Source organism: Glycine soja, chromosome 16 (assembly GCF_004193775.1).
Source record: "Glycine soja cultivar W05 chromosome 16, ASM419377v2, whole genome shotgun sequence".
In the NCBI taxonomy this organism is placed as follows: domain Eukaryota; kingdom Viridiplantae; phylum Streptophyta; class Magnoliopsida; order Fabales; family Fabaceae; genus Glycine; species Glycine soja.
Genome location: NC_041017.1, coordinates 30,144,820 through 30,197,459, shown reverse-complemented (window position 1 = coordinate 30,197,459; position 52,640 = coordinate 30,144,820). Strand labels below are relative to the sequence as shown.

The 52,640-nt window shown below is 31.2% G+C and overlaps 2 protein-coding genes across 2 annotated transcripts; both read right to left on the bottom strand.

The window, feature by feature from the left end:
• Positions 1–19,521: 19,521 nt before the first annotated feature.
• LOC114391064 (probable protein phosphatase 2C 55) lies at positions 19,522–24,014 on the bottom strand. The gene is made up of 4 exons (XM_028352061.1): positions 23,529–24,014; positions 21,649–21,973; positions 20,818–20,967; positions 19,522–20,052 (listed from the first exon to the last, which is right to left on the bottom strand). The coding sequence occupies exons 1-4, from the start codon at positions 23,828–23,830 to the stop codon at positions 19,741–19,743; spliced, it is 1,089 nt and encodes a 362-aa protein (XP_028207862.1). The 5' UTR covers positions 23,831–24,014; the 3' UTR covers positions 19,522–19,740.
• A 14,321-nt stretch (positions 24,015–38,335) lies between these two features.
• On the bottom strand, positions 38,336–41,964 carry LOC114390569 (zinc finger protein GAI-ASSOCIATED FACTOR 1-like). The gene is made up of 4 exons (XM_028351343.1): positions 41,328–41,964; positions 40,676–41,072; positions 40,348–40,565; positions 38,336–39,789 (listed from the first exon to the last, which is right to left on the bottom strand). The coding sequence occupies exons 1-4, from the start codon at positions 41,446–41,448 to the stop codon at positions 38,990–38,992; spliced, it is 1,536 nt and encodes a 511-aa protein (XP_028207144.1). The 5' UTR covers positions 41,449–41,964; the 3' UTR covers positions 38,336–38,989.
• Between the last annotated feature and the right edge of the window lie 10,676 nt (positions 41,965–52,640).

Here is a 52,640-nt window from a genome sequence, read left to right as displayed (position 1 = left end):
TTTAAAATTTTTTAAAAACCTTTTTCAAACATAATCAAAAATAGGCAAACTATAAGCTTTTCAAATGAAAACTTTAGTTAAAAATTGTTTGCTCTCAAGTTCAACGTTCATTTGTAATTAGTATGGAAAATTAGAAGGATAGGGAAAAAGATAGACATAAATGAGTTATCCTAATTCATTTCATAATCCAAAATCTCTACTAAAATATAGATTTATAAGAATCACATTTCATATACTACAAATAGGCCAATGCTACGATTGAATACTTTGATAGGTGATCCACGTAGACCATATTTAAGAAGCAATAGATTAAGTGATTATTATAGGTCTGACCACACTTAATTCCCTGGTCTTCTCCCACTAATCTCTCTGACCACCATTTGTCACTGTCGGACACAATTTCTGGCGGTGGTTCTTTTTTTTTTTTTTCTTTTCTTCTTTCTTCTAGATTCCCACCTCCACCCACCATCGTTGAGGTGCAGTAACAACATATGTTTACTTCGAACTCCACGACGATGTCTCTCAGTCCCCCTGCACTATAGTCTCGTGTGCTAGTTGCCCCTTTGTCACACACCGATCCACCTTTTTCTTTTGATTCTGATCAATTTTTTGTGTGTTCCTTATTGTTTCATCTTGTTCCTTGTGTCGTTTAATTCAAGATTTGTTCTTGCTTTGCATCAATTTGTGTGTCACCAGCTGATTGTGTGCAATATTTAGTGTTGTGAGAGAGCATTAACTGCTTGCATTATTGTCGATTCGTGGTTTGTTATTGGTAGCACCCAATTCTATTTGTATTTGAGTTGAAACTTGAGTGTCAATAAGTGCAATTGGTTTGTCCAATTGTTCCAAGTTTGAATCAGCTTGTGCTTGTTTTATTTAATTCAAAATTTTGTTGTTGTGATCATGCACATACGTTCATCTTGAAATTCATAGCAAATCTTAAAAAACTTGTGTGCCTCCTGGTTATCAAACCTCAACTAACTCGTAAACTCTTCTCAGAAAAGTTTACGAGTTCACAGGCACATTTCGAATTAACTCGTTAACAAATTCTCTTTTTGTTCATCTATGGCTTTCGTTGAACCCTCACCAATTCATTGCCATTAAACTTACAATAAGAATTGGAATGTGGATTTGGTTGTTGTTATGATGATGTGTTGGAACTTTTGTTCTTTTGTGGTTGGTTGATTGAGTATTAATTGTTGCAGGTTTGTCAACAATGGATTATTCAAGATGAGATCTTGACGTCGAATTTGGTGCAATCCTTCTTCACAATCAATGGCGGGGATGAGCCGACGCAAAAGGAATTTGAGCAAGTTCTTCCTCTTAAAGATGGCAACATGGGGTCTGGCGATAGGTGGGCATGGATTGGACATTTAAGAATCCAATCCATATCTATTTAAATGGATTGGATCTTAAATCTATATTCATATTTTTTATAAAAAAAAATGGATGTAAGATCCAATCCATTTAAGTAAATATGGATTTGGTCATATCCAATTTATATCCTCTTAAATGTTATAAGTATATTTTTTATAAATTTTAGTAATTAAACGCTAAAAAAGTAAAAACTTAGCACCTATCATTTAAGAGCTATTTTCAATCAATCTTGATCAAGAATATTTTTTTATCGATCTTGGTCAGGGTATTTTTGACCTACCTCAACTAGGACAATTTCAACTAATATCGGCCTAAGCATTTTTAGACCGACGTCAACCAGGACTATTTTTCGACTGACGTCGGTCAGTGCAATGTTTTCGGTTGATCTTAGGTAGGGTTTTTTTTTTTGTTGATGTCGGTTAGGATTTTTAGTCAATGTTGGTCGTTGGTATTTTTTTGGCCGACATCAACTAGGGGTTTTTCGATCAGCGTCAATTGTGACAATTTTTTGGTCGACGTTGGTTAGGGTTTTTTGGCCAATATCGGTACGGTTTTTTTTGTCAATGCCTGTCATTGATATTTTTTTGCCAACATCAGCTGAGACTATTTTTTGGTTGACGTTGGCTAGGTTTTTTGTTGATGTTAGTTGAAATTATTTTTTTGTTGTTGTTAGCTAGGGTTTGTTGGTCAACATTGGCCATGACTATTTCTTCTTTGCTGGCATTGGCTAGGGATATTTTTTGTTGACATCAACTAGGGTTTTTTCATTCGACATCAATTGGGAGAATATTTTAGCCAACATGAACTAGATTTTTTTTGTCGATGTCAGTCAATGTTGGCCAAAAAAATCTTAGTCAACGTCAGAAAAAAAAATAGTCTCGTCTGATGTTGACCAAAAAAAACCCTAGCCAATGTTGGTGAAAAAACCTACCTAACGTCGACCAAAAAATAATCTCGATAGACATCGACAAAAAAATCTTAGTTGACATCTACAAAAAAATAGCTTTGACTAATATCAGCCAAAAAAAACTTTGGATAATATTGGCTAAAAAATAATCTTAACCAACGTTGGTCAAAAAACCCCTTATTGACATTAACCAAAAAATAGTCTCAACCGATGACGGCTTTAAAATATCATCAGTTGACGTCGGCACAAAGAACTCTAGATGATATCAACCAAAAAATAACTCTTATAGAAATTGGCCAAAAAAACTTAATTGTCATCGTCCAAAAAATTATATTAGATTTTAAAATCCAAACAAATATGTAATCCATATCCAATAAATCGGACTGGATTTAAAATCCAAAAAAATAAATTTAAATATGAAATCATACCATTTAAATGAACTTAAAGTAGATTAGATTGAAAACTTAAAATAGATTAGATTGAATTGGATATGAATTGATTTTATATATTTAGATTTTTTTGAGCAGTCCTAGTTGTGGGTGGAGGGGACAAAGGAAAAACCATAGAGAAAAAGGGTTGATACTCGATAGAAGAGAAGAGACACCGTAACCTTGGAGAAAAATGTGGGTTAATTAAATCCGCTATTGCTCAACGGTGGTGGGTGGTGGTGGGGCTGCCCGAAGGAAGAGAGGGTGGAGGTGAGGGGAAGAAAGAAGGAAAAGCTGCCAAAAATGATTTTCGATGGCAATAAATGGTGCTCGAATAAATTAGTGAGACAATTGTCAAATTCTGTGTGGACAGATCTATAATAACAACTTAATCTAGCAGTTCTAAATTAATTATGGTCTACGATGGAACACTTATGAAAGTGGACCACCGTGACCTTGTCCTACAGATAAGTATTTTTTTTCAATTTTGCCTCAATGGAAATATGTCACGTATTATTTCACTTGTTTCTCCAATTACTTAACTCAAATATTCTCTTAATTAATATGTTTCTTCAAGTTCAAACAGACTTAGAAGTTTAAAATAGGTAGCCTTAAACTGGCTTATATGTAAGCATAATTACAATAAATGATAGTATAACTACACTCCAAGTATTTGCAATGTTTACAAAAAATATTTTTCAAATGATTGTAAATAAATGTGCTCAACAAATCATAGCTTCATCAATATATGACATTAGAAAGATAGTCGTTGTGAGAACTTTATTTCACTTGTTTAAGAACATTGAGGTACATTAAATGTTTTTTCCCGTTATGTTGAAAATGTACACAATGAAGTAAACTTTTATCTTTTTTTTTTATAACGTCTCTAGGTAGAAATTTTTGTTTAATTATCACTTTGATTTTCAAATTATTTTGAAAATTTTAATTTGGTCCCCAAATATTTAGAAGATTCAATTGATCCTCAATTTTTTTTTAAATACATCAATTTAATGATTTCCATCCAATTAAACTAACATTGATAGAATTCTAAATTTCAATTATTTTTGTTTACGAATATTAGCGATTAAAAATCATCATTATATTTCTTATTATTCAAAAAAAAAAATCTGGATCTGGAAACCAAAGGTATATCCAAAAGCCACTACAATTTGTATTGGACATGCTCATATCATAGTTTCTTATGAGTGTAAAAGTGATGAAACCATTTTCAAATGGAAGATGGTATTAAATGATCTGCCCTATAAGTTAGATCCGCAACAAAGAACATTTCTTTGGTGAAAAAAGGTAACGCTCCGGCAATATCATGGGAATGGCCATGTTTAACACTTAATGAGAAACCAACCTCTAATCTGGATTTGGAAACATTTGGGCCTCACCACGTGCTCCATCTCGGCGGTGAACTAGAGGTGCTCTCCACCTGATTTTTATAAATAAAAAAATAATAAATATAGTGACATTTAAAAATTGTCACTATTTGTAAACAAAAATCATTAAAATTAGTAATCTTAACAATGTCAATTTAATTGGACAAAAATATCAAATCGGTACATTTAAAAAACCTTGAAGACCAAATTAAATTTTTTAAAAACTTGAGGATGAAATTAATTTTTTTTAAAATAATTTGGAACCAAATTGATAATTAAGCCTAAAAATTTTCATACTTATAGAAATATCTGCTACCTTGTTAGCACAATATGTTTTTGTCTATTTTTGCTTTTGTATCAATCACATTCTTTGAGACTAAAGAGTTTACAGCTTTAAATTAAATTGATTCTTCTTATTAGTATGAAAATTGTGTTTGATCAGTTATTGTGTCAGTTAATCACCAATAAGTGATTCTTTTTAGATGACGGGCTCAAGGAAGGGATTGTTCCTTGAGGGGGTCCAAAGTTCATATTCAAAAGAGTTTTCTATCATCGTTAAGCTAAAGTTTTTATACTACATTACTCCTATGAAATTGTGGTAAAGGATAACATAAAGAAACTTGTAAATAAAGTGATAAACAAAATATAAAAGCTTAAATATATTTTTTTTTCTATAATTTAGCTTTTTATTTTCATCATTGTAATTTTTTTTCATTTTAGTCATTATAAAATATGTTTGTTTTGTTTTTCGTCCTTAAAATGTTTTGAATATTAAAAAATACTTTAAATAATAATAAAAATATTATCTAAAGTGTTTTAAGGATGAAAAAGAAAAAAAAACACATTTTGAAAGGATTAAAATAAAAAACAAAAATTACATGGGCAAACATAAAATAAAATGTTAAATTGCAAAGAAAATAATATATTTAAACCAAAGATAAATATTTGAAAAAGGTAAATTTGATTAATTTTGATCAAGCACTTGTTTACCTCATGCTCTACTATTTATAATGTTTTCTAAACAGTCACAACCATTAACCATTTTCTGGATACATCCACCATTTCTGATAACTGCCCATGTTTGGCAGTTAGGGTGCATGCTTTCATCATGGCTAATTTTCCTGAAATTATCCTTGAACATTTCCCCAATGTTTTTAGGAGATCATGACTTCACATGCATTTAGTCTTGAAAAGTGTCTATATATGCCTTCCATGTTTAAAACTTCCCTCCAACCGGATCTTTCCTAAAGTAGGTCAAATTTCGGGTCACTTCTCAGTCCAATTTTACTGCGTTAACCGTCATAAATAATTGTTAGCCTTCGGTCATCAAAAATAGTTGTTACATCATTTTTAAGACTGGACCAAGCTAAAACCCATTTAGGTTGAGTTACATTAGTTATTAGCCTATAATAAATGGCCAGACTCAATAGAAAACGTACACTTCTAAATAAGATAAATACGTAACTTATCTACTTCAAATGTTTTGGAGTCTTAAAGAGAGTTTATTTATTCTACAAACTATCCAACAAAAGAAAATAAAAGACTTGCGACAAACAAAATTTTAATATATAGGATGGATCAAGCGAGATCTTCCAATAAGATACTATAAACTTAAAAAGATAAATATATTTTATACTACCACTTGTTCCCTATAAAAGGAAGTGGATGTTGTATTATTTTTCAATGTCACACATATATTCTTATGTCTTATTCAATATTATTAAAACTCAGAATCACACGTTATGTAGGTTTGTTTATTTATTTATATTATCAACTTTAATAATTTAATATTTTTTAATTAATTACAAAAACTTAATATATATATATATATATATATATATATATATTTACCATAATATTGATACAAAATTAATTTAGTTTTAAGTATATTTAAAATTATTTAACTTTAATTAAAAATACTATTACGATGATATGGCACTTGTTAATTAATATTTTTTTCCCTTACGTGCGTGTTATGATGATGTGTTTGGGGACAGGTAACTCCTCCTGGACCCTACCTGTGCTATATTTGTATGAGCATGAGCCGTTGATCGTTAAACAAACGAGCGCGTGGGGCCGTTGATTAAAATTTATAAGAGCAAACATAAATGTTTACTCAAAATTAGGGTTTTTTCGTGGAACGAGTTAAGACAGATTTACTTATTTTTATTTTATTTAAAAAATTTATATGATCAACTTTATAAACTCAAGCTGAACCTCATAATATTTGATAGGAAATTGGTTCAGCACGATTTGTTGATAGAATATATTAATCATAACCTTATATATAATTAAATTATAGAATTAAAATAGTATGCGATTATAATTAAAATATATTTTATAATATTTATTTTAAGATAAATGATCATTAATAATAATATTAATGATGACAACTTATTAAGTTAAGAAGTTCTGTTATTGTTTAAAAAATTATACTTTTTAATAAATTGGATCAGGTTGAAACGACTTAAATCCGCCTTTAAAATATATTAGGTCTAATTTCATTTCTTAAATTCAAATTCGTCAACACTTCATTCATACCAGGCCGAGTTGGTGGGACAAAATGAATTGTGAACATCCTTCCAAACTTGGTAAATTCAAGTAAAAAGAGAAGCGAAATAAAAAAGAAGAAATAAAATAGAAAAGTAATAAATGTAATAAGTGATATAATTAAAAATAAAAAAGATATAAAAACAAATGCATATTTATAACTTCTTGTGAGTATAAAGGAATAGTCATATTATTTATAATTTTATATAATATATTTCAATATACGTTTCTATTTTTCATTATATTAATTAATTTTTATATATTTCTTCTTTTTATTTTTTTATGGTGGCAAAAAAATTAGTTTTATTATAAAAAATAATTTCTCAAAAGGAATATATTCCTAAGTATGAACATATATATATTATATGTTTCGTGACAGATAGAGCATCAATATTTTCTAAGATAGAAATACGTCCCTTCATTTACATACTCAAGACACACCGCACATATCTTTATCTACCACCTCCATTATTGTAAATAATGTTGGATTTTTTTTTTCGGCTAAGATTGTTAATGGAATGACCACTTTAACAGAAAGTTTGGCCACCTAAAAAATAAAGTGTCTTTATGCCAATTTGCTATTCGAAACGTAACACGATGTATGCATACTTTTTTATTCATGTAGGCGTGTAGCACACTTGTCATTTACTTAGATAAGGCGTTTGATAATAAGCTTTTCAGAATTATGTTATTTATCAGTCTTTCCGAATATTGTAATCACATATTTTTAATGTCTAAATAAATGACATATGGTGTAAACGGTTACTAGCTAGAATCATCCCAATACACTAGTTTTTTTCCATAGGATCCAATGGTAAAATATATCTCATCAGATCTTGTATATTCTGTAGCATCCCAAGAAAATAATTCCATTAATTGTTTAGATAAAGTGTTTGATAATCAACATTTCAAAATTATATTTATTTTTACATTTCTTTTTTAGATTTTAATCACGTATTTTTCTTTGGATATAAACTGCAAGTAATTTTGTTTGAATTAAATAAGATTATTAGGAGTTATATAACTTTTTTTTTCGATGTTTAACACAATTGTATATTTTAGACATAAAATATCAAATTAAACTAGAAGAACTCCCCCAAACGCTTAATCTATGCCCTTACTGCTGAATTTTAATCACATTCTATTCTTATCTAAGATGATATGATGTAAAACGTACATTTCTCTAGCTAGCATCATATATACTACGTATATAGAGAGAGAGAGATGGAGGGGAGGGAGGAAGGGGGTTAAACATATAATGTAGTCACTTTATGCATTACGGTTTCTCAATTTGGTCTTTGTACGTAAAAATTAATTAAATCAGTCTTTTAACGTTTAAACGTTACAATTTGGCTCTTGCTACTGTTATTTCTCTACGCAATTTTACATATAAATGTTATGAGTTTGGTTTAGGGGTGGGCAAAATACAAAAATTGAACTAAACTATTATAAAACTGAATTGAACTATAAGATTAGTTCAGCGAACTAAACTGCGTAATAGTTGAGTCGAATTTAACTGCATTGCATAACAAGCAAATTAAACTAAACCAAGTAGTTCTAGACCACTTCAAACTGTTTGAATTGTCATCAATAAACATATGATTTTTTGTTCTCAATAAAAACACAGGGTGTAAGTGGCATGGGTCTGAGTTGAGTTGAATTTTATGTATTTTTTAATTTAATCTAATTAAATTATTGGATTGGATTAGATTGAGTTTATCTTTTTTTATTTTGTCAATCAATTTAACTTTAATTGGATTGGATTGTATTGGCTATCGGATTGCACCATTAAAAAATTTGTTCACCTCTTTAAGTCTTGGAAAAAAAAATTTTAAAGTTTCCAAACTCAAAAATAATAAGAATGTTTTTATTTACAAAATAGTTAGAATATTTTAAAAAATTAATATTCGTAAAACATTATAATATTCATATGATAAACAGAAAAAAAAAAATCATTAATACTCACAATGTCATTCATAAAATAATGTGTTATGTTAAAATAAATCGAAAAGGGTAAACTCCAAAACAATATATTATCTTAAGATGAACATTGTATTACTTGAGAATGAGATATACTTAGTTTAGGATTTATATATTTGTAATTTAACTCTTCGATTTGGGTTGGATTTTGGTTAGATCCAAAATTTCAAACTTGTCACCCGATTCAATTTTAATTGGGTTCATTAAACTAAAATCAATCTATTTCAATGATTCAATCCAACCCACAAAAATCTAATTAGGTTGGATTGGATTAGACGGATTTACATATTGGGTTTAATTTGCTTACATTCCTACACACTTTTAGTCTGTTGTTAATATATAAATCACATGAATCAATGAATCAATCATCTAGGAAAGATAATCATATTTAAATCATGTATAATCATTATGAACGATAAAACTTTCTCTTTAGGTATTTAACACAACTACATATTTAAGAGTTGAACTTGAGAAATTTAGTTAAGTTAAAACAATTTCATTATTTATTGATCCACGTGTATGGTGGTATCAAACTCTATTTGTAACATACATTTTCATTGTAATAAAAAAAAAAGTTACAATATAAAAAAATAATAAAGTATTTATAAATTTTTCATTAAATGGTGAGAGTTTATTTATAAAGTCGACAGTAAAATTTATTAAAATGTAATAAAATAGAGAGTATAAAAAATCTAATGTCTATAATGAACTTTATTAAAATAAAGTAAAAAAGAAAAGCAAACAACTTTCAATTTCCAAAAAATTGAATAGCTCAGTACCGATTGCATGATTCACAAGATTGAAATCAAAACTAATCATTAGAAAAATATGCATTTTTAAAGGTAGTGTAAAGCTTATGAAATTCATTGTTCAATAATTGGTTCCAAAAACGTATGCATGCATAAAATAGCAATCTAATATACAAGGAACAATTATTAATTCAAGTATCATATATCCTCGCCTAAATATACTTAACCATTAAGGTTCTAAGGAAGGAATGAAGGACACGGGAGTGACGCGTTAGGGAAACCACAGGGGAAGCTTGATGAGTACAAAAGATGAGAGATGGGAGTGTAGGAGTAAGAGATTCCGGTTTCTATCATGGGTCATATAAAGAGGCCTCCATTCACCCACTTCCCAAAGAAAGAGAAAGTAAAAGGCTAAAGTGTAATAGTGGAGGTCTTTTGTCTTTCTCTATGCTATAATGGCACATCAAAACCTCTTCTATAGGGGGGAGGATCCTTATAAGGATATGTTGTCATTTTGAGAAATATATTGTATCATATTATATATATTAAACTTCAAACATTCATTTTTTTTCTTTTTAGACCACATATATATCTTCTTCTAAATATTGTTTGAGTCATATAAGATCACTAAGCGATAAAACTTTTTATTTTTGAGTATTTAACATCAAACTTAAGATTACTAATTAAATTAAAATAATCTTATATTGATTGATTCTAGCAATTGAATCAATTCTATAAAAATAATGAGTATTATGAACGACAAATTAAATATTTAACACAACTATATATTCAAGATGAGTTAAAACAAATATTTATTTAACTTTTTAAACAAATGTTCTTTTATATATATATATATATATATATATATATATATATATATATATATATATATATATATATAAATTGAATTTTTAACAAAATATTTTAAGAGTGTGATTGTCTCAACCATATCTTAAGATATTGGTAACCTAGTGTATTATTTTTACTCCTTACCACTTACCACAGCTGTTATTTCCCGCATTTGATTCCTTCCCTATTTTTATGTACGTAATCTTCTTCTTTTAGCTTGAGGCTAGTTGACGTGAGATGTTATGACACAACTTTGTGGCCAGAAAGATTTGTGGTACTTGAACTATTTTCTGCCACTTCAATAGATCGAGGACGTTATCAACTCGAATGGTTCACTTCAAAAAGGAATTTTTGTCGTCCGTATCAAAAATAGATGTGTTGGATTTCATCATGCTCATGCATGGATAATGATTTTCTTATCTGTCTTTTTTCTAATAAAATTTGTATTTTATCTCTACTACTAATAACTAATATAAATATTTAGGTTATGTTTTAGCTAAAAATTGAAAAACTAGTTATTAGTGAAAAGTTGGTAACAGAAAGTTTATAAGATAATTTATTAAATCATAAATATTTGATAAAATTATTGAAGTAATTAAAAAATATAAAATGACATAAATTAAATAACGTATTTAAAAAGGTAATAAGTAAATTAAATAAATATTTTAGGATAAAAAAAATAAAATATAAAAAATTATACGCTAACATTTAAAAAAATACTACTTCAAATATGTTTGACAAGATATTTCAACTAGTTTTAAGTTTTTTTACTAAATGAAAAGTTTATTTGACTGATTGATAAATGAGCTTTTTTTAATAGTTTTTAATAATTTTTGAAATGCTAATTGAAGTAATATTTATAAGAAGCTACCTTCTAAATTTTAGTTTTTTTATATTTATTTCTCTTTTGTCCTTCAACAATTATTAGATTTTATTTTTAATTTTTTTATTTAAGATAAAACTTTATGTCTATTTATGTAATTTTATATATTCAGCTACTTCAATGAATAATTTTACCAAATACTTGTTATTCAATAAGATAGGTTTAGTTTTTAGCTAATTTTCAACTAGCAGCTAGCTTTTCAACTAGTTTGCCAAAAATAGCTCAAGTAGCATTTCACAAAATGCTAGAAATTACTTTAAAAAGTTTATTTACCAAACAATCAAATGAGTTTTTCAACTAGTAAAAAAAGTTAAAAGTTAAAATAGTTTGACAAACAATGTTTCATCCTAATTTTGGAAAAATACATTGTAAATGGAATTATATATAGGTTATATTCGACTAAACTAGCTGAAAGTGGAAAAGCTAGTTGATAGTTCGGTTATGTTTGACAAGGTAATTTAGATAGCTTCTAACTTTTTTTATTAATTGAAAAATTTGTTTGACCATTCGTTAAACAAGTTTTTTTAAGTAGCTTTTAGCTTTTTTGAAATGTTACTTGAAGTAGCTTTTTTAATATGCAGCTTCTAGTTTCTAACTTTCTATATTTTCTTCCTTTTTATCTTTATATATTTACAAAATTTTATGATTATCCTTTTTAAATAAATAATGTTTTTATTGCTTTTGTGTCATTTTACACTTTTCAGCTATTTCAATAATCAATATTATCGAATACTTATGATTTAATAAGGTAACTTTTCAGCTTCCAAATAGCTTTACAACTAGTTTTACCTAGCAACCCAAAAGTTGAAAGATGGTAGTTAGAAGCTGAAAAGGTATTTAAGAAAACTAGTTGTTGAAATAACTAAAAGTATGAAATTACACAAAAATAATAAAATTATTATTTATTTAAAAAAATAATCAGGAAATTGAATAAATATATAGACGATAAAAATGAAAAAAATATAAAAAGTTAAAAGTTAGAAGTTAGAATTTTGAAAAATGCTACTTCAAGTAGCATTTTTAAAAAAACGCTAGAAGCTACTAAAAAAAAGTTTGTTTACCGAACAAGAAAATAAGTTTTTTAGCTAGCAAAGAGCTACTAAAAAAATAAAAAATAAATAGCTTAAATATCCTAACAAACATAGGCTATGTTGGACAAAAGTAGCTGAAAGATTATTTGGAAGCTAAAAAGTTAGCGGATAGTTGAAAGCTTTTAAGTTAACTTATTAAATCATAAGTATTTGATAAAACTAGTTGTTTAAGTAGCTGAAAAAATATAAGATAACATAAATGACACCAAAAAAGGGTAATAAGGAAATTGAATAAATATTTTAAGGATAAAGAGAAATAAAATAAAAAAACTAGAAACTAGCATTTTGAAAAATGTTACTTTAAGACTATGTTTGACAAAATATTTCAGCTAGCTTTTAACTTTTTTATTAGCTGAAAAGTTTGTTTGATTGTTCGATAAATAAGTTTTTCTTTAGTAGCTTCTAACATTTTTTTAAATACTACTTGAAGTAGTATTTTTTAAAATGTTAGTTTCTAACTTTTTATATTTTCTTCTATTTTATACTCAATATATTTATTTAATTTTCTAGTCATCTTTTTTAAATTATTGTTTTATTATTTTTCTGTCATTTTATACTTTTCAACTACTTCAATAGCTAGTTTTATCGAACACTTATAATTTAATAAGTTATTTTTTAATTTTCAGCTATTAGTTAACTTTTTAGCTTTCGGCTAGTTTTGTCCAACATAACCTAACGTTTCAAAAAATCCTAAAAACTACTTAAAAAAATATAATTACCAAACAATCAAATAAACTTTTCAACTAATAAAAAAATTAAAAGTAACTAAAATAATTTGTCCAAGATAGTCATACTAGAATATATTGATGGTGCATAATTTTTTTTCCAAAAATCCATATGCAATCTTACTCATCTTAAATAACATTTTTAAAAAAATATATCAGTTACATTGAATTATAAATAATCCAAATCGATTTTGATAGACTTGTTTTAAAAATATATTTTAACCATATTATTTATAATATATTAAATTGGTTAAGTAATAATAATTAATGTCTTTCTGTAAAAAAAAATAATGTCAGTACTTTGATTATTATTTTTTAGATAGTGATCTAATGTCAATTTATTTGATAGGAAAACTGTGACACACAATTTAATTTTATGTCACGTGTTACGGAAACACTAATTTGACACTTTTAAATGCGAAAGATGAGTAATATTTTAAGAATCAAAATTAATATTTACTGTTTTCTTATTTTAGTTTCTTCAGTGTTCTATTGTCCGTGTGGGTTTTGCGTCAATTTTCATTGCTCAATCCCCTTTCCAAAAAAGAGGAGGGGGCAGTGATATGTCAAAATATTTTCATTAACTTTAAATTTTCGAAAATGTGAGTAAGAAAGAAAACATATTAGTGTGCTCTTTTTCTGTTCCCCGAAATTTCGGCCACATATTCGATTCCTCCATCATTTTCCTTTTTGAATTTTTGTAGATAAGCTGAACAAACAAAGCCGTTTAAGGAACCAGTACTCAATCTCTTTGATGCATCTCTGCAATTTCTTAAATGCATGCAATGTGTTAGAGCATCGTTAAAATATTTCAGTTAATTTTTATATTTTATTATTAGTTAAAAAACTTGTTTAATTATTCAGTAAATAAGGTTTTTTTATAATAATTTATAATAATTTCTAATATTTTTTAAAATATTACTTTTTGAAAGTTCTCATTTCTAATTTTTTATATTTTATTCTATTTTTATCATTAATATATTTATCTAATTTCCTAATTACACTTTTTAAATAAATTATAATTTTATTATTTATATATTATTTTATACTTTTAAATTATTTTAATAATTAATTTTACTAAACACATATAATAAATTAGTTTTTCACTTCTCAACTATTTTTATCAAACATAACCATATAATTACCTTACATTTTTTTTAATTCTCACGGTGAAGATGTAAAAAGTAATATGCATAATACATTTTCATTATAAAACATCATCATAATTCATGAGCTATAAAGAATTTGGTCTAAATTTTGTTCTTTAATTTATGCATAAAAAAGTTTTTCTCTTTAAGTATAAACTTCAATTTTTAGTCATTGTAATTTAACCCTTCAATTTGGTACGAGTCAACTTTCATCTATCATTACTAATACTCCATCCATTTCAAAATAATAATCTTTTTACCTTTTTCTTTTTTTTCAATGTAATAATTTTTTTTTACGTTTTATTTTTTTTTCAAAATAATGATATTTTTAATTAGATTTTTTGAGCTATTTTTTCAAACAGTATCCCTAAATGTAATTAAGAAGATAAATAAATATTTGTATTGGAAAGAGATATTTGTCATAGAAATAAGTTGGTGGAGGATAAAAATGTATTTGTCATTGGTTGGTGGACAGTGGACAATTAATAACAAGAGTAGTTGAAAACTAAAGGTACTTTTGTATAAATGTGTATTAATTGAATGTTTCTTAATCAATGTGTATAATCTTAAAAGATTACTCCCTTCATTCCTTTTTATATGTGGTTTAAGTTTGTTACGTAAAAACTGAGGAAAATAATAAATTTCTTAATTTTAGTAAAATAGTCATGGGATTTTCTGTTTTACCTCCTTTTATTTTTATTCCACAATAAATGCACTTGTCAAATAATTAAATATTAAAAAACAAGTAAGGATATAATTAATAAAGAAGTAATTAATATGATCTTAAACTTTGCAAATCACAGATCACATAAACAAAAAGATTTAAAAATTCTGAAACTTAAAGAAATGAAGGGAGTATTATTTGGACTAAAGAGAGTAATAATTAAACAAATGCTAATCAATGGCCTGATTAAGAAATTGAAAATATTATTAATATACTTTCACTAAGATATTTTATGTAATCTAGTAGGAATTTTAATATAAAAAAATATATTGATCCCTTAATCAGTACACTTAAACACTGATTAGCAAGACTCATGTCAATATTTAGTGTAAATTTCTTACTCCTTTCAATTTCTAAGTATAAGCAAAAATAAAATAAAATTATTTTTACATTTATTAAAAAAAGATAGTTAAACATCATTTAATTATGTCAATCTGATTTAGAAAATAACTTTTTCTCCTAAATTAACCTTCATTAAACGTGTGTTTGGTTCAAGCGGTTCAAAGAGAGATGCAGCTGCAATGGAATGAAATGAAATGAAAGGAAAAACAGAATGTGAGGTTTGTTACGAGTTAAAGTTTTAATTAAAAAAAATTGTGGAACCCATATGCTTAAACTTTCATCCAAAATTGACAAGAAAATAGGTGAAAGTAGAAAGAGAAATCAGCGTACACAAGACAAAAGAGAGAGGTGATGGAGTTTCACAATTTTAACAGTAACATAATTGATTAATCATTTTGCATAATTTATTATTCTTACTTTCATTTAAATTTTTTATTTTTTTACATTATTTTTTTATCTCAATTAAACCAGCTAACTTAATACTCTCTTTCATCTTGTTTCATTCTTTTACATCTCTCTTTATCAAATACACCCTAAAACTTGATATTAAAAATAAAAAAAGGTTATTAAAAATACACTCCCAATTAAATAAAAGGTATTTAAGAAATAGGATAATTAAATTAAGTAACATCAGTTGAGATTTATTTATATTTAAAATTAAGAAACATATGATATCTTTTTGCTTACATTAAAAAAATGATTTGTTTTTGCTTATATTCGTATTAAGAGTCCGTATATGTTTGATGATAAATTAGTCAACACTAATGCAATTACGAGATACTTGCTACAATTATTTTCTAGTGAGGATCTAAATTTTGGCCCACCCCTTAATAGCGTGATTCAATTATCACCGCACATAACCCTTTTTGATTGACTTGAAATAATTGCTAGTATTGATATTAAAAATACAAAGATGTGGTTAGCATTTATTTTCAGTAATGTTGATTGATCTTCTAAAAAAAAGTAATGTTGATTGATTATATGATTCGATACATTTATTTTTTGTAGGCCCGAAAACCTTTTTTCCTATAGGTATCTATTAAACATTTCTGTATGTCATAATAATACATATCCAAATAACGAAAAAGAAAATTCTTCATAACGTATGTCATATTTCTTCAAAAGAAAAATTAAATTACAATTTGATGATGTCATATAGTTAAAAATAGTGTAATTTAGGGACAACAAATTTAAAGTGAAAGTACGATCTTAAAGTTTGAAATTTGGGCCTTTCATATAAGATGCCCATCGGTTTGATGGTTTTAAAATGTGTTGTATGAAGGGTCCATTGGTTGTATCCCACGATATGTTTGAAGATAGGACAAAAAAAACAAAAAGACATGTTTGATAGATGGCAATGACTAAACAAAAACTTTAATTTATGCTGTCTTTTCCACCTAGCACGAAAGATGCACTTTTAAATGTCCAATTCAAATATTTAGCTTATGAGTTTGAAGAAATTAGGAAGCATAGAAATGTTAGTTGGTTTACTTTGTGTTTCCTTTCAGTTAATATTATTTTATATTTTTAAAAAATTTGTAAAATCAAAATAGTTAAGGCAATACCTAAATACCAGAGAGATGCTTGATGCAACAAGGAGTTTTTACAGAACTCTGTTATGATATTAACATATTCACTTCATGTTGCCTCTGCTCTCGTACTCATTCACACTCAACGACATCGAACATAAACTCCATGCATCTTGTTACGTTAAAAAGGAGATTCCAACAAATCCTTAAAGTGTTTTTATATTCGAAGATATGATTAATTGATTTAATTAAAGCATTATATATTATTTCTAAGCAATAAATGATTGACAATTTTGTAAAAAAAAAAAAAACTGTTAGACTATGATATTGGTACGAATTGTGTCCGCTAAAAGTAGTGACAAATCTTTGTCCAGAAACATAAGTTGTTACCACTTGTGTCAATCTTATCGGTTGATAATTTTTTCATTAAACATACATAAATAAATCATTCATTCAATTTAATAATCATCCATGTAAGGAAAGGATATTGTATCCTTCATTAAAAAGTATATAAAAAAACTTACTCCACAGTATTCTTCCCCAGTGATTTCTTTACATTCTGTTACTGTTATATTTATTTTGAAAAAAAAATGTATATTAAAAGAATATCATATATATATATATATTGATTTTTTTCAATTCACATAAAGTTTGTGAAATTATTGAAATCAAATGAGTAATATTAAAAAAAAAACGCCACAACCTTTTTTCCACCAATAATCCATCAATCCAAATGATAAGGGGATGTTGCTAGGTGCACCAGCCATATTGCTTATGCACCCAATATAAAAAATGAATTTTTCAAAAATACAAGTGATCCGTATGAGTATATTTTTTTAAATAATAAATGTTTTTTATTCATAAAAAAATATACGGATTAGCTAATCATATAAGTTATATCAAATTAATTGTCACAAAACTTATTATTTAAATTTACATACGCATTAAATATACATTAGAAATTTTACTGTTATATATAACAATATTATTTATTTAATAACATAATTGACCTATTAATTCAGTTGGTTAGAGCATCGTGCTAATAACACGAAAGTTCATATGGATTACGTAATTCATCCGTATAACTCATATGAATTACATAATCTGTATGAAGGACATTTTGAGAAATTCATTTTCTATACTGGGTGCACAAGCAATATGTCTGGTGCACATGGCAACACCCATGATAAGGTTGTATCTGTTGGCATGAATGCTATTCATGCGGACTTCAAGTTTGGAGGAAACATGATCTGCCTCAACCACGTTATCAGAGAGGAAAATAGAAATAATAAAAACACAACAGTTTTGCATTTAACCAGCAACATCAGCAAATGGTGTTGTTTCCTTTAATGCATTCCTTTTGTTTAGTTAGTTTGTTAATAAGTAAACAAAGAATAAATAATTCACACTATCCTAAACTAGAAGTTTGGCTAATTAACACATAATTCCATTCTGACCCAAAACTTGCACTCCCCCTACTGAGATGAGAGCTTCTCAACATACACTCCAATCCCCTGATTTTGAGCCCTCGCTGAAACAGAACCAGAAAATGATCACAACCCCTCTTCCATAACCCCAAAGTACACTAAAACAGAGCCAACATACTCACCAAAACTCCATCTACATATTGCACCAGCAATTGAATCTCTGAACAAACACAAACAGCATTACAAGCAAGCTCCACAGATAGAAGCTACATATCAAAACCGATGAAAAGTGCACAACCTTATCGTCCTTGTTAACACACACCATCTTGTCCCATCCAAAATCAGAAATCGGAACCAAATAAAATTATCCTTTGAAAACCTAAACCTCAAACGGCAGAAACTCAACTAAAATATAGACTGTTGCATCTCTTTGCATACTACAAAGTCTTTCCATTGTGCGCTGCCATCCACCTCACCAAACTCAAACACCTATTTCCAGGAAACAACACCATTTGCAATCAAATTAATCAGAAAAGAACACTATCAACCTCTACAAAAAGACAACCCTCAGTGAATCATTAATCAACCTCCGTTACACCATTGTTGCCATTCCAAAACCCTCATTGACTTCCACGAACACACTAGCCTGGCTCCAATCATCCTAGACATGGACCAACTTTAACAATTGCACAACACCAAAACCACATTGCACATTGTAAAAAACCATCAAGCCACTGGTGACAAACTTAAATGTAGACACAGACTCAATAATTTAAACGTGTCAAGTCCAAGTTTTGTAGACTTGTGATTTGACATTGTCACACTGATAGTTCATGAATAAATTTTGTTTATATTTACTTCCTAGATAGTTGTAATTATATTTGTGCATTATTATCTTATATATACCATGTATATAATTCCAAGTTTCAATAGTTACATTTAAAATATGTGGCCATAAATTTCCTTCAAAAATAAATATCTACCATTTTCATATCCAATTTTAAGTCACCTTTATGAATATATGATTATATTTATTATTATTCCCTTTCTACTGCCTCACATAGTGGGATAAGCATGCTCATGCCTGTGAGTGTAACTCAAACATGGCTAACTGTGGTGAGTCAACCAACAGCATAATTAATGGCATCCATTCAGTAGGGTGAAGTGCAATTTTTGTGCAAAAATGGGTTACATTTCAATTAACCATACCCAAGGTTGATTTGTGTAACTTACCCAAAAATAAATGGCTCGACCCATTTACCTTATCTTTTTTAAAGATCCTAGCTCGGCCAAAGGGTTAGCTTAGCCTGTAAATATATTGATATGTCCCTCAAGAAATAATCGAATTTGGTTTTGCAGCTTTTGTTTGTAAGGGGATAGTTGATTTTGATGATCAATGGTCAGATTCATGAAATTTCTTTTACAGATAACCAAAATAATTGGTGGTGTATAAAATGCAAAGTGAGAAGAAGATGAAGGCATCTTCGTGGCCCAGGATTTTGTATACAAATATATCACTATAGCAAGTAAGCACCTCAAGTTTGAGATAAAATTTTGAAGCAGTAGTGCATTCAGGTCAAAAATGACAGACAAGGCTGGCAACCCAGTCCCTGTAGACAAATATGAATATACAAAATGTAGCAAAGCTAAGATGGCGAAAAACTCACACATGTTGAGCCGGTTATGTATGACACAACAACTGTTATGTCATCAAGTTTGCCACCATAATAACGGAACCCAGCCTCTTGAGCAGCCGTAGAAAATGGTGTCGGCCTATTCCTGTCCAGTGCTCGTTGACGAGCCAGTACTGCTATCTTCTGAGCAGTTACTTGGGGTTCTAGTCCAGCTCTAACTGAATGTAAAACAACTTCAGTGACCTCATCATTGTACAGATTGTCAAACAATCCATCTGTTCCAGCAACGACAACATCTCCTGGGGCAACAGGTATTGTAAAGACCTGGATATGTGATTGTGACAGATGTGTTAGCCTGTTTATTTTCAAGAAATATAAATGAACTTGTTTTGAAACACACAAACTTCATCAGCTATGTGGCTTCCTAGGGAATAATTCTAGGATGATGACTGTGGCAAGACTGAAAAACAAATAATACTCTGCCGGACAATTTCATTGTATTAGATTCGTATATGCTAAGGGTGAAGAGAGGAAACTGAAGCAAATAAAAATTTGATCTGCAAATCATCTTGCATGTGTGTAATATACAAAAATTAAGGGAATATTGAAAGTGAGATGCACCTTTCATTTTTCACCCTCCCTACCATGTACCAACAAGGCAAAATTAAAGCCTCTCCATTTTCACTCCCCTCTCCCTTTTCTTTTTTCTTTTTTTTACAAAAAATAAAATCACCTGTTTTATTATCACCTTTACCAATCAAACCCCAAGTTTCATGAAATCAATCACAAAATAGGATAAAAAAGAAATTCCAAATGCCAATCTATTTTCTTCAGTTGCTTCACATATTAATCACAAGAGGTTGAAGGAAAGTGCTGCGAACTCTGTTTCATGGAACCAGAACTGTACTGTCAGAAACAGTAGGAGTAGCAGTATACTGTCTCAACCAGTACTCCCTGGCATCGGCGCCATCAAAAACACGTAAGAACGTACTGTCTCAACAAATTAGAGCCTTAATTTTGAGATTACTATATTGCTAATGAAATATCCTTGGAAGTAAATCCTGTGAGCAATTTCATGTGAGAACTTACCTCACCAGAGCTGGGTAGATCACCTCCATTGCCACTCTCCAGTTGATATGTAAAATTGAAGCCATGCTGTTGAACAGGGGACCTGAAAATGGTGCATCCATCTCTAACCACGATGAACCCACTGTCACCCAAATTAATGGCATGTAGTCCCTGGACCAAGAAACCAAACACATAGTAAGTAAACTAATCATTTGATTTACTCTGTCACTTCCTTTTACACTCGAGAAATCAAGCTGCATAAATTTTACCGGCAGGCTAAAGTCAATTGAGATGCAGCCTAAAACACCAATGAAAACTTGGGTCTTAGGAACAGCAGGTTAAGCAAGAGTCAACAATGTGTGTGCTGACGTGCTTGTGCCTCGACCGTATTTTAACATGATTATAGTAGAGAGAAAAAATCACCAATACATGAAAAAGAATAAGCTTGCAAAAACTGAACATGCTTTAATTAATTAACTCTTTTCCCTAAGTATTTATTTATTGTTTTTTAAAGGAACCTAACAGTAGAGACATGCTAAACTCGTCACTATCAGATAAATATAACTCTGATTTTGGATGTAGACAAGAGTCTAGTTTTATTGTACAAGATTTTACATCAAACATCATGTGACATGGAATACGATGCATAATCTAATGTAATATTGATAAAGTCAACAAAGAGTATATCAAGCAAAAATACAAAAACTGTGTTGAAGCAGAAGTTGAAAAAAAAAACAAATATTTCATATATAGCCTTAAAAATGCAATAAAGAAGTCCTCCTACATCATAGTACAGTCCTACAGAAAAAGAAGAAAATTCTTTTGATTGTAAAAATAATATTATATGTATACCGTGTCAGTAAGGGTAATGATACAAGCTGTTGATGAACCCTTGGCCTTTGTACATGAGTGAGCCTTCTCTAAAACCCTAGCCGGATTAATAGAATTTTTGGGTTCCTCTTCAATTGCTCTAACAGAATGAGACATGAGTTCTCGAGCAAAGAGTCCAGCATTAACACCAACATCTGCCCAGCCACCTACACCATCTGCAACACCAATTGCTTGTTCATCTGTGCAAATAAAATGTGCATCCTCTCCACCTGTGTCCTCCTTATCCGGATGTGGTAGGTAACATGACCCCGAAAACAGCTTCAACCTCTCGCCACCAAAATTAGTCCTGAAAAACAACATTATTCAACATATTCACCTTGTAATCATGGGAAAGATAAATCGAAAGAGTAAACCATGATTCAATCTTGATACCAAATGTGTAGGTCATTGTAGCACCTAACTTTAGTAAAAAATTTAGTTTAGTCCTGTCTTTGGAAAACGTCATTCACATTAACATTAACACCTTTTTACTATACTACAACAAATAATGTTTTTCAGAGTTAGACATTAATCATTCAACAAAATCATACATTAAAATAACTAGCATATACAATGCCAGTGACTAAAACAAGGGTTATCTCTAAATTAAAAACATCATAGTAAACTCTCATTCTAGTTCTTTACAATATAACCGTCAGTCACTTTAGTCCCTAACTATACAATATGTTAACCTTAACAACAAATAAATCATTCATTTTAATCATTTTTTACATCATTTTACATAAAAAAAGGGATAAAATATGTTTGAAGTCCCTCAATTTTCAGTCAAAACTTTATTTTAATCCCCATATTTCAAAAACGATGATTGCGGTTCTCATATTTTTTTTGACAATTGGTGAATTGCATCCTTCACCCTAGTATGCTAAGCTCCATAAAGAGGGACCAAATTCACCAATTATAAAAAATACGATAACCAAATTCATCCATTTTAAGTATATGGACTAATTATAATCTTATAAGTGTGTGTTTGGTTCCTCGTTCATTTTTAAGTATATGAACTAGAGTGACTGACCCTTTTGGGTCATTTTTACAACCTTTTTACCAAAATGGGTTCTTTCTAAAACAAATTATTGGCATGTGTCTGTTTTGACCAAAGTTCAGGATCAAACTGACAATTTGAGGATGTGACGATCGACTTAGCAAAAAGGATGAAACAACAATTTTAGATAGTTATTTTGTTTTGACGTGACAAAGTAGCAATTTGAAATTGTTGGTTTGTCACACCAGCATTCAGCAATTTGAAATTGCTAGTTCATCCTTCTTGTTGATTAGACTATCAAGTCCTCTTATTGTCAATTTGACCCTAAACTTTGGTCAAAACAAACCCATGTCATTAATTTGTTTTAGAAAAAACCTATTTTGATAAAATATTTGTAAAGGTGACCTAAAAGGGTCAATCACTCATATGAACTAATTCTAATCTTTTAAGGAGGTGTTTATATGAACTAATTCTAATCTTTTAAGGAGGTGTTTGGTTTAACGTTTGTTTGAAGGGCACACATTTCCGTACACATTTTGTGAGAAATAAGAATTTATAATTTTTGATTCAGCGGCTGGCCGTTTGCGATCTCCAAATGGTAAACCAAACACACACCAAGTACGTGTGTGTGGTTCCTCGTTACGCACATTAAGTTCAAAGCTACTGAGAGACTAGCTTTTACATTTTGATTTTATTTTTTCACTTTAACCTGAAAAACAGCTCACAAAGCTGTGCCAAACACACTCTAGGTACAGTGAGTAAGTGGCTAAAAACCAATCCTGTCCCAAAATTAGGGACTAAAACGTAATTTCAAATAACAAAACATAAAGAGCAAACATTAAACAAGACACAACACACGTACTGGTCAATCGAGAAGGTGGAGGTTGCGAGGTGCTGAACATGCGGCGTTGTCTCGGCGGAGCAGCAAGCGAAGGACGAGTTCCTGTGGAGCGAACTCGGATTCCAGCTCCTCCAACTTGCATCCGATGTGGAACACCCGAAATTCAGAATACCGCTCAACGTTTTCGGCTTTCGGAGATTCACGGTGGCTCGGAGCGCGCCTCGCCGCGTTTCGCCGCGGAAGTGAACGCCGCAAGGCTTTGCGGCGACGTCGTCGAAGTGAACGTCTCCGAGGAGCACAGCGTTGGAGGCGGGAGCGGCCATTGAGGTGGAATGTGTGAATGAATGAATCTGAGATCCGAGAAAGGGGACAGAAGCACCGAGGATAAAGGAAATGGAATATTCCTGGGCGGTTGTTCTTGTCTCTGTTCGGTTCCACTAGAGCCTCAGAAAACTAGGGAGATAGCTAGACCACTCCGACTTGTGTTCAAAGCTCACCCAATTTTGTTACATGCGGTGTCTCTTTATTCAATTCAAATTTGAATTTTTTTATGGCTTAAACGAAATTATCATCTCAATTTATAATTTTGGTTATTTTATTTTTAAATTAAGATATTAATTTTTTTTTTTAATTTTAGTTCTTTTATTTTAAAATGATGACGTTTTATTTTTTATTTTAGAAAAAATTTAATTTTGATCAAATTCTTATTTTTATTTTTATTTAATTAAACTTTAAACTTAACATATTTATTTAAAATAATTTAAGAAATGATTTAATTAATTATAAAATTAAAAATAAAATAAATAAAGTGAAGATAAAATTAAATATTAAATTAAAATTGTGAATTTTTAAAAATTTGAAATCAAAATTATAAATTTTCTAAAATATAAAAATTAAATGTTTATATTTTGAAATTGAGGAACTAAAAATATAATTTTTTTAAAATAAAAGATCAAAATGCCTTAATTTTAAAATAAAAAAATCAAAATTATAAATAGAATAAAATAAAAAAATCAAAATTATATTTAAGTCTTTTTTTATTATTATTATTTGTTTATGGCTATATTAATATTGTAATTTGTAAGTTTTGCCGAGGGATTTAAGGAAGTAAAGTTGAATAAAATATTAAAATGAGCTTGCATTAAAAAGTTAAATAAGTGAATGCAGTTAAACAGGTTGGGCCACGGCCTTAACAAAAACTGCTTTAAATATTTTTATTAAAAAAACAAATTTATCAAATAACTGAAATTTTTTTGCATGTTTTAAGCTAAGGCAGAAAATAAGAATATATAAAAAAATATAAATATTCAATTAAATATTAAACATTTAATTCTAAAATATCAAACATTTGTAAAACTAATACCTAATAAAAAAAATAAAAATAGAAGCAATAAATTAAATACTAAACATCTAATTATAAATGAAACGTCAAACATTCCTAAGACTAATATATATATCTAATACAAAACATCAAATATCAAGTGTAAAGTGACTAAAATAAAAAGTGGTTTTCGTTACACAAGTAGTCCATGGGTTTTGCAGATTAAGCATGTAAAGTCCATAAGTTTTGGGGAGGCAAAAATCCTTTACAAATTATATTTTTTAGGTCCATAATTTGCATGGATCACGGGTTTTTAGGCTAATCTGCAAGCCTGAATCCATATACTCATCCCTACTCATCATCATGCTCCCTCGTTGTCACTGACACCACCATCTCTAGATTCACGTTCACCAGTGTGTAGTAAAAATTTTGACAACGAAGACCATGTAGCATAGTATTCCAATGGTGACAAATCTTGTCCAAAGCCGAAATAAAGATTTAGGGATATATCTAAGGTAAAACCCAACCTATGTTTTTTCTTTGATTTTTGATGTCGCACATATTTTTACATTTTGGGTCTTGTTTGGTTTTGACTCAAAGTAAGAGATGGTGTGAAAATGTGGATGCTTATGATAACAACCCCACACCCATTTGGTGCCTTCCTGTCTCACTATTAGAGTTAATGTACTGGATGAAGAGTTAAACTTTTACCTATTTGAGAGAACAATTGTAATTCTCATTGGTTATGTAGAGTTGTGTGTTTGTGTTCATGTCCAAGACCTTCCTCCAAGCGCCTAGAAGGGGATACCTACGAAAGAGTACAATTGTAATTCTCCTTTGTTATGCTGAGTTGTGTGTTTGCGTTCGTGTCCAAGACCTTCCTCCAAGAGCCAAGAAAGGGGATACCTACGAAAGTATTCTAACATTCAAATCAAATATCACTCAATATAGTAAAATAATGATAATGAACAATTTCCCTTTACCTCAAGAATCTCACCATATATATACTATTTTAATGGGCATCAAATCCATGGGTCCTATAATATTATAATGATATTTACTATCATGGCAAGATAATATTATAATTACATTATCTTTATTATGATTATATTATTATTTTGGTAAGATAATATTAAGTCAATCTTATCTTTATTATTAGGATGAGGGGGTATTGTCTCTAATAAATTTTTCTGTTGTTTTGAATTTCTGATATATTAAAACTTTTGTTTTGAGTTTTTGTCATCAATTTATGTGATGATGTAAATGTATATATTTTCATGAAAAGTGAGCATATATCATTAATAGACCTCACAATTAATTAAGGATAAAAAAGAAGCAGTAGTTTAATTTCCCTTCATTTCTTTTTTTACCTACCAAACAATTTTAATTCAAATATTTTCTCTCTATATTTTAATATATTTCTCTTCAACCAAACAACCTCTCTTTCCACCTTATTTCTTACTTTTTTCTGTTCTTTTTTATTTTAATTTCTCATATATTACATTCCATTCACTCCCTTTCTTTTATCAAATCAAAATACAATGTAAAAATAGTCAATCAAGTTTCTCATTGAAAAATCATGATCAATAAAGTGGATAAATACTCCACAATAATGTTATGATAATCCAAAAATAATACTCCCTTCATCTTAAAATAATAGTCATCCTAGATTATTTTACACATATCAAGAAAAAGTAATAAATAGATTAAATAGAGTAGTAACTTTACAAAATTGATCTTACATCATCATTAATTCATTTCTAGATTTTGTACTTCATCATTAATATATAAGGGATATGAGTGGAAATAAATAATTAATGTTACATTAAAAAGTTAAAATGACAATTATACTACTCGGACTCAGCAAGCCTTCATAGTAGACAAAAGGTCAAGTAGACTACTTGAATTCACATAATCTGGAAGATTTAATTAAGGTAAGAGAGAAACTCTATCTCCTAGCAGAAAGGTGGAGATATCCCTTAAACAGGCTATTATCTATTATTAGAGGAAAAATAAAATAAAATAAAATCTTTTCTATTTGTATTATCTTAGAAGGAAAATTGAAATCATATCATCCAACTTCACCTCTATAAAAGGGAATCATCAAGGTTCAGGTAAACCAAATATTAATTCAACTTATATTTTGATACATGTATACTTCTATGTCGCTAACTTGATACATGTATACTTCTATGTCACAACATTGAAGATGGCACTACCCTTAAGGATAAAATACAAAATTTATCCAAAAAGGGCATCTGCAGAATTTCGTCTAAGACACATCACTTGATAAGGACCATGAAAGGGAGAGAGAATAGAAACTGAGAATGCAGTAAGACTCACGATGCAATGGAAACACAATGTCAGGGTGAGAATATCCAACCTGAAACTTCGCTTCGAGGTATAATCAACACAATAGCTAGAGGATTCATAGGTGGAGGAAGTTCAAACTTGGCACGCAAGCACTATGTTCACAACCTTAAGTTCGTTAACTCAATCACACTCAAAAAGAGGCCCACAAGAAGCCTACCCCCATCGCTTTCACGGATGAGAATTTCGACGGGAAAGACCAATGTCACAATGATCCCATGGTGGTCAAGATAGAGGTTGCTAACTTCTTAGTATCCAAAGTTCTACTTGATAATGGGAGCTTGGTTGATGTCATGTACTGGTCAACCTTTAAATAACTAGGCATACCAGAAAGCTAGAATGAGCCATTCCTAGAGCAACTCATAGGTTTTGCAAGAGAGACAACATACACATTAGGATTTGTGCACTAGCTAACTACTTTTGAAGATGAAAGAGGGTCAAAGTCCATCAATATCAAGTACCTTCTAGTCAACACCTTGACGTCTTACAATATATTGATAGGACGTCCTTCACTCAACAAGTTAGGGGCCATCATATCTACAAGGGAATGTTATGTTGTAAGTCTCAGGATTGCTAAAGGGAAAAAGATGCCAGAGTCCACAATATAACTAGTAGCATGCCCCTCTCTCAACAACAACCTGAGAGAAAGTAATCTTGATCCAAAAGAATCAAAGACGAGCTTCTCCACATTCAGTGGTGTGATAGTATCTTCTATTTCTATATTCATATGGCATTTGAGTGAAGAATCCATAGCTCAAGTACTAACAAAGAATGTCGATCTGTTTGCATGGTCAACATCAGACATGTTGGGAATCGACCCCAAGTTCAACTTTCACAGGCTAGTCATTTGTCCAGAGGCCAGACCAGTCACACAAAGAAAGAGGAAACTCGACTCTGCAAGAAGAAAAGTTGTGGATAAAGAAGCAAAGAAATTGTTAAGTGTAGGATTCATCAAAGAAGTACAATACACCACATGGTTAGCTAACATGGTAATGGTAAAGAATTCTAAGGGGCGGTGGACGATGCACACCAACTACACAGACCTAAACAAAGTTTTCCCTAAAGAATCATACCCCATTTCGAGTATTTATTACTTATGGAGCATCTAGATTCCCCATCCTCAGTTTCTTAGATGCATATTCTGGGTATAATCATATCCCGAGGTTTAAAAAGGATGAGGATAAAATTTCATTCATGACTTATACGACTAATTATTGTTATTCAATCATGTCATTCGGTCTTAGAACGTCGAAGCAACCTACTAAAGGTTGATGGACAAGATATTTGTAAATCAGCTCAGAAAGAATTTAGAAGTCTATGTAGATGACATGGTGGTCAAAATCCCAAACACCACCTCTCACGTAGAAGACTTAGTAGAAATCTTTGCAGAAATAAGAAAGTACAACATGAGACTAAACCTGGAAAAATTCATATTTGGGGTACAAGAAGTATGTGACCATTATTGAAATGAGAAGATTGAACAATTTGAAAGAAGTGCAAAGACTTAATGACCAATTAGTAGTATTGTCCAAATTCCTGCCAAGAGCAGCTAACACAGCCAAACCTTTCTTCAAACTACTGAAAAAGCAAAAGGGAATAGGCTGGAATGAGGAATGTGAATCCCATTTTCAAAAACTCAAAGAGTTCCTCACGTCATCACCCATCCTCACCAGGCCTCGACCGAGTAAGGATTTGATCTTATACTTTGCAGTATTAAAACATGCTATAATTTAGGTAATCTAGTAGAGGAAGAAAAAAAGTCAAAATATTGTTTACTATGTCAGTTGAGTCTTACAGAGACTCGATATCAAATCATTGAAAAGTTAGCCTTAGCTCTAGGCACTACTTCTAACAGACTGACATCATATTCCAAAGTCATTAGATAGTGGCTCAAATTGATCACCCTATTCGAACAATCTTGAAGAAACTAGAACTCATAGGTCGAATGATAGCTTGGTCCCTTAAGCTATCAAAATTCAAGATCAAGTACCAGTTAGGGGGGCAATGAGAGCTCAATGCCTAGCAAACTTCATTGCTAAATTAACAACCACTACAAAAACAAAATTGTTATGGTGGAAGTTGTATGTAAATGGTTCATCAAATGAAAAAAGTAGTGAGGCTGGAATCATTTTAGAGAGCTCAGATGAAGAAATCCTAGAGCAATCCCTACGGTTCAAGTTTGAAATAATGAACAATCAAGCCAAGTACGAAGCCCTCCTAGTCTACCTAATATTAGAAAAAGAAGTAGGAGCCAAGCACTTGAAGTTTTGGAGTGACTCCAAACTTGTCACTAGTAAGCTAAATGGAGACAACAAACTGCAGATCCTCAAATGAAAAGATACTATCACATGGCTACCTGACTTAAAGAGGTTTTCACCAAGTTTGAGCTTTGACACGTCGTAAGTGAAAACAATGAGAGAGTCAACTTACTATCGAAGCTCGCTGGTAAAAAGAAGAAAGGTCAATACAGAATAGTTATCCAGGAAACAATCTTAGAACCAAGCATAGACAAGGCAATAGTGAGTGTAACTCCTGTTGATCGAGAGTTGAGGATTTAGATAACTTAGGAATTAGGCATAGAGAAACTTCAGTGGAACACTCACAAAGCAATGGACAAACTGAAACAGCCAACAAGGTCATACTCGGAGAAGTGAAGAAATGAGTTGGAAAAGCCAAGGGTAACTGGGCCAAGGAGCTTTCCGTTATCCATTAGGCTTATCGTTGCTCTCCATATTCATCAATAGGTAAGACCCCTTTTCGACTCTCATATGGGTTAGATGCCATGATATTAGAAGAATTTAGAGAACCATCTCTACAAAACATAAAGTTTGTAGAGGAAGAAAATAATGAGATGCATAATGAAGCACTCGATTTGGCTAAAGAGACCATCAAAAAAGTCCACATGGGAGTTGAGTTATACTATAGAAAGGCTGAGAAAAGATATTATAGCAGGGTCAAGCTGAGAAACTTCAGGCAGGTGACTTGGTACTAAGAAAATATGGAGAAGCCCTAAAAGATGCCAAAGAAGGAAAGCTTGTTGCAAACTTGGAAGGTCCTGTTAGAGTTGTTGAATCACTCAAAACTGGAGCCTACCGACTAGAGTATTTATCCAACAAAGCAATTTTGAGAACATGGAATGCCACTCATCTCAAATTCTATTATAGTTGAACTTATAAGTGGTTATGTACTCTTTTTCCTACTCTAACATTTTTTCCTATGAGGTTTTTTGTTAGAGAGGTTTTAATGAGGCACACCTGAATTTTGCATTGAATAAAAGCATTATTTTCATCAATATTATTGACTTTATAGATCTGAGAAGAATAACAAATTTTTCTTACTAAAGACCTAAACCAAGGCATAGATAAGATCGATTCAATATTTGGTTTACTAATAGACCGACAACCACAAATGACTAAAGATAGACCACAAATAACTTAAGCTATTTGGCTAAAAGAAGACCAAAAAAGCTAGGTTACTCAGGTAAAGATAGACCACAGATAACTTAAGTCAATTGACTAAAAATAGACCAAAAAGGAAAAAGTTACTCAGCTAGAATATTCTAAATTATTTCGGCTAAAGAATAACTGAAGATAACTAAGTTAATTGGCTATAAATAGACTAAAAAAGGTAAAAGATACTTTACTACAATAGAATAAATTATTTTGACTAAAAATATACCAAAGAAACTAGTTTATTCGATTGGAAATTAGACTACAATGCTTGACTAAAATTAGACTAAGTCATTTAGCTAAAAAACTTGAGACTGAAACTAATTGAGAGATTCGGCTAAGAGTCAATAGACTAAGAACATCTAAAAACTTCAAGTGATTGTATTATCAAGTAGTTCCTAATTGGGAATTAGAAAAGGAATAAAACTAAATGCAATACTTAAAAAAAGGCGCTAATATATATATTAATCAAAAGATGCACCCTATTAGATAGGTTGAGTCCAAGCCTTTACATAATAAAACAAAATTATCTTTTTTTAAGTATACAATTTTTTATGGTGAATATTTGAAAATAGTCTACTTTATATCTATTTATATTTCATATAAGCATTAATTCGTAAGTAGCAGGCTCTTCAATGGCACCTTTAGTGAGCGCCTCAGCTTCAGGAATCAACTACCCCTGGAGGGTCACATCCTAGTCAATATCGAAGATAGAGATTGGCTTCCTTGAAGAAGAACTTGTCTTCATGAGTGGCCCTGAAGAAGCTGACTTCATGAGTTTTAATAATCTTGGGCTAAACCTCTTAAGATCACTCTTAAGCTTCGCCTTAGTCTCCTCACATTCACCATGAAGAGGGAAAATTCATCATTAAGGCATTTGATCTCGTCTTAGAGAGCCTTAGCCAGGTTTTCAACAATAGTAAGCTTGGTCTTTCAACTTAGTTTTTGTATCCTCCAGAAACTTTTGAGAATCCTCGACCGATTGCAGCAGTGTCTCATTCATCTTGGTGGCCTAGGCTAGTAGGGGTGTTCAAAACCAAACCAAACCGAGCGTAAAACCTAAAACCGGTCGAAAAACCAAAAACCATAGAAAAACCGAAGTTCATTGGTTTGGTTTGTTTTTTTTTTCAAATCATGGAATTCAATTTGTTGGTTGGCACATGGAAATTGAACCAAACCACACTTGTTAACGTATTTATATTTTATAGGGCTCATAGTCATATATAACATCCAACTTGTAAGTGAAACGACAACGCTTACACTTAGTAAATCTAAAAGGCTTAACCTTAGAGTCTTTCAATTTGTCTACTCCCGTGCTTAGAGTCTCCCATCCTTACGGCAGTGCGACTCCAGTTTCTCTGTCTTCGTCTATGTCTTCAGTTTCCTGCAAGTCTATGCGTCAATGTCATTTCCACTTTGAAGTCTCTTCGAGTCTCCCTCGACATTATCTTTGGTCTCTGTGACTGCAAGTCACTCCAACGTGTCCCTCTTCGTCTCCGTCTACAACCTCCACTCTTTCCTCTCTTGTGGAAGTTGAACTCTGCCTATGTATCGTGAATCTGCACTCCCTGTGATGATGCGACCTGTCATTTCTATATCTCATAAAATTCTCTCAATTCCCTACACTAGTTTATTTCTATTTTCCCTACAAAACATTCTACACAAATATTCATTTATCATTTAAATTAATTGAGATGTGTATCTTACCATTGGAATTGTCCTTGTAATTATTATGAAAATTAAATCATTACTTAGGAAGCTTGTTGCACTGAGGAAGTTATTCCAAATGTTTGATATTGCTTGAAACTTAGTGCTTTCGTTTTGAAATCTCCTTTGGAGCCCACCTTAGCATGGATGGCTTTTACCTGAAAACAAAGTGTTTTCCTTTTAGGTCATTCTTTTAACACTCACTAGCAAAGTTTTCAAATTACATAAATTGAATCGAACCAAACCTAAAAAAATTGGTTTAGTTTGTTTCAGATTTCATAAATAATCTAAACCTAATCGCACATAATATTCTTATTTGGTTCAAACTAATTTTACTCCATAAACCACACCAAACTGCACCATGAACACCCATATCGACTAGGGCTCATTCAGCCCTAGCATATTCAGCAACGACCATTTGGGACTTGGCATTAGCCTTCTCAAACTCATCATTCCAAAACATAGCAATCCCCTAAGCCCTTGCTTGGAAATACACAATGCAATCCATTGATGCTTTGGGGGCCACTTCGCTTAGCATATCTCGGTCCAACTGGCTGAGCATAGAGGATTGGATGAAAGCACAAGGATTGAAATCCTTACTCCATAAATAAGAAATCCCTTCCTTCATAGATAGGAAAACAAGGTGGCTCTCGACAGTGGAAGGAGTAGCAATTGGCACTGGCTTCACACTTTGCCTTTTGGAAGGCCCATTATCTTAAGGAACTGGATTCACCCTCTTAGCAGCACCCAAGCTGATAGGAGGAGGAAAAGGAACCCATTCATCTTCGACATGGTCATGTTGCTCTTCCTTGGCCTTCCCAGCTTGAGCATTGGTAGCCTTAGCCCTTTTAGCCGTCTTGGCTTGAGTCTTTTTTATGAATAGATAGTCAAACTTGGCCATAATCATTGAAAAAAGAAAGGCAATGTTAGAAGTAAGCAAAAAAGAAAGAAAATAAAAGTAGAGTAAAGAAAACTCATAATCCAAGTCCTCCTTTGAAGTCTTGGAGAATAGGAGATCAACCAAGGTCTTACAGTGAAGCCCTCTTGGAAACCTATAGAGTACAATCATACCCTCTTGATCAAAATGAGACATATATGGAACAAGTTCCCGAGTATCTTTGTTAGGGGAAGGGGTCCAGTAGAAAGGAAACCAAGGGTCCCCCTGCAAGTAAAACAAATTGGCTTTGACTCAGTTCCAAGACACACTCTAAAAAATGACCTTAAAATCTTTGTAAAAAGAGGTGGAAGGACCAATAACAACCCTACCAGGAATACCGGTAAGGGTGAACCAACCACCCTTCCTATTTTGTTTAACGTTGTAATGGTAAAGAAACTTGGAAGTAGTAGGAATAATGAAAAAAAATCATCACATAGAGCCCTAAAGGCACAGGTGGTCGCCCAAGCATTAGGATGCAACTAGGTAAGGGCGACATTCAACACCCTCAACACATGAACCTCAAACTTGTTGAAAAAGACAATGAGGTGAAAATGAGAGAGGAGAGTATAATACACACACATATGCACACATAAAGGGAGTTTCATTCAGAGAGGCATGCATAAAGATGATTTCGTCCTTTGAGTAGAACTCGATGACCATCATGTCAAAATGATCAAGATGACAAAACCCAACAAATTCAAGGAATTTTATGATAGACTCATAAGTTCAAAAACTAGTCGAGTAAGAATTAACCTCCCCATGAACCAAGGTGTAACCTAGAAGGACACTAAAAGAAAAAAAAAACATTTTTGGCCTTACTAGGTTTTCTGAGTGGAGGAGAAAGAAGAATGAAAGGACGAGGCACTATGATGTGCACAATAGTGGCCTCTAAGTCCAAATAAATTACATTGGGAAGGGGATTCTCACACACACTAGAATTAGGACGAAGCCCCCATTTGGCAGTAGTGGCACCACCCACAGGGGCAACAACGTCGACGTCAAGAGAAGCCACGCCACCAATAAGGGTAGTGTTACAAGCATAGATGTTGGAAACATTATCACTGGTAGCATCATTGCCACCATGATGGTGAAAGGGATCATCGTTAGAACTTTCCCTTATTGGATGAACTTGCGGTGAAAACATTTAGCCCTCATCGAAGCACTCAGAACCCCCACCAAAAATACCTAATGAATAACTTAAAGGGGGTTGAGAAGTGTACTTGGACCAAAAATGGGAGGGGAACCAAGGAGTAACTGGAAAAAGGAAGAAGGAAAGCGAGAAAGAAGGAAACTCAAAGAAAAAATTCAAACAAAAGTGAAGATGGAGAACGAAGAGATTTTCCCTCTCTTATAAGTTCTAGAAACTTCTAGAGGCCGAAAGGACACATTCTCTCAGACCTTTAGATCATTCCCTCAAGTCACAAATCAACGGTTGAGGGAAAGACGTGACCTTTGGCTATCCCAACAACGTTTCAAAATTCAAAGGACGCAATCATTACACCTTTTTCAAAAAAGCGCAAAAACATTAAATGTGTCTAAAACAGATGTAACAAGTTGACAAGATGTCGTTTCGAATACTCCACCATTTGGACTTGACACTGATAAAGAAAAAATTATCTCCCTTTGTGACTAAGTTAAAATCTTAGCTAAAGAGGGCATTCCACTTGGACTCGACTACAACCAGATCAATAAGTATCACTTGAACTCAGTTGGTAGATAGCAAAGTCAAAGTTGAGAATTTAGGCTTTTTTTTTAATAAAGCTCCTACAACTACCTTCAAAGCTTGGGGGACTTATGTACTACTCAGACTTGGCAAGCCTCCGTACTCAGCAAAAGGCTAAGTAGACTATTCAAATTCACAAAATTTGGTAGATTTAATTAAGGTAAGAGGGAAACTCTATCTTCTTGCAGAAAGATAGATATATCCCCTAAAATCGAGTATAATATATTAATAGGAAAAGATAAGATAAAATCACATCTTTCCTTATTTACATTATCTTAAAAGGAAAATTAAAATCTTATCATCCAATTTCACTTCTACAAAAAGGAATCATCAAAGTTTTGGTAAAACAACTATTAATTCAACTTATATTACAATAGATATATACTTCTACATTGTTAACTTGAGCGTCAGAGTGTCTTTAAAGGTACACTTCACCAACAAATGTGAAGAAGCTAATGGAGGATGGTCACCATGAATAGGTTTTATCAAATATAATAAGAACAATAATTATATTAAAATATTATTTTATACGACAATTATAATAGAACAAGAAAAATACTATATAACAAAAAGGACAAGTTAATTATCCGTCTTTGAAATAACAAACCATATATGGTAGTTAGCGAAATAGAGAAATTGCATATTTAAAATTGCAATGATTAGACAAAACTATATTCATTACGTGTACTTTACATTTTACACATTTTTTTTTAAATTGCATTGATTATAAGAAAAAAAATATGTTATAACCTAAGCTTATAAATAAATAAATTTAACTAATTTTATCCAATTTAATAATATTATTTTTAAAATATTTTTCACTTAATTATAATTTATTTTTAGTAACTTTTTTATTCATAATATTAAGTTTCAATAAAAGATATTTTAGGAATAACTAATTTTCTCCGTTAGCCTATTCACCCTTTTAATATAAAGATATAAAAGTTATTTAATGCATATGGTTTCAACTCCTTTTCACTAAATAAAAAAATGATTTTTTTTATCCATAAAATATTTTTTATTTTTTTCTATTCCTTTATTTCATTATTTTCTCGCCAAGTAAAACAAAATTGAGTTAGGTTAGGAACGTAAAGGATTTTGATAGAATTATTATATATTGTGGACTAGGACCATTACAAGTGTTATATCACATACAACACAACACAACACATATTCAATTCTTCATGCCCCAAATGGGGCAAGACTTTGTAAGTTCAAAGTTGTACCTGGTCATTCCCTCTCAATTCGCGGGACCTCCAACAACCATAGATATCAAGTATTGGGCTCGCTATTAGGAAGAACTTATATTTATTTTTATCAAATGTAAAATTATGATGAGATTGTTTCTTTGAATCTGAATCTTATGAAAATATGACATAAAATTGAGTTAATTCAAAATTTTATCATAATATTAATATTGTATGCAATTAAATTGTAAAATTAAAAATATATAACTATAAGTAAAGTATATTTTGTGATATATATTTGGAGATAAATAATATTAATATAAACATAATATTACACTATGGATGACAATGGACACGATATTATAATACTCATATACCCACACTTTTAAAAAATTCTCGTATCTAAATTTATATTTGCGTGAATAATAACTTTAATATATGTGTTCATCTTTCCTGTTCAGTATTAAATATTAATCCATACTTATATCAATTTATCACACTTTAATTAATATGAAAAATTAGGGAAAAAATAATATTGTTTGTTTGGTAGAAAATAATAGTATTGATTAAAAATACAATAGTAGTATTTTTAATATTATTTTATTACTTGAGATACTGAAATAATAATACTGATAACTTATATTGACTTTTAATATTAACTTTTATTAGTTGACATACTGAAATAAATTCTTATTTAATTAAAAATAATAAGCAATATTCCTCAGTTTTATCCTCATAAAAAATATATTAAAAATGGTTAGTAAAGCACACTCATTTTCTTGCTTCTTTTAAAAAACGTTCGTTTTCTCTTTCAGCTATTAAAAGTCAGTCCAATATTTTCCTTTCTTTCACACTAAGTTATAATGAAAAAGTGAGACAACCACCATACGAACACTCAATCAAGCATCCAAGTTGGACCAAGAGTCTCCAGCTCATGTGCTAGGCATGGGGCATCCGGAAATACTGCATTTCTATATCTCTATTAATCTCCACATGAAATGTATTTAAACTTTAAATTTATATATATATATAAAAGAATTAATAACCTTAACTATGTGTTAAGTGAAGATTAGTGCGAGTACTTAAGATGGTCTAAATCACCAAATAATTTCTCCTATAAGACCTAAAAATCCAACTTAGTCTCGTATCAAAATTTGTTAATGTATATTTATTATAAGGATACTAATAATATATTTTTCATAATATTCTCTTGAACGAACACAAATTTTAATTGATGATTTAAAATACTAGTTAAAAATTAAATATTTTAATAGAAAATTATTTATTATTTTAAAAATATAAAAATTATTTAAAACTTACTTCATCAAGTAATTATAAAGTATTACGTTTATTATACATTAAAAAACAAAAAATTATAAGATAAATACAGTATAAATGCACAAGTATAAACATATAAATGGTTTAAATTTTAGGAAAAATATTCAGTTTTTGAAAAATGAAAATTATCATTTGAAACTATAACTGAATTTTGAGTTGAAAAAGAATTTTTAATATAAAAAGTAATTAAAATTGACGTTTGAAAGAAAAATAAATATCAGTATATAATAATTTAAATATAATTAATAATTTCTACTTTTAAAAAAATATAAAATAAGTATCATATAATAGTGAAGTTACAATGTCGCCAGAAGAAAGAAAATACTCCCCGTATAATAAGTATCATATGTGGTGCTTATTAACGGATGTTTTCAATTAAGAAACTAACAAGGAAAAAAACTTTATTAAAAATACAGTAATATTATAGTTTATCCTTAATTATTAATTTAATTTTTAAATAGTTCAATTTGATCTATAAATTATTAAAATAATTAATTTGATTTTTAAATTTTAAAAATAAATCATTTTGATTCTTAAATTTTTAATAACTTAAGGACTTGATTTATTTTTAAAAATTTAAGAACTAAATTGAACCTTTTAAAAATTTAAAGACCAAATTAAATTATTTAAAATAATTCAAAAACCAAATTGATAATTAAGCTTATAATTTAATATGAGCAATTTATCCTCCTCATGCTGCCAAAGAAAAAATTGTATCCTCCTCCTAATCTTCGATAAAAAAAAAAAAAAAACTTCCATTAATAGTAAATGCGTTCTAAAAATATGACACTCCTAATATCGTAAATGCTTGGCAATTAAATAAAGCTGCTTAAAACAGCAACTTTAACTACAAAAGGAAATACGGAATACAACAATTCTTCATGACATTTACATAAAAACACTACTTACTCACTAGAAGAATTCAATCAACCATTAACTACAAAACAATGGGGCGTACGTGGAAATCCACCTCGTTACAATAAATCGACAGTTGAAGAAAACTACAACATCATCAAAGTTTCCTGATTTATGCCAACAGCTACGAACCAAAGCATCCATGATCCAACGGCTTAATTCAAATTCAATCAACACTGTTGAGTATATCTTCAAACGTGCCACTGTCGCCATAACCTACGACAACCATATCAAAGTTCAAACCCTTTGGCAAAACACCCTTAATTGAACAACTACCCTTCATCCAGAGCAAGCATATTGTAACTTGTGCCAACTTTCCGTTTTCTAACACTAAATACAGTTTCTCTCCCTCGCATTAAAGGGAGCAACACAATCCTAAAAAGGCCCTCATTTGTGCATGTTGGTGCATTGCAACTAAAGATTCTACACAAAGACAACATTTTTAATTCTACACTGTCTTATATAACTTTTTGCCCTGATAAGTGCAGCTCTTGTTCTTTCTTTCTTACTACCAAAATATATTATTACTGCTATATCAAGAGCTACCTCCAATATCTTTGCCAGAAAAATCTCCATTGCCAAAGGCTGCAGTTACATCCAAACCACCACCAATAGATGTGATAAGTGCAGATAAGCCTCCACCAGCAGTGCCACCAGCAGCCATCCCCAATCCTAGAAAATCAAGAGTGGTGTGTTTAGGACCAAACATTGAGGGTGTTCCCATCATCAATTCCTTTAGTCCAGAACCACCATCTTCACATGGAAGACCAAGTCCTAGCCCTGCTGCAGGAACGGAGCCGCTCTCGGATTCTAACTGCTGCTGGCCCCATTGCAGGCCATTTTGCTGCCCCGATGAGGTCGAAGCCAAAGATGATGATGACACAATACCAAACCCACGAAGAAGGGAGGCGTTTGTGGCAGCAGCACCCATTTGAGCTGCCTTCTGCAGCAATGCAGTGGCTGACATGGCAGGCTGCGGTGGCGACGACACATACTGTTGGCCTCCTGTTGCGAAGATTGGTGAGGCACTGGTGGTGGAGAGGCAAAGAGATATGGCCTCGGATGATGAAGGAGCTGAGATAAGATCTGCAGGGTGTTCCGGAGGCCCCATGGCTCTAATTAAGTCACTGAATGCTGGTGTTTGAGATTGTAGGCTCCCAGATGCTGTTGAAGAAGCAAATAAACCCGCAAACACACTACTACTACTATTGCTATTACTAGTAGCACCGCCATTGCTTGTTGAGCAGGTGCTGTTGCTGCCACAGCTCCCACTTACAGCAGTAGCACCTTGTGGCTCCTCCTCAATGACTTGCGGGGGATTGGTTTCTGGCAACTCTGAAACACCACAAACAAAAATCAAGAAAAGCAAAGCAACAAAAACAACATTATTATAATGAACTACTATTATTAATTAAATAGGAGTAAGAAAGAAAGAAGATCAAAAGCAGCCACTTGAAAACACAGCAGACTCAGGAAAGTTGGTGCCTTTCTTTTTAAGTTTAAAGCTCAGAAGAAAACAACAAAATAATAGTTTCTCCTCCTCTATTAAAAACCCACTCCCCCCTTTCCTTTCCCCCCCACCCCAATAAAACAAACAAATCTTTTTCCTCTTTTTAGCTTTGAATCTCCCTTGTTATCAATTGCACAATTCAGATCACCTTTTAAGTTGTATATTTCCATTACTTAATTAGCCCCTGGAATCTCAGATCACTCCCAAGTCCCACCAAAAAACAATACCAGACAAAAAAAAAAACTACTATCCTCCAAGCTCACCATACACAAACAACAACAAAAACAAAACTTTCAATTTGTTGTCTGGTTTTAACCACATCACAGGCGACAAAAAAATAAATCACATGCTTTCCCAATTAAGGTATCAATTATCCAACGTACCTAGGTTCTGCGTCTGCAAACCACAGGACATAGCACTATTTGTCTGCGTAGTAGTAGTAGCCACCGTTGCAGAGACAGGCTGTAGCGGTGGCGAATCACCGGTTAAGGTTAAAACCTTGGAATCATTCTCCGAATTATCTTTCACAACAGCGTGAGATCTCACGTTCTCCTCCGCCAACACATCGCAAAACGCCCTATGAGTGATGAAGCTATCCCTCCTTCAAATCCCAACAACCAAACAAGCCTTTAGAGTGGAGCGGAGTAAAACAGAACAAAACAAATTAGACAAAACCAAGAGAGAGAAAGAAAAAAAAAAAAAAAAGGGAACCTGGAGAAAACGGTTCCACAGTCGCACTTATACTCTCTGGTGCCGCAGACTTTGGAGTGCGCCTTCCAATCGGACTGAACAGCGTACTTCTTGGAGCACTTGTCGCATTTCCACTTCTTCTCGCCGTGCTTCCTGCAGAAGTGCTTCTTGATCCCCGTCAAGTCCCCTAAAGCTCTGGCAGGGTCGTGGTGCACGCACGTGGGCTCGGGGCACACGTACACTCTCTTTCGCACCTCCTTGCTTGACCTCTGCCGCAGCTTCCACGGCAGGTTGTGGCCCCGCCGGTGAAGCTGCAGATTCTGGTCCCTCTGGAATCCCTTGTTGCATATCTCGCACACGAAACGGTTTGTTGCCAAGAGCGCCGTCGGCGATAGAGCAATCACCTCTGCCTCGGGATCTGATAAAAAAAAATAACAACAAGGAAATGATTCAATTAAATTATAAAATTAATAAGAAAACGATCCAATTAAAGTAGTGACCGACTCATACGAGTGAAATGAAATTAACAAGAAAATGATTCAATTAAAGTAACGATCAGTTCGAACGAGGAAAATAAAGTTAACTGGGACGAGTAAAATGGAGTTGATAGAGGATATGTGTGTTTGTTTGATTGTTAGATTGAGTTTGAAGTTAAGGTTAGTGTTACAGCTACCTGGCATGCCCGGGAGGTTTCGTTTTTTCTTTGGGACGGCGGGTTTTGTTTGGTGGCCGGAGGAAGAGACGCTGGCGGCTTCCCCTGAAGCTGTGGAAGCGTTGTCCAAATCAACCGGCATGGGAACCCAACTCTCTAGTCACAAACAGGGAAAATAAAAATGGAAATTTGTTAGGGGCATTAACCAAAGCAAACTTTTTGGGATGGATGGATAAAGTTTTGGTTTGGTTTTGGTTTTGGTTTTTGGTGTTGGTGTTGATTTCTCTTTAGGGATTCTATTTTTATTTCTATTTCTATTCTTTCTACTACTACTACTACTCTAATATCCACCGGTCAACATGCAGAGTTATTTCTCTATTTTATTTACCCTCGTTTCTCTCATTTATTTACCCTCGCCACATCTACCTACCAGCTCCAATAATAATGCCACCAAAATTTAACCTTAAAACAACGAGAATCCTTAAACAAAGTCCTCTTCTGATGAGTTTGCAAGTTCACACCCTAACAGCCACGACCCAGCGGAAACACTTTTCAGCTTTCACACTTTACTAGTTAACTTAACAACCTCCTACTATTGTTTTCTAATTTACACATTCCGAAGTTAACATGGGTTTTTTCTTAAACGGGAAAGGCAGCGATAGAAATTATGTAGTGGGTTTGATTAGTTTAGTTAAGTGGTAATGAAGAGGGTTAAATAAAGTTAAGGAAGGAGAAACTTTGTTTTTTATTTTTTGGGGTGTCCAAGTTGGAATCGTGGACTAGACTTGTGGAGGGAAATGCAAAATGGGTAGAAGAGTGGAGGAAGATTGTTTAATGGCACGTTTGTCGTTTAGTGGTGGGAGTCTTGTAATCCGTATTCTGTAGAAACCGACAGATACAGACAGATAGACAGAGCAGAAGCGCGGAACAATGAATATTGGTAACAAAACAATTTTCTCAAACAAATACACAAAGTCAAAGAACCCACGATGGCCTTCCACTGTTTTGCACCACTGTCCATTTGCCACGTTTACTTTTTCTTCTTCTTCTTCTTATTGTTGTTTTACATTCGGTTGGATTTCTTTGTGATCTTTTCTTGCACTGGTATACTAACTCCACGGTTAATAAGAGTCCTAAGTTATTTTACATAAGAGTACTTATGTTTGGATTTGATTCGATTTTAAAAAAAAAAAACTCATTGGAATCAATCTTATAAAATATATGCAATTTTGTTTGATTCGATTTTTATTTAAAATAAAATTTAAAACTAAATCAAATTATTATTTTATTGGATTTTGATTTTTGTGATTTTTATTGACATATTTTTTTTATTAAAATTTATATACTTTTTCATCTTTTAAATTAAATTATACTTGAAAATTGTTAAAATAATCTATAAAATTTATTAATACGTTAAATTTTTTACAAATTTTTTATCTATTTTAAATCAAATAATCTTGAAAAAATTATATGAAAAAGAAAGTAATACACATTATATAAGTTTCATATTAAGAAATACAAACCATAAATCAAATAAAATTAACCAATTAGAGGGGAAAAAAATCATTCAAACAAATCCAAAAAGAAATGATTTTTAAAATATTAGTTAACATGATTTAAGTTATATGCTTACATATTTAGTTTCACCTTGAAGAATTAGTTATAAGGTGAGACTTCATTTTTATGCTAAAATAAACATTTAAACATAATAACATTACTTCAAATCAATTTTAACAAAAAATATTATTATAAAATTGATTTTATCAATATTAATTCAAATACAATATAATATGATTTAAGCTCGGTAGATTTAAGCCATATTGTATAAACTTTGTTATACAAAATGGGAATACAAAAGTCATAAAAAATGAGCTTGAAGAATGAAAAAAGTAATTTTATATTATAAAAAGACAATTGATTATAAAATTGTCTATTAAAATAATACTAACAAAGAACTATCATTAAAAAAAGTGCATGAATTGCACGAAATAGAGTATAATGCTAGGACTATTTTAAACAAAATTTAATCAGTAAAAGTTATAAAAAAACAGTATAGTGTACTTTGATAAAAATAATCCTTCATCTCTTTTTTTTTTATATAAAAAAAAGGTTTTATCACATTTATTATTTTCATAACAAAAAAATACTAAAAATGACTTTCAATTAAAATGTTGTCTTTTATTGATGTTAGATGAATTAAGCATTTGTTTTTTTAATATATAATAAGAACGGAGTTAATATAAAAAATAAACAAATAAAATGTTAACTAATGTTTTAAAAATATTAGTTAAGAAATTTAATAGTAGAAATATTGTTATTAAAATGCAAAAAATATATTATTTATGATTCTTTTTATACTCTTTTATAATTTGTATAATAAATATATTTTTTTTAATTTCTTAATCATTATCTTATGGACATTCAAATCGTTACCCATAAACGAAAGCTTAAAGTAAAAAATAAAAAAAATCGGCATTTATAAATGCTTCTTTCTTAGTCAAAGGCCGTACATGGATCTGCCGGCAGATGCACCTCTTTATGTTGGGTATCGTATCGAGTGGCCTAGTACACACACCCCTTACAGTTGAATGCTACTTTATTTTGATAAATTTCTACAACCATTGTGTATGTCCATATTGAGCCACCTCATTAAATTTTGGAGAGTAATATATATTTTTGGTTTTTCATTTTATATTGATTTTTATTTTTAGTTTTTCATAAATTATTTATTTTATTTTTAGTTCTTGAATTTAACCTCAATAATTAAGTGATGATATGACAAACATAAATTATAAAAAAAAATTGTTTAAGTTTCTAGAAACTTTTAGTTTTACAAATTTTTCGGTGGACTAAAATGTTTATTAATGATAATACTAATTTATCACATTTTTTCATATTTGGGGATTATATTTGATTTTTTTTTTATCTTTTAGGGAATATTTTTGTCATTGTATCGCGCATTCAAGGACTAAAATAGTTATTTATCTAACTTTAAATTTGTTAAAATCTATTTATTTAATATCAGTTCTTTCATATATTTTTTAAAAAAAGAGTGTATGTTCGCCTGAAAATTAATTAAATATGATGAAAAGTTAGAGAGGTGAGGAGAGATCGATATACAAAATTACATGGGTGGAAGTAGGCACGAGTTGCATGGGCTTAGCAATTAAAAAAGGCCCAAATAAGGAAGTATGTATATTAAATTCAGGCACTGTTTATTTACAGCCTCCATTTTTTCTAGGTACACCTCCAATTCCCCTTTTTACATCCTAATTACCCATTATACACTTTTTCCTTAAAGGAGTACACCCCTGAATACCCATTTTCTTTTCTGAAAATGTCTTTTTAGAGTACCATATATCTATTTTGAAAATATATTTTTGGAACTATATATCATGACTCCGAAAATATATTTTTATAATAGGTATATGTTATTTCAAAAAGACTTTTTTTTATAGTAATAAACTTAAGATCATTGACATTGTAAATGTTTATCTTACACTTCATGTTTATTAGTCTTATTTTTATCTTATCATAAGTGTTCTTTAAACCATATCTAAAATCACATTTTTATTCTATCTTATATTGTTCTTTAAACCCTATTTTTGAACTCATCTTCATTATATAAATTTCAGTTATCCTTCACAAACTCTTGTATGAGTTGTTCATCGCCTTTGATGTAGTATTTGACTATGAACTTTATTATGTATCCTCCATCAAGGCTTGCCATCAATTTGAACTCATAACACACCTTCTTCAATGTGTCCAACTATATATTGCCTTCATCTAATGTATAGTGGTACACCTAGTTTTCTTCGTCATCACATTTATCTTTTTGTTGATTCTCATATCATATTCCAATTCAATGATTCATAAAAGGATAATATTTACAATTAATTATAAAAAAGATACCAAGAAAAAATTGTATTTTTTTTATACAAAAAATGCTCCATGTGCTATATAATTGCTTCATAAATTTTAATTTTAATATACTAGCTATTAAAAAAAATTTACAAAATGAATCAATATATATATATATATATATATATATATATATATATATATATATACATGAAATCATTTAAATGTAACTCTTAAAATAGTCATTACAAAAGTTAATTACTTTCAGTTATAAAACAATTTACTATAGGATGACAAAAAAAAAAATATGCATATTGTCAATATATATTCTAATTAAAATATTATTTAATTTTAAAACATGATGAAAAAATTATAAGAAACATATTATAAATTAAAATTTAAAGTTAAACTTAATTTACCATCAACAAGAACGAGCTTCTTAATGAATCCTGACACTCCATCTCCATAGATTTTAACACTCCTAACAAAGTTTGGTATAACTTTTGGCATAACATATTGCCAAAATCATATTTTTTTTCTCTATACCATGAGGTGAAGATGGAGTTCAAAATAAGGGTTTAAAGAATAATAAAGATAAAATAAAAATAAGATTTTAGATAGAGTTTGAAAAACACTAATGATAGGATAAAAATAAGACAAACAAGCATAGGATCTAAGATAAGCATTTACAACTTCAAAGATCTTAACTTTATTACTACCAAAAGTATCTTTCTAGAAGTATATATATATATATATATATATATATATATATATATATATATATATTGAAAATGTATTTATGAAACTATAATATATAATTTCGAAAATATATGATATTCTGAAAAGATATTTCTGAAAAGAAAAATGGGTTCCAGGAGTGTACTCCTTTAAGTAAAAAGGATATAATGAAAAAAGGGGGGTTGGGGTGTACTTAGCGAAAACGGGGAATGTAAATAGCAAGTGTCTTAAGTGGGTGGTAAGGTGGCTGGGTATCCCCGGGTCTGCTATAGGATTTCCTTCTTATATTTCATTGATGGGCACCGGCTAAGAATTCTTATTTTTTTATATTATTTAAAATTATTTGATATTTCATCAATTAAATTTGTTTTGACGTATAATATGTTTTTCAAAATATAAGTAAATATTGACAACAAGATTACATACCTATAAATACTTAATTTAATCAAAACTTTACATGGATAATCATCAAAATGATATCACATAATGCAATGACTGGATTTGCAAACTTTACCTTTTATAAGTAAATATTAAGGAGAATAAATGTAAACAAAACTTACTCCCTGCCCATAATTTTATACGTGTTATGATTTTAACTCTTATTTGAAATTGACTTGTTTATAAGTTAGTATATTATAAATTAAGTGCATATAGAGCTCATCTAAGTTCGTTTTCTTTTTAGTTGTTTCTATTAAGGTTCATGAACTTAAAAATTGTGGGGCAGGAGTAATTTCTCTAATTTTTCATTATCATTGTCTCTTTATTTCTTCATTGCTGTGTTCCTCACTATGCAAACCTTCATTGTTTTTAAAGGGGTATTTAAATAAAGCCAGCACCATTGTGGTTTTTACTATCTATGCTTGTTAATATTCGATTGTGTGCATATTTTTCTTAAAAGATTCCCTATTCCTGATCCATTTTTTCTGTTTCCATACTCGGTATATATATCTTAGTAGTAACAAATAGAGTATTGGCACCTGGTGTGCATGTGCCTGTTCATAAACACAGAATTTAACTGTTTTCAGCTTTCAACCCTACTACAAACTAGAGCTGATTTTTTTTCTAACAAGTGAAACAAAAAAATTATGAACAATGTAGATTCTAATATTTTCAAGGAGTAGGTACTAGCTACTCAACGCTTAAGCTCTGATCTATTCTCCATGCATCCAAATATTAACTGTGTCTCTGACTTAACAACAATACCAACACTTTGCGAGCATACTGATTTAACTATGTGTGTGTTTGTACAGGAACATAAAGGTCGCTACATAATTAATCCCCATGAAATTTCATGTTGGGTCTCACTATTGGGTCTCACTATTGCTTTTCCAACTGGGTCAAGATATATTGTTGATTGGGTGTTTAAAATTTTTTGTTGTCAAAATATAATTATTCAAACTAAATAGAGGCCACTTTATTTTATTAGATAGAGCCTAGCATATCACAGTATATATTACATTAAATAAGATATATGATTATTGAACATGTTAATAATATGATGTAAAATTATTTTAATTTAATTAGAAATTTTGAGTTCAACTTTTAAATATAACAACCACATTAGATAATTAGAAGAGAATTTTACGGTGCATTATAGTCTTATTTGACTTGACCACACTCTAGACAAAAAATAACGACATATGACATTGAGTTTCATTCAAAGTGGAAGACATGTAAACCAAACCAGCTAGGACATTAGAAAAATTAAAATCACACTAAAAATATTAATCATGAAAGACAACAAGGGAATCCACTAAATGCTTAAGGATCTAAACTCCATAACTACTTAGGTACAAACCTAGAACTAACATAGAAATAGTTTGATTTGATTTCAATCTTGCACAAAACGAAGTGCGACATGGACCGTATATATATTTTGATATTATTAGCATTGCTATTGGGAGCTATCACTATGCTGCATGGCGCTGATATAGTGTCACTGTCCTGATGAGTCCTTCCAAAAACTATATCATAATACTATCATTAAGAAGCAAGAGGTTTGCAAAGGTTTGGAACAAAGGGTATCTGCTTATGCTTTGAATGTTGGGAAATATAAACCTGGTAAAAATGCTGTATCAAATCTTGTGAACAGTGAAAACTGGTAAATAGGGGAATTTTGTTCAAAATGCAACACGTATAAGGAGAGCACATTCTGGTGCGATGACCTTGTCAAATGAAACTAGAAAAGCTTTACATATAAGGAGAACACGTATAAGAATGACTAACCTATAAGGCTGCACCTTTGCCGGACAACCCCAAATATATAAATGCTTAATGTTTGACTTTTTGTCAGTCCAAAGTTCATAAGGGATTTTATTAACTACTTTACTTGACACTCTGTTAAGGATATAAGCTGCGGTCTTTAAGGCTTCTTCTCAAAGTGACTCTGGCAAAGAAGAATGACTAACCATACTTCTCACCATATCCTTAAGAGTTCGATTTCTTCGTTCTGCAACACCAATCATGCTAAGTTTGCCTAGCATAGTGTATTGCAAAATAATTCCACACTCTTTGAGAAAAAGCGCAAAAGGTTCTAGACGTTGTTCTCCTGATCCATCATATCTAACATAGTACTCACCACCACGATCAGATTTGACAGCCTTAATTTTCTTTCCAAGTTGAAGTTCAACTTCAGCCTTGAAACTCTTAAAAACGACTAGGGATTGAGACTTCTCATGTATCAAATAAAGGTAACCATATCTAGAGTAGTCATCTATGAACGAGATAAAATATTGTTGCCCATTCCAATAAGGTGTTGGAAAAGGACCACAAATGTCCGTATGTACCCGTTCTAAGATATCTTTAGCTCTTTCGGCACCTAATTTCCTTATGTTTGTTTGTTTTTCCTTTATGCATTCAACATAGACTTCAAAGTTTGATAAATCTAAAGGTTCAAGAATTTCATCCGACACAAGTCTCTGAATTCTCTGTTTAGAGATATGACATAAGCGTTTGTGCCATAAAGTGGCTGAATTCTCTTTTAATTTCCTTTTTGTACCGCATGAATTTGTTTGCAGTATTTCATTATAGGAACAATTAACATCCAACATATATAGATTATCAATTAAGGAACCGGAACCAATCAAATTCGAATTTTGGTAGAGACTAACTTTATTATTTCCAAATGAACAAGAAAAACCAAATTTGTCCAAACTAGAAATAGAAATTAAATTCTGTCTAAAAGACAGTACAATAAAAGTCTCAAACAAATCCAAATAAAATTCAGTCTTTAAATGCAATCTAAAAGTTTCTATATGAATCTTTCATCATCACTTGACAGTCGGCTCCACAGGCAACCCTGCATGGTTACACTTATGTGAGTAGTAGCACCAGAATCTACCCACCAAGTATCTTTAGGTACAAAAGTTAAATTAACTTTAGAACAAACAAGAGCAAGAGATTTACCTTTCTTTACACGCCATGTGGTGTACTTGGGACAATCTTTCTTCATGTGTCCAGACTTCTTGCAGAAGTAGCAAGGTAAATTCTTCATCCTTGTTTGGTTTCTTTTGCTGAGAAGACCCTTCAGCAGCACCCTTAGTTTTCTATTTTTTTTATTCTGAGAGGTGGAGCTTAAATGAGCACTTTCATATCTGTCTCTCTGCAGCCTCTCTTCCTCTTCAACACAGTGAGATATAAGCTCATTAAGAGATCATTTGTCCTTCTTAGTGTTATAACTCACTTTGAATTGCCCAAAGTGTGTAGGAAGTGAGACATTTCCATTATGTACTCCCTTATATTACTAAATGCACGAGCAAGTCTTCACCAAGCTCTAACTTAAGTGCTTTCAGTTTAGATGCCAAGTTAGACATTTCCATTATGTACTCCCTTATATTACTTTTGCTCTTATACTTCATGGAGATGAGTATAGCAAAAAGGTTACTGGTCTTCGCCTTCTTATTTTTTGGCAAAGTACTGTTCAATTTCATCAATAAATTTCTTTTCATTTTTACCCTCAGAAATAGAGCCTCGAAACGCTTCTGGAATAGAACGCTTTATGATCATAATGCACATTCGATTGGAATGATCCCATTTTTCAATTTTTACCCCATTGGAGGCTTCCGGAGTGGAAGTGGGTCGTTCCGTTCTCAGTGCCAAATCTAAATACATACAGCCGAGAACAATTTCTACGACTTTCTTCTAGACCTTAAAATTTGTCTCATTCAACATAGGGATATTGTTCACTTGAGCATATACATTTGCAGCACTAGCAATAGAAACTGAATAATACTAAAAATAAAAATAAAAATAATTACAAGCTCACAAATAAACCAATAAGTTATATAAAACATATACATAACAAGACATGTACAAAATAGTTCACATAACAAACCCATCACAAGATACCCAACACAAAATTAATTCATAATCTTTGGACAGAGAAATTAATTTTGTAATTCGTACTCTCAACGCAATGATCAAATATTGACAATATATTCTGTCAAATCATAATCTTTCTTTGAACCGACTATAATTCACATAAAAATACCTTATAATTGTCATACATTTATCATCACAAGTACAAAATTATTTGACCAAATTGCGTCTTTCTTTGGGCTGAGCACAATTCGCATAAATAATTTTATACTAATTGTAACACCCTGAAATATTATTAGTAATTATAATTGATGTTTAATTTTATTTATTGTGTTGTTTTATCCATGTTTTATTTCAAGGAGGTGAATTTAGTTATTAGAAGGGTGTGGGCAGTTAAAACTCTAACTTGTCAAAGAAGCCTCTCAAGGAAGCTTCTCAAAAAAGCTGCCTGAAGCTATCTTGGTAAAAATGTCCTCCTGTATTCGTTAACCGTTGGATCATCTCGAAATTTGGTCTGGAGGTTCATAGGACAGGTGTCCACGATCAGACCGTTGCGATCTGCAATATGACTTCTGATGTGTTCGAGACGCTTCCTTTCCTGAGAGCAGAAACACTTGAGTGTTGCAAGCCTTATTTTTCGTGTAGCCTTGGAAAAACAGCCTTTCCTTTCTCTTCCTCTTCCCCAAAACCATTTCCAACGTCCCAAGCTTCTTCTCCACCACCCACAACCACCTGTGGCCGCCACAAGCTGCCATAGTTGTCCATTGAAACCCCACACCGAGAGGAACCCTTTAATCGAAGTGAAATCTTCCAAGCTTGTCTCGAGGTTTCAGTAGAGAACGAAGCCCAATCTGACCTTCATGGTTTTCTTCTAGGTAACCATGATTTTAAGCTTGTTCCTTGGTAGTTTAAGCTTATCTTTGCATCTTTTCTGACTTTGGAACCATCATTGTATGTTTTACGCTTCCTTCAAAAAACCTTAGAGAAAGAGACTTTGTAAAAGTTATCTTTTTATGAAATGGGTGTTATTTTCATGATCTTCACTAAACCTCGGTCACATTGGCGTGATCGAAATTTCAAAATGATGTTCCTTTCGTAAAATCTGAAACAACCCTCAGCCCTTTCATGTAGTGACATGAGTATTTGACTTAGAGTATTGTTGTTAACTTTATTTATGAAATCCATAGTAATTTCCTTCGTTTTGGCGTAATAGAGACTTGCGTTGGACCGACAAGCGTGAATGAGAGAGAGACCTCTAAGTGACGCAAAGAGGAACCGACGGGAAGCTCACGATAGGTGATGTGAGTATATTATAAATTTACCATTTTTACACCATGGTTAGGGTCAGGGAACCTAGCTATGAGAATATATGTCTATTCCTGTTGCATGCTGAAATTTTTTCTAAAAAAAAACCATGTTTTTGACGAATGGGATGCGATATATATATTGTTGATGAATAAAATTATTATCCTTATTTGACTTGTGTTATTTGAAGACCTGGGGAGTGTGAATCTCAGGCATGAAAGATATATGTACATGCGGAATGTGACTTACTGTTGATGTTGCTATTAATGACTTTAAATGATACGTGGTGAGGTTGATATTTATGATGATATTGATTTGAGATGGTGTTGCTAATGATGATCATGTCAACATGAATTGATGTTATTATTGATGATTATGTTAATATGAAATGAGATTGTTGTTGTTGTTGATAATGTCATTGAGATGAGATGAAGTTTATGTTGAGAATGATATTGAAATGAAATGTTGATGATGTTGGAAATGCATTGAGATGATGCATGTTGTGTATGTTCATGGGGGGTGCATTGACCTTATCGGATATCCCTTGTATGGGAAAATAGAGTGGTTAAAGAGTTTAAACATCTATAAGGGGATGTTTAGGATCTTTAATTCATCCATGGTCATTGTACTTGATGACGCCCATGTTTCATACGTTGGATGTTATGTATGTTCGTGGGGGGTGCATTGACCTTGTCGGATGTCCCTTGTGTGGGAAAATAGAGTGGTTAAAGAGTTTAAACATCTCTGAGGGGATGTTTAGGATCTTTAATTCATCCATGGTCATTGTACTTGATGACGCCCACATTCATATGTTGTATGTTGTGTATGTTCATGGGGGGTGCATTGACCTTGTCGGATGTCCCTGGTAGGGGAAAATAAAGTGGTTAAAGAGTTTAAGCATTTCTGAGGGGATGTTTAGGATCTTTAATTCATCCATGGTCATTGTACTTGATGACGCCCATGTTTCATGCCTCATATGACATACGAAATAGTATAAACTATGGCACTATGTACTTGTAGTTCCTTATGAGGAGGACTACTTGTACTAGGGGGTGCGTCTCTTGGTTTGGGAACTCCCTTGTGGCCCAGGCTGATTACCGAGGGGGGGGGGGG

Excerpts from the sequence above, each read along its gene's own strand:
- LOC114391064 (XM_028352061.1), bottom strand. The coding sequence starts at position 23,830 with ATGGCCGCTCCCGCCTCCAACGCTGTGCTCCTCGGAGACGTTCACTTC. Across the intron at positions 21,974-23,528 it reads TCCACCTTCTCGATTGACCA|GACTAATTTTGGTGGCGAGA; the intron begins GTACGTGTGTTG and ends GTTGTTTTTCAG. Across the intron at positions 20,053-20,817 it reads ATCTACCCAGCTCTGGTGAG|GTCTTTACAATACCTGTTGC; the intron begins GTAAGTTCTCAC and ends TCACATATCCAG.
- LOC114390569 (XM_028351343.1), bottom strand. The coding sequence starts at position 41,448 with ATGCCGGTTGATTTGGACAACGCTTCCACAGCTTCAGGGGAAGCCGCC. Across the intron at positions 41,073-41,327 it reads AAACCTCCCGGGCATGCCAG|ATCCCGAGGCAGAGGTGATT; the intron begins GTAGCTGTAACA and ends TTTTTTTATCAG. Across the intron at positions 40,566-40,675 it reads TGTGGAACCGTTTTCTCCAG|GAGGGATAGCTTCATCACTC; the intron begins GTTCCCTTTTTT and ends TGGGATTTGAAG.